Source organism: Macrotis lagotis, chromosome 6 (assembly GCF_037893015.1).
Source record: "Macrotis lagotis isolate mMagLag1 chromosome 6, bilby.v1.9.chrom.fasta, whole genome shotgun sequence".
Lineage (NCBI taxonomy): Eukaryota > Metazoa > Chordata > Mammalia > Peramelemorphia > Peramelidae > Macrotis > Macrotis lagotis.
The window spans coordinates 180,034,405-180,106,493 of NC_133663.1; the positions used below are offsets into that span (position 1 = coordinate 180,034,405).

The 72,089-nt window shown below is 35.2% G+C and overlaps 1 protein-coding gene across 1 annotated transcript; it reads right to left on the reverse strand.

Moving 5' to 3' along the window:
* Positions 1-12,133: 12,133 nt before the first annotated feature.
* IRS2 (insulin receptor substrate 2) lies at positions 12,134-34,802 on the reverse strand. Its single transcript, XM_074192023.1, is given in 3 exon segments — positions 12,134-18,199; positions 30,587-34,547; positions 34,549-34,802. Coding segments are annotated over 3 exon segments (4,317 nt in total). The 5' UTR covers positions 34,720-34,802; the 3' UTR covers positions 12,134-18,014.
* Between the last annotated feature and the right edge of the window lie 37,287 nt (positions 34,803-72,089).

The following is a 72,089-nucleotide window of genomic DNA, read 5'->3' on the forward strand; positions in this document are numbered from 1 at the left end:
GCAGCATGATGATAGATGCCATAAAACAGGAAACAAGTGAGGCAGGTCGTTTTTCTTTCTTTGATGACTCCATGTCTTAATGTAGTCCATTATAATCTCAAAAATAAAGTAACTGCCCAGATCAAAAAAAAAAAAAGTAAACCATAAGCAGCTTCAGATTAAGAAATTACAAGTGCTGAGCAGCTTCTGTTGTTAATATTATACTCCGGTGTATGAGGTCATGGTGAGCTAGCCAGATTTTTCACTCTGAAAAGAAAAATAAATAAATAAAAGTGAGTTTAATGATCACCCCATGAAAAAAGTAGGTAGATTTTTAAGGGCTCCACAGAAGAATCATGTCAAAAAGCATGTATTAAATGCCTACTATATGTTTGACATTGTGCTTTGTTCTCAAGGAGCTCAGTCTAAGGAATAAAAGACAAAGAATGAAAAAAAAAAAAAAGAAAAAAGTAACTTTCCTTTATTGTCAATACATTCTCAAAAATTCAGTTTCATGGGATTATCAACCATATATATCACACATTTACAGGGCAAATTTTATTTTAAAAATTATAAAATTTTATAAAAATTAATTTCTAAAATTTAAAAAAAAAAGCAAATTCGATGGGAAAAAACAAGTGATGTGCCAAGTCGTCAATGTGCTCCAGATATATTACTTAACTGGTTTCTTCCAATAATCTTGTGAGATAGACACAAGAATTTATTATCTTCACTATATCGATAAAGAGATTTTCTTGTTAGTGGCCATGCAGTTAAGTAAATAGCAAAGTCAGGACTGGAGTCTAATGCTTCATCTGTACTCTAAGCTTAGCGTTCTTTGCCATAAACACTACATTGCCTTCATTTCAGAAGATCACTAGAAAAAATATAATTAAAATACATCAGCAATACATTCCATATTATGCTTTACGTGTTCTTTACTTAGCAGAGTTGGAAATATACAGATAATTTTTTCCCACTAATTTTCCTCCCTTTCACACTTGCTTTATCATAGTTTTTTAATGATGTTTCATATCTTCCCCCGACCTTAATAAAATCTTGGTTTTATACTCTAACTATACTGAATTGTACATATAGCTTAAGCTTCTTATACACATTTATATATATATATATATATATATATATATATATGTGTGTGTGTGTATATATATATATATATATATAGTATATCTTCCCATCTCAATTTTAATCATTTAAAAATTCTCTAGATGACAGAAATGATACAATGGGTTCTGTTTATTCAAAAATAAAACTTATGGAAGTTTTTTGGGATACGCTTAGGCATTTCCTGATGAACTATGTATAGAGGTCATAAGATTATCACAACCCAAAAAAGTGTCTCCATTCTGATAAGATAGTCCAGTAAAGAGCTGATCCTTTTCCATGACAAATAGACCTGAAGAGTGTGGAACTTGGGATGGGGTAGGAAAGGCAAGACCATATAGAGTTTGATGTCACAGTTCTATACCTATCTCTAGGATAAAGTTGCATTAGCCCTTGGGTTCAAACAATGTTTTCACTGCCTTTTTCTACTAAAATAAAATTAAAAGTATAAATTGTGCCAGAAAATGAAGTAGAAAGGCATGCAAATAAGGATTCTGGCCTCAAGAAGCTTATCATTTAATGGAAAGTATGATGCCTTGAATCTGTTCGTCTTTTGTGGGAGTTAGGAATAAATTGTCAGTGATTAATAACTTGATGCTCAAAGGGTTTTTTCTTACTATAAACCCTAATCTTAGGAAACTTACTTTTTTTGGGAGGGTGAGGAGCCTGACACCTGAAGGAGTTCTTAATTTGAAAACATTATGAAATTGATAGAGATAGGTGATAGAGATAAATTCATTTCCTTAATGAACAACCTGTCACTTCAACTATATCAATAAACTAAATATTAGACCAGACAAGAAACTGGTAACTAGAACTTCATGGCAAGCCCAACCTTAGTCCATTAATTTCATCTAGGGAAAGCAGTTCAATAAGCTGAGAACCTTTCCTGTAGGTGCTAATCTGTATATAAAGTATCCCTGAGGACCACATTTTACTTTATTTTGAAATGTAATATTCTCAATGTATTATTGTATTTTTATTTGTTTTACTAAATATTTTCCAATTATATTTTAATCTGGTTCAAAAAATACTCCAGTGTTGTGGTGCCCCTTTGATACTTCTGGCTCCAGAGGCCTATATGTATAATTCAGTATAGTTAGAGAAGAGTATAAAACCAAGATTTTATTAAGGTCTGTGCAGGGGGAAAGACATGAAAAATCATTAAAGATAAAGCAAGTGTGGAAGGGAGGAAAATTAGTGTAAACAAATTGATTATCTGTATATTTCCATCTCTGCTAAGTAAAGAACAAGTAAAACATAATATGGAATTCACAATTATGTGAAATTTGGAGAGACAGAAATGCACAAATGTTGGCTACTACCATTGTTGTGTATTACTGATTTTTAAATTTTAAATTATAAATTATAATAATTATAATTAGCTTTAAACAGCAGATTAAAAATTTCTAAATTTCAGAGAGTTGGGAAGATAAGAAATTCACCTATGTGTCTTTGGTGAGAGAAAAAACAAAAAGGAGTAAGAGTAATTAATGAAGAATTCAGAGGGTAAGAGAAACGGGTCTAATGACTAGGAAACTATATAAAGGCCTGCAAAATGAAATGATAATAAAAGATTCAAATAGCAGTTCAAGATAGCAATGGAATAATTTCACAATGCAATACATGACTACTGGCCAAAATTGTATTGACAACAATTGCTACTGTAGTTAAAGAGTACAGAGAGAACACTTCAGGCTGGAAGGAGTCAGGGGAAGTTTTCAGAGATTCTTCAAGTTTGAGAAGGATCTTAGAGATTGGAATAAGGAAAAAAAAACTGAATATGCTTCCAAATTAAGGGAGTAGTATGAAGAAAGGAACAGACACAGAAAAACAATAAAATAAGTACTTTCTAGGGACAGCAGGAGAATAACTGACCTCAAAGAGAAAACTGGTGAATAAAAATAATGGAAGATAGGTTTGTTATTGTTGTTCAGTGAGGTTTTCATTTGTGTTCAACACTTCCTAACCCTGTTTTGGATTTTCTTGGCAAAGACACTGGAGCAATTTACCCTTTTCTTCTCCACCTCATTTTACAGTTGAGGAATCTAAGGCAAACAGGGTTTAGTGACTTGTCTAGGGTCATACAACCAGTAAAACATCTGAGGTTAAATTTAAACTGAGATAGACTCATCTTCCTGACTCCTGAACCAGCACCCAGCTGCCCAATGGAAAATAGGTAAGATTGACAAATGGCTAGTATCTGACCATGCTGGTAGGTATTTTATCAGAGAAATTAATTGCTTCTTTTTGATGTGTCCTTTTTGAACTCAAAAATAGTTTTATTTTGTATCTCAGAGACAGAGTTCAGAGGAACACTGGCATAATAACCAGAGTCAGACTTGAAGTCAAGAAGTCTAGGCTTCAAGTGCCACTTCTGCCATAAGTGGCATGACCCTTGATGAGTCACTTAACCTCATATTGCCTGGGGCAACTCTCTTAGATTCTAAGTTGCTGAATGAAAGGAGTTACAAACATTAAAGAAAAAGTGGGGTATACTGGGAGGGGGGAAGAGAAAGAGAGCAGGCTAATATCAGATTCTGTTAAGACCTTGACTATGGAGTCAAACTAAAGAGTTAGGATTATCCTGTTGGCAAACTGGAATCACTGAAGAGTTTTGTGCAGGTGAGTCATATAGTAAAAAAGAGCATTAAAGGAAGATTAATTGAGCAATGTGTATAGAACAGAATGAAGTGAGGAAAAAAACTGATAGTCTAGAAAGTAGAAAGACAGGTGACACAGTAGATAGAATGTTATCCGGAGTCAGGAAGACTCATTTTCATGAGTTCTAATCTGGCCACATACATTTATTGGCTGTATGATCCTAGGTAAGTTACTAAACCCTGTTTGTCTCATTTTCTCATCTGTAAAATGAGCTAGAGAAGGAATTGGCAAACCACTCCATTATCTCTGCTAAGAAAACCTCAATGGGATCATGAGGAGTTAGACAAAAACTGAAAAAAGTAACTAGAAATTTTTTAATAAAACTTGGCTTAATTTAGTAAAGGAGACTCCAAAGTAGAAATGCAACTTTTGTTTCCTGACTAATTAAAAAAAAGTAACAAAAAACACTCGACTCCACTATAGTTTCAGAAATAGTTCAAATCTATTAGACCTCATGTTCTTTAGAAATCTATCTTTCTGCCAGTCAGTGGGTCCTGCCCTCTTCAAACCAAACTGGCTTATTCCTGGCTTGATACCAAAATAAGCTTTAAAAAAACCCTCTCTATGATGGCACTGTTGATATAAGTAGACAGCTCGAGAATGCTTAGTGATACTCACAAAACATCAACAGAGTTAGCTATCAGAAACAATACTTCTTAACAAAGAGATGAAGGGTAGAAATCGAAAGATTGGAGATAAACTTCAGTTCTGATGAAGATAACTTCATGTTTCCTGAGAGAGAATACGAGGATTTGGGAAGAATGTTTATTATACCTCAGTGATACATCAAATTATGCCTCTTCAAAATCTCTAGGCTTTTGGCTATCCTCTTCCCTATGCTTGGAAAGCAGTCCTTCCATCCTGAATCCTTGTCAATTGATCAAATCCAAATTTAGATAGCACCCCTTTCACAGGTTTACCTGATTCCTTCAGCTGAAAATAATCACTTAATTTCTTATTTCTCTCATAAATGATCTGTATGCCTCATATGTATTTCCTCTATTCTCATTTATTATTTTTTAAATGATCATCTCTTAATTGAGACTGTAAGCACTTTGGGTTAAGGCATTATTTTATTTATTTGTGTATTCTCTACCCCCAATACAGTATTGTCCTTATAGAAGACATTCTAATCAATAAATGAATACCAATGAAAATATATAAGTTCAATTCAATTCAGCAAATACTTATTAAACTCTAACTCTTTCAAGGCATGGTGCTTGGTTCTAAAAAACAAACAAAAAACCAACAACACAATAGCTTTTATTCTTTAACTTGCAACCTCAAGAAAGAAATGCCACATACAAGTAAGACTGGTATAAGGTGTGTAAGAAAAGTAAAACAGAATAATCTTGGCCAAGTGCTGATTATTTTTACTTTAGGGGAAGGGGAAGAACATTAAAATTTCTTAGGGGGAGGACGAAATTCAATTCTGTCTTGAAAAAAGAGGGGAACTTCCACAAATAGAGATAAGGCAAGGTAAATTCATTCAAGATCAGTGAACAAAGGCACCAATACTGGACTTAAGGTACTGGACAAGAGCTAAAAAAAGGACTGTAGCCCAACCTGGAATAACATAGAGTACATAATGGGGAGAAGCATGAGATAATATTGGAGGCTGGTGTAAATCCTTGGTGGATCTGTTATAATGCAAGTTTAAAAGCAGTGCCAACTTTATGAAATTCACTTTGAACTATTTGTTTTGGAAATGTAATTGACAGAAGCTCATTTATTTAATTCCACATTTTTAATCTGCGTGACACTGATCAAGCAAGTCATTTCTCATTTGTGGCATTGGCTTCATGATCTGTAATTTAAGTTGATTGAGAGGATTTCCAAAGTTCCTTCCAGCTCCAATTTGCTACTTCTAAAAATCTGCATGCTGGGGAGACAAACAATGATAGTGGGCTAAGACTCAAGCAAAGTGAAATGGGAGGCAGAAATGTCACAGGAAACATTCCACTCAAACGATTAATGCATGGCAGAAAGGCAACCATCCTCTCTGTATTTCAGGAACACAGCATTTAGAAATTTGAAATCAAAATGAAGACAATGTGTTTCTGGATGATGTTATTAAGTTACTGTAACTATCATCCACAAGCTCTCAATACAGAATGTCACTTTCTCACTTCCAAAAAGACTAAAAGAGAATAACAAGAGTAATGATGTATTCCTGCATACTGTGGAACTGGGGGATATGTATATCTAATGCTTTGGTTTAAAATGATAAAAATGAGTGGCAAATGGTTATAATCTTGATACTACTGAGCTTGGGAGCAATAAAACACCAGTAGGCTAAGCTGATTGAGTGTCCCTAAGTCTAGCACTAATAATGTAAGCCACTGGGAACAGGCAGCAACAAGAATGCCCAAGGAGAAGAAAACATGATAGAAATGAAGCAGGTAAAAGCTTTTGTGGCTAACAGGAATAGAACTGGATCATGAGCACTCACTGTCTGAATGAAAGAAAAAGACCCAATGTAAAAAAGTCAAAACTAAACATCATCATCATCATCATCATCATCATCATCATCTCCACCACCATGAGAATTTGGCAATCAGAAAGAATTCTTTATTTTTAAGTATTTTAGAATCATCTTTGTTATTTATAAGATTATTCTACCAAAGTTATTGATGTGAGTTCCTTTGTTACTTAAAAGTGATTCTATTTCCTACTTAATAAAGTCAAGAAGCTATCTTTGGGGGGGGGGGGTTGGGTAAGACATTAATTTTATGCTCAAACTTTGAACAGTTTCTAAGATGGATGACATTTGAATTACATTAAACATAACTGCAAGAGAGGATATAATTATTAGGTGGTGCATAATTTTGGGAAAATGCTATGGTTACTGAATTGTATGTACTAGTTATTCCCCAAAACAGGAATTAGAGGAAAAGTAACTTTTCCTATTTTTTCAAAATTTCACAAAATCAAGATGATTGTTCTATATGCCACATCACCTAGACAATGGAATTTTCATATTTACATTTTTAAAATGTAAATTTATGCATAATTTCCAGGATTCTTTAAGAATTGGATAAGGAATTAACTCATATGCCTAGGATTTAAGAACACTATAAGAACTAAGTAAAGAAAATCCAATATTGAATAAAGGTAGAGGATTAAAAATAAAACTGAATAATTCTAAATGATATCCTTTTGGTTAAATTTTAATGAGTACTTATAAGTTAGGGACATTTGACTTCAATACTATCCTTGCTTTCTCTCATCCTAATATTATAAGAAGTTACATGAAAACACAGAAAAGATACCTCAAAAGTGAGTTCTCTCAACTGTTCTTGTATCTGCAATAGAAAGCAAGATAGAAGAAGGTGGCAAAATGGCTATAGAGGATAGCAAAGGCATAAAAGGCTGCTGACAATTTATGGGGTAAGGAAAATTGTTTTTTAACTTTTTTCAACTTTGACTTAAGACCATTCTTAATACTGACCTATAAAAGAAAATCACATTTTAAAATGGATATTTTATATTTTTAACAATGGATTAAGGAAATTATTTCTAATAAATCTAAGCAACTTACTATCTAGATCAGTGCCCTCACTGGACTTATAGAAAAGTTGAGGTCCAGACAGATAAAAGTAACTAGTTCAAAGTCCTAGAGTTGGCACTACTACAAAACATCCAGAACAAAATTTTATTCCTGAATTAAATATAGTATTACAAAAATTCAGCTTTCAGTAACAATAAAAATTCTTAGGAAAATAAATCTGTCTGCTTTACATTCATTTATTAGAGTCAAAACAAGGCATTTCAAGAATGTATCAATAATAACAAGTTAGGGTTTCATAAAGAATTACGCAAGGGAATAAATGCTGGTGAGAGGGTTTTTTGTTTTGTTGTTTTATTTGTTATAGAATATATTTATAGGAAAGTAAAGCTTCTCAGGTTGAAGAGAACAATTCAGGATATCTCTAAATCTTTCATGAGATGAATTCATCACTTTTATATTAGCTCATTACTCCCACTTACAATTTGAACCATCATGCCTTTCTGAACCTTTGTTATTAAAGTATTCACTTCTAATCAAGTTGTAACTTGATGTTAATGCCACTCCACAAGGAAGGATGAGACAATCTAATTTTTATTTGCTACCTTTATTGCTAAGAACAAAACAAAACAGACTAGCTTCCCTTCTCCAACTCTTGTTCTTTCACTAGCAATCTATGTTAACCATTCAAAACCCAGTTTTTGTCAACTCATTCTACCCACTCTTAGTAAAAGCAAAGTTCCTCTATGTTCAAAATTTAATCTAAAACAACCTGTACTAAATCAATACTGAATGCTACTGTGAGTGCCAAGCATGTTGTATGTTCAATAATTAAACATTTTGCCTTATCTTTGCCCTTTGGTTTTTGTTTTTTGTTTTTTTTGGTCACAAATTAAAAGTCAGGCATCAAGTGATCTCAGTTCACTTTGGAACAGAATGGCCCCTAAATCTTTTCAGTCACATTTGTACACAAAACAGTGGTTACTGTAAGGGCTCTAACATTAAAAATTATTGCATCACATATACAATAAAAGAACAAGTAAATAAATACTTGATAGTGAGATACTATCTAACCATGCCATGAATTTCAGGGGAGACCATGGAAGGAGTCTTATCTTTATAAGAATGTAAAGAGCCTAGAGAATAATTTAGTTGAATTACCTAACTTTACAGAAAGGTAAACTGAGCTCCAAAGCAATTAGAAGATCACATCTCTAATTAGTGGCAGATCAAAGACTGCTGGTGGGCCTTTCTGAATGAACCAGGCCATCTACTCACTACATCACAAAAGATGGCTATTTCAGGTTTGTTTCTTTAACAAATGAAAAAGTGGGCAAAAAAATTTCCTGAAACTTTTACTTAGATATTTAGAACTTAAATGTATATTGGTCAAGATCAGCGAGTTAATCAGTTTGGGTAACTTCTCAAAGCATAAATTTCTTCCACTGATACAATTTAGCAACCCATCTATAACTTAAAGTATTTTAAAACTGCCTTGAAACACTCACAAGATAAGTGACTTGTCCATGATTGAACAACAACTACATGACCAAAAGCAAAATTTGGACATCCAGATCTTCCTGAACCTAGGGCTGACCCTCTATCTACTATGCCAGTCAGCCTCTAAGTGATCACCTGGAACTTAATAAATGCTCTGATTTTGACATAAAATTGTGTAACAGAAGGCTCTCTCAAATGATTTCTCTTATTCCTTCTACATTATTCTTTTTTAAAACAGAATACTGTCACTTACCCAAAGGAATTAAAAAAAAAAATACAGACATCCATACTAGTAGTCAGACAGAAAGACAGACAGACAGAAAGACAGACACACACACACACACACACATTCTCTCAAGAAAAATTGTCAAGTTGGCTATTCATTCCAGCTAGTTGAAAATTCAGCCGGGAAAGATTCCTTTTAACAGTCTACCTATGATGGTGTGGCTCCAAGGTGTATACATAGCAACCTTTATTTTGTTAAAGAGAAGAGTGAGGTAAAGAGAAGGGCAGTTTTGTCACAATAACACAATAAATTTCCATCTGTGTGTTACACCTGGAGACTAACTGATACTCCCTTTGAAAATCAACAGCAAGCTTGCTTACTTTAGAAATGCAATACTATCCCCTAAAAACCAAGCTATCCTATTACTGAGCCAACCGAAAATGAGGAAGCTAGTCATAAAATCATTAATGAAGCCAGGAAGCATTTGAAAGAATCCACCTCTGTCTAATAGACATTTCATTTTACTTCTTCTAATACAGTATACAAGTTGTGCTAAATAAATTAAGCAACTATTTGATGGCCTATGTACATTTAGCAACCATTTTAACTATATGGTACACAAGTAATTTTAAATGCATTAGACCTGCTATACAAACAAGTAAACTAAGTTTTGCATTTTCAAAGATAGTAAAAGAATGTAAATAGAAATTGCCAAGTGGCCCATTTTGAGAAGTGAGTGTGTGTGTGTGTGTGTGTGAGAGAGAGAGAGAGAGAGAGAGAGAGAGAGAGAGAGAGAGTGAGAGAGAGAGAGAGAGAGAGAGAGAGAGAGAGAGAACATGCTATATGATTTGTGTATAGTATGGTAGAAAAAGTACTAAATTTGGAATTAGGGGACCTCATTTTAACCTGAGCTCTGTCACTTCTGTGGAATACTGGGAAAATTCCCTTCATCTCAATGACTTCAACTGTAAAATGAAGGGATTAGATCAGATTATTTTTAAAGTTCCTCCATAACTGTCATCAATTTTTAAAACATCAAAAAAACTTCTTGGAACTAAATATATTGACAGAAAAAAAACAATGAAATATTATAATCACTATTACTACTCTTGTCTTCCTGCTAATAATGAAGTCATGCTCTTAGTTCAATATCTGTATATATTTTTACTACTTTTTCTCACCCAAAATTATATTTGTGAAAAACATCACTTATATTGCAATGAAAATGCTTTATAAGGACACTTCATCCAGCAAACAACTGAAAGTACTAATACTTAGTATTTTGATACTTAAAACCATTTAAACAAATAACCCTTCAAGAAAGACAAACACATTTGTAGAAACCAAATAGAATTGGAACTGTTTTTCCAAGAACTAGGCCTTGAAAAGCTTAAAGTTCTTCAAAATATTGCAAAGGACTCAGGACTTGACAGTTGCTTTCTCAATGCACTGTGAATGGCAGGCAAACACACAGAAAGAAGGTACAGCCAATAGGATAGGCAGCTGCACAACTAGAGAATGCCAAAATCCTTTTTAATTTCACATGTACTGAGCAAGGACAATACATCATAAACTAACTAGATACCAGTCTAGTCAGGGACATGCAGCAATAGCAATTTGGGTTTCTCTAGCTGATAAAATTATGCACCAAATGATAGATTTACAAGTAAGTCCTTCAGCCTAAGAAAAATGATTTACATTCAAATCATCCATTATTTAGATTTCACTACTGAAAAAGACCAAATACCAAGTAACAAACTATCATTATACAGTTAATTTACATAAGAGGGACCAGAAAGCTAGGTCTTCCATGCTGGGGATAAATACAAGACCCACAACCATGATGAATGCCGTAAATCCAAGCATTCCTGTCCAATGTTTGTTAAATTGAATCTCAAGAGAAGCCATCAAAGGAGGAAGCTTGAGTGTTGTGTATGGAAAAGAGGGTTTTAATTTGGTGATAGGGCATATGGATTGCCCATATGATTGCAAACCAGACATTTCTATTGTCTCTAGGAATCACTACAGTGCCTTCAGGTCCTCAAAGCTCGGCAAGCAACATTTCTTCTCAAATGCACACATATATGTATGTGTGTGTGTGCATAGACATAATATATATGTGTGTGTGTGTGTGTGTGTGTATATACATATATATATATATATATATATTCTGCCTTCCATATCCATTTATTTATTTAAAAATATGGACTTCAGGACGTAGGTATTTGTTCAATCATATCTCGGGAATAGAGGATCCTAGTTTTAAAAGTTAGAATGTTCTTAAGTTCTAGGCTAACTGCCTTCATTTGACAGATAAGTAAACTGAGGAAGGTGAACTAATTTGTCCAACAAATGGAAAATGGCAGAGCAATATTTCAAAATAACCTTCTCTGACTACAAACCCAGAACTGTTTCCTATATACCATATTGTATTTTTCTTTCCCAAAGATTAAGTTGAAGATAAATGAGATGTTAATTAATCAGAAATTTGAACAGAATCACTTCTAATCCAATGACATTTTAAAGGGCTTGTAAATGAGGTAAACAAAAAGAATTTCTATGAAGATTTCATCACATTTGACTCCCAATCCTCAAAATATTTATTTTAATCTCCAGGTGACTTGTTGATTTGATTTAAGAAAGAGAAACAATCTTCTGAAGACCAGTTGGCCTGAACTCTTCTTCAGATACAATGTATTGAACATCCAATTTCAAGTCTAAGAACACAAATTCCAGAAAAAAAGAAAAGTTCAGTTACTGACACATCTGTTTTATTTCTTCCTGACTGGAAGGTAATGATGCCATTTATGACACATGATTATAAGCATTTCTGGTGACATTTCCTCAATAAACCCTCAAATGACAGAAAGATTATAAATAAAAATCTTACCTACATAAACATAAAAGTTCCCCAAATGACTACAGTACAAAAATCATCATCCAAAGCATCTACTCACTGAAACTGAGGATAAAGAATATAAGCAAATACATGCATTCTCAAATATAAGAATTTTTCATAGCAATATGGTGCTGTCAACATTTTCTGCACATGCAACAATGCCTTAAACTGATTTACTAGCTATTTAAAATAAAAATTGAGTATTATATCAATAGATGACTAATAGAGAAAATTGGATTAGATATCTTCTAAGGCCCTTTCTAGGTTTTTTGTTTTTTTTTTTTGGCCAGGCAGTGGGGTTAAGTGGCTTGCCCAAGGCCACACAGCTAGGTAATTATTAAGTGTTTGAGGCCGCATTTGAACTCAGGTGCTCTTGACTCCAGGGCCAGTGCTCTATCCACTGTACCACCTAGCTGCCCCTTCTAAGGCCCTTTCTAGAGAATCCCTTCCTTGTCTATAACATTTTGACAATGGAATAGACTAGATTTTCTACTTTTATTATTTTTATATTTTATTATTTCCTGCAGCCCAACCACTCAAAGATGGGAGATGCTATTCCCCCCCCAAAAAAACAAACGAACACCCAAATATAATTTGATGCTTTAGGTTAACTGCATTTTGTGATTTTCATTTTATATGACTTTATATGGAATACTTAAAAGCAGTGTGAAATAGTGGATAGAGAATTGGCATTGGAGTAAAGAAAATATTTGACTCAAGTTCTGTTTCTGACATGTTGCATAACCTTAACTTTGTCTTTTAAGCTCTCAGTGTCCCCAGACAACTCTCTAAGACTTTAAGTTGCAAAAAACGTTAACAATCTGCATCTGTAAAAGGAATTTCTTAATTAAGAGTTCACTATTCCAATGAAATGAGTTTAGAATATAAATGCTTATCTATCTATATATGTTAGACATATATATCCTACATTTACATGCATATATATATATATATGTATGTATATATGATTACTTGACAATTTCTCTATCTTGACAGAATCACAAAATACTGGGGCCAGAAGAAGCCTTAAAAGTTCATCTGTGTCAACTCACTTATTTTGCAGAAAAGAAAACTGAAAATCAAGTTACCCAAGAAGACCTGAAAAGTTATTAGCAGAGCTGAGACTGGAAACGATAACAAGTAGATATGTTAAAAAATATAATTGTATGAGATTCCTATTTCCTGAGAAGTATTTCTAATTTTCAATTCAACTAAAAATAAGTGAATTTCTGCGATGAAAACATAAGACATGACAAAGAGACCCTAAAAATTAACAAAGAAATGGAATGTGTAATAAAAAATACTAACTTTATCAAAACATAAGCCATTCAACAAATAGAAGGCTAAGACAATAAAATGATTTATGAATATCTGTTAATGAATTTTTCCATAAAAATCAGGCTTTGTGTATCATCCACTGAGAGTTTGAGCAGGAATCTCCCATGCTTTCTTCATAATTGCTGCAAAGGTCACCAGGGTTCACCAAATGCACTACTGCTTGTCACAACCCTCTCTTTGTTTACATTCCCAACAATGCAAAAACAGCTGCTTCCTTTCATCTGCTGTTTTCTACTTTCATTACTCTCTTTAAAGATATCTTCTGTGATTTACCTTATGAATATAGATGCTGTCAAAATAATCTGGAAATATAATGCTTCTTTCTAGAACACATGACAGTAAAAATTTTAATTTGATATTTCTGACTCATAAGAAAAAATAACAATAATGTCTGAGAAGGAATATTTAATGATGAAGTAACAAAGAATTAAAGAAAAGTGTTATCCTCCTCTTTCTTCACTTCTGATTGATGAAGAATAACATTTTATAGGCATAGCAACCACATAGTGCAATAGTAAAGGAGAGAACAAATTTAAAGGAAGAAATCTATTTGAACATAATTGCAATCAGAATGTTCTTTGACAGATCATGTGTTTTAATTTTCAACTTGGAAAGTATTACTATCTTCTTTATGGGGGATCCTTATATATCAATGATTAATGAGGCTCATATTTTTTTGTGTTTTTTTTATTTATTTATTCATTTATTGGGTTTTTTTTGTTTGTTTTGGGGGGGGGTTGGTTTTAACGCAATGGGACTAAGTGGCTTGCCCAAGATCACACAGCTTAAGGTAATTATTAAATACGAGCCTAGATTTGAACTGAGGTTCTCTTGACTCCAGGGCTGGTGCTCTATCCACTGTGTCACTTAGCTGTCCCAGGTCATATTCTTATTTTAGGAAAACTTGACATGTAGAACTAAGACTGAATCTTAAAAGAGTTGATAAAAGTATTTATAAGTTTTTAAAAAATAAACTGAAATACAAATAATTATGAAAAGTTTATCAAGTTAATCTAATTACATGAAAGGTCAAAGCATTCAGAGCTGAAAGGAACCCTAAGAATTTCTTACTTTACTGCTCTCATTTTTATGAAGGCCCATGAATTTAAATACCCTGCTAAAGGTCACAGAGGTAGTAGAGTCAGTATTTGAACTCAGGTCCTCTTCCTCTAAGTTCAGTTTTTGCTTTTTTATCCCCCACTATACCATACTATTTCCATATAGTCCCTAATAAGCCAAAGGGGGGGGAAGCATCATGCTCTATTGTAGTTATTAATTTTCCACAATTTTTCTATTACTAGTTTTAAATTTTATTGCCATTAGTACAACAATCTATGGAAGTTTTGGCATTACAGCAATTTGACACTTAATTGTTGCTTTTTATGGTTAAAGAAGACCAAAATGACATCTTTACATTGGGGTCCAGGTTCAAAAGACTCCACCTATGGCTGATCAGACCAATAAGAATTCCAAAGATTCCACTACAAATCAGACACAAATAATCCAGTTAGCCCCTATAAGTGTTTTAAATCCTACTAGGTATGTGATTTATATTACCTCATTTGAGGTAGATAAAGACATTATTATCTCTATTTCATAGATGATAAACCTAAGACTTGTTTGTGTATGGAACATCAAAGGAAAGATTTTCACTTGAGATGTGACTAACTCCATCTCCATCCTTGTATTCAGGATATCACACTGTTTCTGTATGGGATAAGAGACTAGCTGACTCAATCTATTTAATGGAGTCAGGACAGTATAGCTGTGAGGCAGTAACAGAAAGAGACCAAGATAGAAAACTCAGTTAAAAACCTTACTGCTATTTTTATAGGTTTGTGTCCTTTGGCAAGTCAATTGAACATTTCTGTTCCTCATTGGATAGGTAGTTCAGTTAAGGCAGAATAATGGTCCTGAAAATCTAGTAAAATAAAGAATGCCAAAACAATTTCCAAATTTTAAATTATTTTACAAATACTGAGAGTCAGCATGACAATGGATAAAAAAGCCAGCTTTGTGGATAGATCACATCACTTCTCAGTATTCCAGACAACTCTTTTAGACTATAAATTACAGAGAAAAGTTGACCTGCACTGGAGGAGGGTGTTTCCCTTATCCAGGGAGTTCCCTATATCAATGAAATCAAATGGCAACTCCCTAACATCTATCTCTTGCAAATCTGTAAAATATCATTACTATTTTGGTTCTCAAATTAATGAAGTGAGTCAAAGATTAAAACCTTTACTTCATTATTTTTAGTTTAAAAAATTCTTAAAATATAGCATATACAGCAGGAAATATATTCTAAAGGATAATGCAATATAAGACAGTTTATCAAAGAATATACTGTAAATAAATGGGCATCCAAAGAATTTAAGACAGTTTCAAATTTCAGGTAATCTCATACATTAAACCCAGAAGACAACACTATAGTGCAAATAAAATATAATTGAAAGGATATCTACCTAAATAAAGTTCATAATTCAATGGAGTATTTTGGATGGTATTTCATTAAAGGATTCACAACTTCCAACTATTACTTTACCTTTTCTTCATTATACTGAAGGGCAATCAAGGTTTTTTTTTTTAAGGAAAGCAATTTCACTGGCTAAGAAGAGTGCTCAATGAAGAAAGTTCTTCCAATATAGGTCAATACTTTCTCTGAAACTTACTGTTTTAAAAAGTTTCTAAGAGAATTGGAAAGTTGAGGGACTAAACTAGAATTAAGATATTTGCTTGCAGGAGCAGAAATTGAACTCAGGTCTTCCTGGTTTCAGGGCCAATTTTCTATATACTAACTTCATGCTTCCTCTCAAGATTTTTTAAACTGTATATAAAATATTTTAAAAAGAAATGCAAGAGTTGACATTTACCTCACTGTGTGTTCTGAAATATCACACAGACCACCATGAAGAGAATGAAGGAAGGAGAAAAGCCATGGTCATCCAATATAACAGTTTCTAAGGATTTTAGATTTCTCCAGAGCTACCATGCTTTTCTGTGAAAAAGCCTATTTTTGATATAGTAGATCAATGTATTTTATTACACTTTAAATATATTCTCCCATTAAATGGAAGTCTTAGGAGTGGAAAACTCATAGACAAGTTCGGGTTTCTCTCTTCCACAAATTCATCACTAAACCTGTGTTTTCTGAACTTTGAAAAATATCTCAAAGAAAGCAAACTTCTTTCAAATGAAGTATTTTTAATATTTTTAAACGCCTTTAAAAATGTTGGGAACAATGATATTCAAGATATAAGGTCATTTTAATAATATGCAAATTAAATTATCTGATTTTATTTTGACTTTAAAATAAAATTGATGGATACATGCTTTGATAAAGAGACTGTGAAAAAAAATTTCAATTGTAATTTTTAAAGTTAAATAACCAGTTACACATATGCAATACAAAGGAATCCTAAAAATAAAATTTTAAAATAAAATTTATCATGCTAATTTCCTCCCTGTTCCTCTATCTCTGAATCATTAATCTAATTGTAGTAGACGCAATTTACTTTTTCACCTAGAGGCATACTGTATTAAATTAATACAGGAATGAGTTAGAGGACTTTTAAAAAAAAACTGTACATGTATCCATACACCTCACTTAATTGCCCTCTTAAAACTTAACTGAAAAATGAAAAAAAATGTGTTTAAAGTAATGTTTCTTTAATTGGCATTCTCGTAGAATGAAATATTCCACGTATCTGAACTTCAGACACCTAAGGCTTATTCCTTTGAAAGTGTCAACACTTATATTGTTTGCCTGTGACTGATGACAAAATGAATGTTTAAAAGAGCATCTACATTTTTTTTAGGTTTTTGCAAAGCAAATGGGGTTAAGTGGCTTGCCCAAGGCCACACAGCTAGGAAATTATTAAATGTCTGAGCCCAGATTTGAACCCAGGTACTCCTGACTCCAGGACTGGTGCTTTATCCACTGTGCCACCTAGCCACCCCACATCTACATTTTTTAAAACATTTTTGAAGGGATTTTTTTTCAAAAATCTGTTTTACATTTACTTGTCTTCCTAGTAGTATACACCTACCATAATCTACCTATTTCAGGGACAGTCAAGACTATAAAAATTATTCACTGCACTACATTCTAATACAGCAGTGCACTGAAAGGCTTTTGAATTATGTTAAATATCCTCAGATTGCTAAACTTTTATAGTATTTTCTTTTTTCAAAAACGTATCATTCCCAAGTTTTCACAATTGTCAAAGTGTTACATCCTAACAACCTCCTTCAATGTTTGTCATCTATAAATAACCAAATTTGTTAAATGGACACCCTAAGTGCATGGTCTTTATGAGAACTATTGCCCATTTTGGTTCAGAGGTCTTTTTTACTTCCTGGGTGAAAGATAAGTTCTGAATGTTGAGACTGGAAGGCAGTATGTTATGGTACTGTTTATAGTCCTGATGCTCAGGTATGGTTGATCTGAATCAGGAGATGAAGAGTCTTATTCTGACTCCACCACAAATTAAGTCTAGTCTTGGACTAGACTTGGACTATGATTCAGATTCCTCATCTGGTGAATGTTCTTAAGGCCCTTTACAGCTACAAAATTTGAAGCTTTTTGAGGTTCTATTTATTTTTTTCCTGCCCTTCCCAAACCCTCTCAAGTACCACTACCTCTATCAAAGCAGCCTTTAAGTGAAGTTCCTGTCGTTACTTTTGTAAGGCATAGTAATAGATGGTTGTAAAAGAAAAAAAGGCAAGAACGACAGGAAACTCACCTGTAGCTGATTCCCCTATGGGTTCATGATTCAGGGTTGCCCGGTCAAATCAGATTTCCCTTCTCCAACTACTGTCACAGTAGTTGAAGGAATTGGGCTGAATGGCAGTGATTTTCCAATGAAGGAAGCACTATAAGCAGTAGGGACTGATGGTGGGTGCCTAGCCTCCTTTGCACATGAAGGAAAGGAGGCTTTCCTGGATATTTCACAGATGTCTGTAAAAAGGATGGTACAAATGCTTTAAAAAAAAAAAAGCCCAATACTACCATCACTAATGTTTTTCAAGTGCCTAGATTACAAAACACAACCCTATCATCTGACTAGGAAGCTAGTAAAGCAGTGACAAGGGTGATTGAACAGGACTGAAATGACTAAACAACAACAAAAATCATCTAACTACTAGAAGAGTTATTTTAGGATTATGTAAGCATTTTAAAGTACTGAGTTTGAAACTAGAAGACCACATGGATATTCTAAATTCAGTTATAAAGGAAAAAGAGAAGGATTTCAAACCTCATGACTGCTAAAAAATGAATGAGATAAAGTTCCTAATACTTATTAAAACACACACACACACACACACACACACACACACACACACCCCTCCCACAAGGGCTTTTTAGAAAAATAGGCAAAGGTAAAGGATGAGGTATAAATCTGAGAGAAGAACTCAGAGTACTAAAGTGAAAATAGGTGGGAGCAAGAAGCCAAGAGAATAGAATAAAGTGACTAGTGTGGAAAAATGATGTACCTTCTTCTGACCTCAGTTTCCCCATAAGAGGAGGTTTAATCTGATCTCCTGAAATTCTTTGTTGCTTTATTTGTCTAAGAAACTACATGACTACATAGAAGTACTGTCATGGAAATCAGACTGCGAAGTGGGATTTTGGATGTTTACATATGTACAAACGTACATGTACATATAGATAAACATGTATATTTGCTAAAAGAATATAAAGATTTCATAGCTCAGCATTTTCATGCTAGAAAAATAAATCTTTTATATATCATAGGATATCATAGGAGGCTGATTACTACTTAGAATCAGCATTAATTCAGGGTTGTGATTTTATGAATGTTTTCCAAATAGGATACTGAATTCTGAAAAATAAACCACAAGAGAGAAAACAAGACATTCCTTATAATTGGTTTGTAGCTAAGTGCTGTGTAATGGATAGAGTAAAGGACTTGGAAGTTAGGAAACCCATCTTCCTTCATTCAAGACACTAGCTGTATGATCCTAGGCAAGTCATTTATCCCTATTTGCTTCAGTGTCTTCATCTGTAAAATGAACTATAGAAGGAAATGGCAAATCACTCCAGTATCTTTGCCAAGGAAACCTCAAATGGGTTCAGGGAGAGTTGAACAGGAAACATCATAGCTGGTATGACATTGCTACAATATGGTAAAAGGTTATTTTTTCCTATCTATACTTAGGCATAATAATTATTATCACTCAGAGACCAGGATCCTACTTGCATGTACATTTACAATACTTTGAAGGATTCCCTTATCAGCTCTGAAAAATAAATGTATGCGTGTGTTTGTGTGTGTGAAGTATCAGAAAGAACAATACAGCTGACTAAATAACAGGTTAATATGAACTGGGTCTCACATTTATTGAAGGTCTAAGGTTTACAATATCTGCAAACATAAAAATCCTTATATTGAATATGAATGGAATAATGGAGGTGAATCCTCACTGGGTTCTCCAAGTTTTATAGGTCTTTCATGAGTGGGATAAAGTAAGGAACATGGCAAAAAGGCACATCTTGGTCTAGGAAAGTTATATATTTTATGTGTTTCCTATTACTATTACTAATATTGTTAATAATAATAAATTAATAATAATGTTAATAATAAAACATATCATTTTAATTTATTTTCTCCACAACAGTCCTGTAAAGTAGGGAATACAAATATGCCCTATTTTATACATTAAGAAACTTAGGCTCAGAGAAGCTAAATGGTGGCCCACAGCCACAATGTTTAGTCAATGTTAAAATCAAAACTCAATCCCAAGTCTCAGTTTTTTTCCCTCTGGGTTCCTTCCATAGCATTATGTTATCTTTAATAAATACGATTCTACGAAGTAAAACATAAATAAAGGGAGCATGGGAAATATATCTGTCATTTTTGTGAATAATATGATGTTTATGAGCAAATGATCCAGAGAAGATCACTGGAAATAAAAAAGAGATAATGCTGATTACATAAAAAGACTTTTGAACAAACAAAACCAATGCAGCCACAATTGCAAGGAAAGCAGGAAACTGGAGTGGGGGAGAGAAATTTACAGGAGGTTTTTCTGATAAAAACTTCATTTCACAAATAGATAGGGTACTAAACCAAATTCATAAAAATAAGAGTCATTTCCCAGTTGACAAATGATCAAAGAATATGAAAAGGCAGTTTTCATGAAAAAAAAAATCTAATCGGTCAACATTCACATGAAAAATACTCTAAATCACTATTAGGGATCTGAAAAATAAAATAATTAACTTATTATCTCACATTTATCATATTGGCTAACATGAAAGAAAAATTAATAAATGATGAAAGGAATATGGAAAAATAGGTACATTAATGCATTGCTGGTAGAGTTGTTAACTGGCACAATTATTCTGGAAAACAGTTTGGAACTATATCCAAAGTGTTATAAAACTTGTGCATGCCCTTTGACTCTGCAATAGTAAAAACATGTCTTTAATCAAAGAAAAAGAAAAAGGACCAATATGTACAAAAATATTTATACCAGCTTTTACAGTGGGAAAAGATCAGAAATTGAGAGTATGTCTTACAATTGATGAATGACTTAACAAGTTGTGGATTGTGAATGTATACTATTGTGCTGTAAACAATGACAAGCAGGCTGGTTTCTGAAAAATTTTGAAAGACATCTACAAATTGATACAAAGTAGGCCAAATAGAATAACACTGTACACAGTAGGAGCAATATTGTTGCAACTATAAACTGTGAAAAACTTAGCAACTCTTATTAAGACAGTGCTCAAAGACAATTCTAAAGTACCCAAGGTGAAAAACGCAATCAAACTCCTGAGAGAGAACTTATGAACTTTGAATGCTGTGGAAGCCTGCTTTTTTCCTTTAATTCTTTTCTTGCTTTTTACTATTTTGATTTTGCTTAGTTTTCTGAAACATGACTAATATGGAAATATATACTGCCAAGACTTCACATATATAATCTGTACCACCTAGACTTCTAGGTGGGCGAGAGCATAAAATAGGGGAAAGAATTTAGAATTCAAAATTTTTAAAATGTTAACAAATGTATTAATTAAAAATAAAAGATAGGAAGATGAAAAAATTATTCTATTTAACTTTGACAGACTGAACTGCTTAATACAAAGTATTTCAGAAATAAGGCTGAAGGTGAGACTAAGCATTAGTCCTTTTAACATCAGTATTACAATCTTTTGATATTACTGGGACTTTGAAATGTCCCTGGGTTTCAAAGCAACACAGAAGTTAACCCCCCCAAAAAGTCCTGCTTTTTACAAATTTGTAAAATTTGCAGAAATTGTGAAAAGTCTTTAAGTCTTTTGATTTGAAAAAGGACAACATTGGATTTTTTTAGAGTTCAAATAGCAAAGTGACAGCTTCTATTTGTTTACAATAAATAGAAAATTACTCATTGCTCCTCTTTGGTTTTCTCAAATTTATTAGCAGACAATATTAACTTGTCAAACACTTTCATAGACTATAAAAATATACCTCTATCCACTACCTTTACAATCCCTAAAACCCACCTTCCAGAGAAAAGAGGGAAAAAAATAAACTACTTTCCATTTTGGCAAAATTACTTTTCCACTGAAAACATACCTAAGTAAGTTTTAAATAAAATCATTTATTTATTTTAAGTCTCTCTAGAAGGTCAATACAAGTACTAATTTAAGTACACAATTTTTGATTGACCCAATTTTTAAGATTACTACTGAAATAGCTTCCTGATATATAATCAATATACTTTTCATTTGCCTTAGGTCACCTCTAGAAGAATTTTAAAAAGACAAAAACAAGATATAAGTACCACACTGAACATTTACTAGATAATACTTAATTAGTAATGCTGATACTACTATCAAAAATGCCTAGGGGCCTGTGGTATGGGCAATTTACTATTAGGGACTGCTTTTCTAGGGAATTTCTGCTAAATCTGGTATCAATGACTTTGTGACTAGGGAAACAGATTAAAGTCCTAGTGTCTCCATTTCTAATTCCTTTAAATAAAAACAACTTGCTCAATGCAACATTTAATCTTTATGTCACCTAATCCTGCTTAAAAACTTTAAAAACTCTTGGTAATCTTTGGATAGTTTTTTAAATTTAGCAAGAACATCCTGGTTTATTTCAAAGACCTCTTCTCCCACCACTCTGCATCTCCCCTCACCTCCAATATATCAGTGCCTTTTGAAAACTTGAAAGAAATAAAAGCCTGGGAGTCCCACATTAATATAAGCTGGTCCCTTGGCATGGCAGTAACAGATGGTAGTGTAACTCAGAGCTAGGTTTACTGAAGGATTCTTTAACAACTGAACAGGGAATTTGTGATGATGAAATAGAAGTCCCTCTTTCAGAATGACCCTATATCACACACTGGGCAGCATACATAACTCCATAAGCTCCTTACTGAGGTTATAGCAAGATTATCAATAAATTAAGTGTTATATAGTAAGAGACTTGGGTGAATGTGCATTTACAAGTGCATCTTTATTACCTTTAGTTTGCTTTTATTTACCTAAAGAAGTAAATAACAAATCCACTACTGGGAGATATTTCCTTTTATTGAGGAAAGGAAACGTTTTATCAATACCTTAATCACTTTTAACTAAGGAGGAAAAAATTTCCCCCTATTTTGTTTACCCTGTGAGGCAGACAGTCTCCAATCATTAGCCTGTTGTCAACAGTGATGCTGGGATAGATTACTAGTGTGTATTGCTTGTAATGGCAGGTGCATGGCCCTGGGGCTGCCATCTGCTAGGAAGGAAGTATTCTCTTCTAGGATGCTGAAGAGACTGACAGCTAATGTAAACAAAACACTGAGTCATCTATAATAACCACAGTCCATATAGGAGACTTCTAGATACTTTTCTTGATAGATAAATGTGAATTTTTATTCACTCATTTGGGTATTTATGCACTGAAGAAAGCATGCATATCTAAAAGGAATATTATCACCATAATTTCTATTATTATGAGAGTTTGGATTTCATTTATTTTCTTAAGAATAATGACATTGTTGGTAGAATCATCAACCTGCAAATAAATAAGGTAGTTTAAAAAAACTGATAGGCTATTAATTCATCATCAAGCACATTTTAAATTGGTTAATTTTCAAATAACCAATCACTGAATGAATTAAATGACTCATGTCTTAGGAAACTGTAAGAAGAATTAGACATAAAAAGGTATAAAATATTTCATTTTTTAAATAATGAAATAGCCTTGAAGAACAAGAAAAACTCCAAACAAAAAATCCAGCTGAACATTAAACAGAGCTTATTAGTTACTATATTTGCAACCTAAGCTATGTCTACCTAGATCTAGTCTATACTTAGAAATGAATTATATCTAATAATTGACTTTCTACATTGAGTAAATTACTTAGATGCTTGATAAATCTCCACATCATATTTGTTATGTTAACACTATCAAAATTAGCCAGATACTCTCTGGGCAAAAAAAACTGGCCCCTCACTTGACTCCTCTGCATTAAATTAAATGATTCAAGCTCCCAAAGAAGGTACCTCCTATCCCTCCCAAGAAGCAATTAATCCTGGTGGACAGGGGTCTTAACAGAACTTCCACAAATGCCTTCCTTGCCCCAGTCTACACTGAAAGAAATCAAGAAACTAATAGTCATTGTAAGAGAGTGCAATGAACTCTCTCTAACATGTACAAATTTTCCTGCCATGAACTTGGGAAAGTCACATAATCTCTGGAGCTCAGTTTCCTACTCTATAAAATGGCACTGACTATATGACATGACTTTCTTTCCATGTCTAAAATTACATGCCTTGATGAAATCTTAGAATCACGAAGTAAGTTCTTCAAACTGACTATTCTACTGAAAATCTTCCAAAGGTTTTAGAAACTTTCTTGCCTTTCTCCCCTGAGTTTTTATTTTCACACACAAGCATAAATGGCCAATGTTACAAACACATCCACACAAACCTCAAGAAAACTGCAATGTAGATGTCAGAATACACTATGAACCCTCTAAAATAGATATAAACTATAGGAAAGCATGAACCTCAGAAAAGAAATGGACTAAAAGTTTGGAGACTAAGGCTGAGATTCTAGTCCTAGCTTTATACTACTAGTCTCCCTGAATGAAAGGAGAGTCTGCACATCTATAAAACAGATAGAATAATACCTGCCATGTTTACTCAGATGCTTGGGTTGTTAAGTGTATTACTATAAGACTATCAATGCACATGGGATGGGCTTTGAAAACTGCAAAGAAGTCTTTGGATTTTTTTTAAACTGCTGCCATTTGGGGGCATATTTATAGATGGATATGAAGAGTTTATTTGATGAATTATAAGAGAGAACATTTTTTCCCACAAACTTTAGGATTATGCAATAAAACTTGAAATATAATTATTTGCACAAGTTTTGAGATATGTCAATGAAATAACTGATCATGACAGGTTATTTATCCTTAAAAATCTCAAATTTAGGAAATAATTTATGCTAATTTGTTCAAACATTTTTATCTATGTCTTTGATCAAGTTATCACTTTGAATTTATAATTTATAAAAGAAACTCCAGCAAGGAACCCCCACCAAATACGTGAATTATACAAAATAACATTTTTTTCAAGTAAATTTAAAAAGAAATCATAATAACCAAATTGAACATGAAGTGGGTGAGCACACATCATACTAGTTTCTGCCTCATTTTCCTGTAGCATTCTAATGTAATGTAATTCTCTAAGTTAATAAGTATGGCAAGCTCTGACTATCTAACATTGTTTTCCCTTCTGGATAGTGGGAGGGAAAGACTAGCACATAAAATATGCTCCAAATCTTATTTCTGTTTAAACATACATTCCTATATGCATTTTTCTTAGAGCCAAGTCAATGTTACTCTGTAGTAATCTTGAAAGAAATCGAGTAATCAGAAGCAACCATCAACCTGACCGTTTCCTCTGCCTTGAGCAATGACTCTGTTGCTTCACTTTAGAACAAACCCACCCTTCAACTTTGTCTACAATAATTTTTCTTAAGTGGTTCAGAGTTATCATGACAATCTTCAAATGGACATTTAAATTAAATACAACTTAAAAGACAAAGGATAAAAGGAACATTGATGTCCAGCACACCTTCTCCCATTTTGCAGTTTAGATGACATTAGTTTTGTTTTTAATGATTGTAAATTAAAATTCAAAATGGATAATGTTTAGGGGGTTTCCCCCAAAAAACTGCTGTATGTCTTTTATATTTTAAGATAAATTTTGCATTGGAAGATGTCAATTTACAAAATTCATGGCACTTTCAACTTCAAATACTTTATATTAATTTAATCTGAAGAACACATTATTTCTAGTCTTGTCTACTGAAATTCTGCAGAGAACTTGGTTTGAGGACTGTGTATGACCTAACTGGAGAATTTACCTAGGAAGGTGGGCCCACAAAAGCTTATTTTACTCTGAATGATTTTTTTTCCCTCCAAACTGTACTTGGTAATGTAGATAAAGGACTAAAGTTACATTTTCCCTTAAGTTTAAGGTGAAACTGGAACACTTGATTCTGTGCTACAAAAAAAAAAAGGCGAAAACTCCCTTTAGTTGCCAAATCTGATACTAAAAGTTAACTAATTCTTGGAACTATGTTTCTGTGGAAAATGCATTAGTGGGTATTTTAACAGAAAAACCATTATGCTTTGGTATGGCTGGAAAACTGTGACCTTGTTTTAGTTTTTTTCTTAAAAAACAACAACAAAAGTCTGGATTAATGTTAATAAAAATATTTTTAAAGACTCAATTTTCAATTAAAACAGAATTTGGATAGATGGTAATGCTGAAACATAGATATATCCCTACATTGTTGCAAAACCAGAGGGCACAACATTACAAGTCAAAACACGGTGCACAGAGGGACCAGTCTCATTTAATCAACCCAAAAGAATGAAATACCAAAGTGAACAAAGAATGATGGAGGCAATGGAAAGTCTGAGGAATTAGTTATTGCTGTACTAATGTATTTCATAATAACAGCTTGGGCTGCCATTAGTAAAGCAAATGTAAATTTTTTCCTAAACACACACTGTCACTACTAAAACAATGTAGGATTTAACATTCATACTCATCTGGAAAGTCCCTCTTTATATAAGAAGTGATTATAAAGGGTAGTTGAAATAAAAAAAATAAGTCTTTAGATAGCTCCAAGAGTAGGAAAAGTTGCTTAATGATCTATTTTGAAGTGTAATTTAGAACACTAATGCATTAATTTTAATGTTATCTTTAAATAAATATTTGAGTTAAAAAACAATTAAGTAAACACTAATAGCAGAAGGTTTTATGCCTTAAAAAATAGAATACCTATTTTTTAATGAATGACTTTGTCACACATATATTATCTCCTCTATTTGAAAAACTCAAGAGTAGCAATTTATATATGTATATATATATATATAGATAGATAGATATAGACAGGTGTGTATACACACATATACATACATACATATACAAGCATAGTAGGCTAATCACTGGTTCATTTTTAAAAGAGCACACCATTTCACAAATTTAAAATTATTTTTAGTCTGTGAAATTATGTGCTCATTTTGAAAAAATGTACAAATATTTTGTATATTTGTGATTTCTTGATAGGTTGTATATTTGTGTGTGTGTGTGTGTGTGTGTTTAAATAATTAGAAATAATCACAGCACTCTTGGATTGATGTCCCACGTTTCTTTGGAAGAACTTGAAAGTGCCCCGAGATCATTTATTTATCTTCTTCATCCTCACAACTGTGCTTGGGAAATAAGTTAAGAGAAGGGAAGTTATTATCCCTATTTTTCAGATGGAGAAACTGAGAAATAAAGGGATTAAGTAGCTTCCCTAAGGTCACACAGTGATTCAGTAACAAAGCAGGAACTAGAAACCTGGCTTCCTGATACCAATTCAGTGTTCTATGGAACAGATTATGTGCCTACTATGAAGTACTATTTTTGTAAAGGCTTCCCTTTCAATAAAGGAAACAGAACCAGTCATGTGACTTTCATTCAAGAAAGGGTGCATGTGTTTTCATTAGCACCTTACTTGTCTACTCCTGGGAATGGGATAGGAACTCTATACCAGTATTATCTTGTTATGACAAGAGCTAGCCAACTAAACCAAGGGGAAAAAAATGAAAGGTTATTTGATTTGTCAGCTAAGCTCATTATACTTCTGAAAGTGTTCAAGTGCTTTGATATTTCAGTAAGTACAACTTCCTCTTAAATGTAAATAAAGTAGTGCCTTTATTGTTCCCCTGCAAGCATTTCTTTCATACCAAAGTTATTCAACCATTGGTTTTAAAATTATCATATGATATATTCTTTTTCAAATAAATTTTAACAAATTCATCTGAGAAGGAACATCAGATATTAATTTAACCAGTATTTCTCATCAAAATTGTTTTAAAAATAACCAAATAAATCTTTGAATGAGAATCCCCCTAAGAATAGGGGGGGAAAGCTAAAATATGAATTTTTCTTGAAAGTTAATATAAGCTATGGTACAAATTTTGCTGTACTGGGTTGTCAAGCTTATACAAATCAGGTTTTTTTTTTTTTAAAACAGAAAGTAAGAAATTTTTGATTCAATAAAAATCCAGATGGACAAGAGAATGAAAACAAGTGTTCCTGCACACATTCACAAAAGCTCTACTCTTGTTTAAAACAATTACAGTATGTTTGTTTTTATTTTATTTTCATTTATACCACTTAAAAAAAACTGCCTGCCTAAACCTTTTTTTCAGTGAACTTTGGTGATCTAGTAAAAGTCCATACAAATGAAAGCAAACAATGATACACACCCTTATTGCTACCACTTATGCAAACAGTAAACAGGATACAACTAAGCTGTTTTTTTCAATCCATAGTTTTTTCCATACCCAGTATTGTTGTTTTGCATAAATATTAAATTCTTTCAAAAATTAAGGGTAAAATCAGTTATGATTGAGGAGGTACTTCCTTCCCCTTAGTTCACTGTAAAAGAGCAATTCTATTTTCCCCTAACCCTACAACTACATTTCTATAAGTCACACTCTTAGAAGACATTTTTTTCTGTTATGATCATCTTTTTTATGTAAAAGCACCAGAAACACATTTCAGCAATCAATACAGAGGATTATTTTGTGAATTTATAAATGGTAATGGTCTGGCTCAATAAAGTACTATTGATGGATTACGTTACTTTTCTAATCTATTATTCCCTGTTACAAATTAGTTCACTATAGATTCATTTAATATAAAGCCTCCTTTTTTATTTACCTTGAAATCAGCTAACCTACTTCCAAATAGGGTGTATTCAATAGACTCATAGACAGATACTGAAGTAGAAAACTTGCCAGTTAGAATAACTATCTTTCTATGTTGAGTTTCGAGGAAGGACAGAAAAATATAGCATTTTCACTTTAAAACAATAAATCTATCATGATGAGAGAGAGAGAGAGAGAGAGAGAGAGAGAGAGCTTTATCCCAAATAGACTAAGGTTGGTCCCCAAACACAGTATCAAGACTGTTTACCACTTTTATTAACGCTAAGAGAGAACTGTATCACACATGAATCATGTTTCAGAATTTAATTTATTTCATTAGAAAGCTCTGAAGCCCTATATAAAAAGACTCCAACCTTACTACTTCCAGTAAATAGGAGGCAGAAGCCAATAGCCAGGGCCTCACCTGAATCCAGTCCAGGTTTTTATTACCCTGCTCCTCCCCTTCAGGGTCAGGCCGGAAACAGTAAAAGCTAGCAGGTCCTCAATTTGTGTGTGTTTTGGTTTTGGTTTTTTTACTTCAATCAGGTTTGGACAAAATTTTTTTCTTTTACAGTGTACTATGTCAAATATGCCTACTAAGAAATACTCGAACTTTTCTTTTCTTAGGCTACTGATATAATCTAGGCAAATTTTCAGCTAAACCTTTTACTTCCTTCAAAAGTTTACAGAAGTACCTAGAATATTTGTTTGATACAAAATAACCTTCAGTGGAGGGACAATATTTATAGGAAAAAGTCTAACAAATCAACTTTATTTGAGTTTCATTGGTCTCCAAAAGTCATTATTGTGTCACTCACCTTTTGGTCTTAGTTCCAAAGGAGGAAATAGCTTTTCCTCTAGAAGACTCAATGGGGGTGGGGGTGGGAGGGGTGGAGAGGAAGATTACAACTAAATCTCCTAAAATGCCACTCTTGTAATACAAAATGTGTACTAGATTTAGACTTTTAAGATGTGTATTCGTTGGGGGGGGGGGAGAGAAATGTACACCTCATGCCAGCTTAATCATCGAACTGCAAAGCTTCCTAGTTGTTTACTCAAAAAACAAAACAAACCTCATAATTATAATATTCATCTGATCTTGTTCAAGCTTCCTTGTGGGCCTAAGCCTAAAAGAAGCCTTTAAAATGTTAGCACCTCAGCAAGGGAACAGCTAGGAATTAAAAAAAGAAAACCCTCAAATCTCCAACATTTGAATTTTTTTCTTTTTGTCTTCCAGCTTTGTGTATTTCAGCTCTACTCCAGCATACAAGCCAATTACCATGCCTTCATATTTAGAATGAGCTGCCAGCTGCAGTTACACATCACTATTCACAGGCCTTTGAAGAAAATTCCCAGAACAATGAAGAACACTTATACAACTATTACCGACAAAACTCATGTTTTTGTTTCACATTCTTTGATTCTTGCAGATTCTCTAAAGTTCCTCCACAACAGATAAAAACAATTTAACTAGTGTAAAGTTTTTATATAAAAGTTTTATTAAATTAACAATTATTTGATAGGTTAATTAATTATTTACCCTGTCACCCAAGGGAATGGTTGGTAAGGAATTATCTCTGCACTTTATTTTCAAAAAAGGAAAAAAACAAACAAAAAAAACCCTTGTAAGTAACATTTTAAGACATTAACATGTATCTAGTCTAGAGAACTGCAATCTAGGGGAAAGGTGAAAACAAGGAGGAAAGTTAAGCAAGTTATTTACACCTTCCCAATAATGTTCTAAAAAATAAAAAGATAAACAGTGCGGATTAAAGTTGTCTCTCTTAGGTTTGACTCAAAGAAAGGTTCACAGTGTTAACAAAATGGGTCTCTCAACCCGTGTGGAGGAGTGTGTGGGGGGGGGCGGGGAGGGGGGGGGAAGAAATGACCTGGATGGAAAAATAAAAGTATCCCTGCTTTGAAGCCTCCTTCACCTTCCTGATTCTTGGGAGGGCCTTACAGGAGTCCAGAATAAAACAAAATCAAACAATTCAGGGCTTCTGCTATGTAGATCAATATAGAGGAGAAAGAGTGTAGAAGTATAGGCTCCTCATGCCTGACTTAAAACATTTCCCTCACTTTATACCCAATTACAAAGCAAAGATGGTCTCACCTTTCACAGCTGTAGCCTCCTTCAGGTGATGGGACATAAAGTCAATGCTAGCATAGGTGTTGGCTGTGGGCAAGGGTCCAGAACCTGGTCCCACACAACCACCTGTGTTGCTGCCATTTCCTCCATTGATGAGCCCACTGAGGCCACGGGTCCGGGTCCAGGTGCCCTTGTCTCCAGACTGCTGCTGCTGCTGCTGCTGTAACAATAGGCCAGCTTCATCTCTAACATCAATGGCAATATAGTTGAGACCATTCTGGAAGCCTGCTGATGTCTCCCGACACATAGGAGAGCCACTGCTTCCAGGACAACCAACTAACACTCCAGGTTGGTTTTGTGCCCACCTTGGCTGCTGGGGCTGAGGTGGCAGAGGGAGCGAAGGTTGCCTAAGGTGAGGAGATGTAGATGGCTCTTCTTCACCTCCTCCAAGACTCTCACCACCACCACTGCCACTGGGCCCTTCGCCACTTTTCCTGAGAGAGACATTTTCCACAGAAGCTGAGTTGTGGCGCTTAGGATTGTGTGCGAAGGATGGGGACACAGGAGTCACAGTAGTGGTCGAGGAGAAGGTTTCTGAGCTGTGGCGTCGGCGGCCACCCTGTGGGTCGGCGCGGATGACCTTGGCACCCCGGTGTGGGTCTGGGGGTGGGCTGGCCAGCAGGAAGGCCTCTACCCCAGATACCTGCTCCATCAAACTCAGCCGCTTCACCCCAGACGTAGGGCTGGTCACCCGGGCACTTTCTGGCTTCGGAGGTGCTGCGATGGGCTGTGGTGGAGTGGCAGCTATGCCGAAGGCCATCTCGGTGTAGTCACCACTATCCCCTGTCTCAGGGGGACAAGATGGGGAGGAGGCAGAAACAGGGGCTGGGTGGCAGGTAGAAGCTGGAGGCAGGCGGTACAGCTCTCCTGGTGGTGGTGGAGGTGGTAGTTGCTGCTGCTGTGAGGAGGAAGTAGAGGAGGAGGCAGGTGGTGTTGGCAGTGGTGGGCAGGGTGAGGAAGCCTCAGGGGACATCAAGGCATCCAAGGAGCCCACAGAGCCACCACCCTCAGTGCCAGATTTGGGTGACTTGGGTGAGCCAAAACCAAGGTTCATATAGTCAGAGAGGGGAGAGCGCCTCCGGCTGTCACCGCTGGTGCCAGGGGTACCCGAACCCATTGAAGAGGCGGGGCTGCTAGCTGAGAGTAGTGACGATGAAGAGGCTGCTGAAGTCAGCAGGGGAGGGGGTGGTGGTGAAAGGTGGGCTCCAGATTCGTTAAAATCAATATTGATGTACTCACCTGGGCTTTTAGGTTCAGGTGGAAGTGGGTACTCATGCATGCTGGGGAGGGTCCTAAGCCCCTCTAGGGAAAGACGAGTTGGCCTGACCGCTCTGCAACGCTGAATGAGGAAACTCTCTGGCCTGTTGTTATTGCCACTGCTGCTGCCGCCACTCTGCCTAACTGGTGAAGGCACTAGGTGGTGAGGTTGGGAGTGGCTGCCCGAATTGGACACAAAGGGCCTGGTGGGCTGGGTGCAGGGGGTAGTTGGGGTGGGCAGTGGCTGCAGCCTTGGCTGCTCTTGTTCCTCCTCCACAATCCTCCTCCCCACTGGAGAATTCATGAATACGTACTGGTCACTATCCCCATTCCGAGGGCAGGGAGTTTTGTAGGAACGGGGCAGTGAGCTGTAACAGCAACCTGGGACTCCCTTGGGTGGTTCCCCACCACTAGGCAATGGAACTGAGTCATAGAAGAAGTCAGGTGGGGTGAGAGAAGCTCCGGCATCACTGGGGGACATGTTGAGGTAATCCCCATTGGGCAGTAGCTTGCCCTCGGAGCTTTCCACCGAGAGCTTGGAACCACACCACATCCGCATGTAGCCACTGTCCTCGGGAGAGCTTTCGGCCGGAGAACTGGTCTTGTAGCTGCTGCCGTTCAGTGGCGAACCTCTACCACTTGTTGCTGATGAGGCTGCCTGGGAGGCTGCACCTGCGGCGAGGGAGGCGGCCGCCATCCGCGGCTGTAGTATTTGTTTGGGAGCGGAGACACTGGTGGGACTCATGGGCATGTAGTCATCGCTTCTGCAGCTTCCAACGCTGCCCCCTACCAGTGGGGCCACTCCAGGAGTCATGGGCATGTAGCCATCGTCCGTTCCGAGGTTACTGCTGGAGCTCCGATGGGAGCCGATCTCAATGTCCCCATAGTCCTCCGGGTAGGGATTGTAGGTCACTTTGGGAGATGAAGCTGGGTAAAGGCGGCCTGAACTGCCCGCAAAGCTGGCCCGCATCAGAGTATATTCATCTAGAGAGGCAGAGGACACTTGGGGCACTGCACGTTGGCGAGCAGGTGTGGTCAGAGAGTAAGTCCGCTTTCTGTGACCTTTATCCAAGTCCGGGGCCCCCTCCCCCGACACCCTTCGGTAGGTTCGGCCACACAGGCTCAGGGGCCTTTCCATGGTCATGTATCCGTACAGCTCGGTCCCGCTGCCGTCTCTCGCCGGCGGGGTCTCGGCTATGGACTCAGGAGTGTTGCTTCGGTTGCTGCAGAAGGCCCTCAGGTCCCCGGGGCTGGAGCCATATTCGTCCAAGGACATGAAGCCTGGGTCACTGGGGGAGCCAGAAGCAGAAGCACTGCCGCTAGAGGGCCGCTGACCCTGGTGGTGGTGGAGGTGGTGTGGATGTGGATGCTGATGCTGTCCCGGAGGCAAGGAGTAAGAGGCCGAACCGTGCCCGCTGCTGGAGGAGAGGCTGCCGGGGCTGGTGGCAGCCGGGGGCGAGTGGGACACGGGCATGGACATGGAGCGGCTGTGTTGCAGGGGGCCCCCCGCGGGGGCCAGCATCATCTTGCTAGGTCGCGCGGCGGCGCTGCAGCTGCTGCTCAGAGTGTGGGACCTGCTCAGGGGGGTCCTCACCGGGCCGGGGCTCATGGGGCTGCCGGCCACGGAAACTGGCCTGCAGCCCACCCCCCCGCCGCCGCCGCCGCCGCCGCCACCCCCGCCGCCGTCCCCCTCGCTGGCCGTGCGCACCCGGCACGAGCTGCACTTGCCGGCCCCGGGGGTCGCGAGGGGGGCGCCTGCGGCTGGAGGCGTGGCAGCCAAGCTGTCGGTCCGGGATCGGCGGAGAAGGCCCGTCTGGCTGGGGGGCAGGTTGACCGGGTGGTGGTGGTGGTGCCGCCGGGTGCCCGGGACGCTGATGGGGTGCGTGGACGAGGAGCCCGAAGACTGGCTCTTGCTGCGGGGCCGGAATTCGAACAGCTCCTTCAGGGCCTTCATGGCCTCCAGGATGGTCTCGTGGATGTTCTGGGCCACCACGGAGTCGTCCGCCTGCATCCAGAGCTCGCCGGGGCCCGTGGCCGCCGAGCGCCCGACCTCGATGAAGAAGAAGCTGTCCGAGTGGCCGCAGCGCCGGATGTTCATCAGCTGCAGGGTGACGGAGGGCGCCTCGCAGTTGAGCTTGACGAAGCCGATGGTGCGCGCCGAGAGGCACAGGCGGTAGACGCCCGTCAGGTTCTTGCTCTGGCCCAGCCCCTTGGGCTTCAGGGTCACCTGCCAGACCTCGCGGTAGGCGGCCGTGGCCGGGGCCATCAGCCCGTAGTGGAGCTCCTCGGGCCCGAAGGAGCCGCCGGGGCCGGGCAGGGAGGCGCTGCAGGAGGCGGCGCCGCCGGCGGCGGGCGGCGGGGAGCGCGAGCTCGCGTCCTGGGCCGCTTTGCCCTCGTTGAGCAGGTCGGTGAGCGCCCGGTACCAGCCCTCCTGCTCCTGCTCGTTGTCGGCGGCCACGGCGAAGTACTCATCCCTGGTGTAGAGGGCGATGAGGTACTTGTGCTTGGCGTCCGCCCGCTTGTTGATGTTGAGGCACGAGTCCAGGGCGATCACCCTCTTCGGGGCCCCCGACTTGTTCTTCCACTTCTTCTCGTTCTCGTAGTACTCCAGCCTGGCGGGCAGGGGCGGCTGCCCCCCGGGGCCCTCCTCGCCGCCGCCGCCGCCCCCCCGGGCCCCGCAGCACGAAGAAGCGTTTGTGCCCGTGCTTCTGCTTCCTCAGGTAGCCGCACTTGCGCACGCTGTGGTTGTTGTTGTTGTTGTTGTTGTTGAGGTTGGGGCCGCCGCCGCCGCCGGAGGGGCTGGCCGGGGTCGGGAGCCCGGGGAGCGGCGGGCTGGCCATCCTCCCGGGAGGGTGCAGTCCCGGCCTCCCCGGGCCGGCCGCGAAGGCGACGGGCGGGGGGGGGCGCGCTGAGGTGGGCAGGGGGCGAGCTGCGGGCCGGGACGGCTCCCCTCCACTCGCTCAAGGGAAAGCTCTTTTTTCACCCCGAAAGATCTAAAATAAAAAAAAAAAACCCAAACCACCCAAGGATCCGCAGACGGAAGACCCGGCTCCCCTCTGCCGCCGGCTCCCCCCGGGGGTCGGGCCCAGCGATGCCCGCCCCCAGCTCCCGCAACTTCCCAAGGCTCTCCCCTCTGCGGCGCCTCCCGCCTTGTGGGGCGCTCGGGATCAAGGGGCCGCGCGGGTGCCCGCGGCCCGGGCTGCTGCGGTCGCCGCCGGCTCTCGGCGCTCCGGGCTGCCCCGGCAAGCTGGGCTCGGAGGCTCCGCTGCCGCCGCCGGCGACTCCTGCCGATCTGGGTCCCAGTTGAACAGTGAGTAACACATCGCGCACTGAGTGACTGAACTAAAGAGCAAAACAACATGTGACTCTGCGTTACGCAGGCACACACACGGGCGCAGGGCGAGGGGGGGAAAGAGGGGGCCGGGGAGCCGCACTCCTCCCCCACACGCACCCCGCATTGGGTGCAGCGCCCGGGGACTGACGGCCCCGAGCACCAATTGAGCACCACGCAGAGGAAGTGGGGGGGGGGGGAGCCAGAGGGTGGCGGGAGGAGGGAAAAGGGAGGAGAGAGAAGGCGGGCCCTCCAGCACCCCTCCTTTCCCTCCCTCCCTCCTTCTCTCTCCTTTCTCCTTCTGTTTCTTTTCCCGCCTATCCCCTCCCCCGCTCTGAGTTCCCCTCCCCTCCCCGCACACACGGTAAAGAGATGGAAGGACTGGGAAGGGGGGCGCAGGGTATGGGGGAAATGCCAGCTCTAGTGCCTCATTAATCAGAGGCTTGTTGTGGATGCACGCGAAGGAAATGCCACCCAGGGCGTGAAAAAGGAGAGAGGAGAAGAGGCGGGGAAAAGGGGAGCTGGGGGAGGAAGTGGGGGGGGCCGAGACGGACCTTTCACTCCTGCTATTGAATATATTAAATTATCCCCACACTTCCGCTGTAAAGGAAATACTGTAAAGCATGTATGGGGAGGAGGTGGGGGGGGCTCTTTGGAGATCAAAGCGCAGACACAGCTAGCTAATAGATCGCGAAGGGGGGAGCGCGGGAGGCATCCCCCTGAATAAGCCCCAGTGCATCGCACACCCTATCCCCCGCCCCCACTCCAAATCCGCAGCGGCTCTGGCTCCATGGAATCTTTTCCTTTGGGAAGAAAGGAGGTGTGGACGAATTCGGACTTCTTTCTCGGCACTCTCCTCGACCCCAATTCCGGAAATGCAAGCCGTTCTTTAATATTTGTGACAAGTTTATGCCGCCTATTAGCCGTGTGGTGGAAAGGAGAATGTGTGGCGCAGCTCCTGTTTGTTTACGGATCTGGGGTGGAAGGTCTCAGAGGTCGGGGTGCCCTCACTTTTGTTGTGTTTTTTTTTTTAATACACACTTTCTCTCTCTCTCTCTCCCCTTGTCTGGAAAGGGTGGCCCTGGACAGGGCCTGGCTGGCGCTTGTTTACGAACATCAAAATTAGTCACACGGTGAGATGAAGCTCAATTGCAGCTTCATTCCCTTTACTGGAAAGAAGGGGGGTGGAGAGTGTGTGTGGGGGTGACTAAGAATGTTCATTGTTAAAAGAGGGTAGCCCCCAAGATAGAAGCCGGGGAGGGAGGGGGTGTTGAAAATCATCGCTTAGAGTGAAGTGCCGCGTAAAAAACGGGGGAGTGTGTGTGTGTGGGGGGGGGGAGCCGAATGCGGAGAGGAAAGAGTAATGAGTCTTGGGATGAAAGCAAAGCTCAATGGAAACCCCCCCCCCCCCCCCAGCTTAGGCTGGTTTTAATCAGCCACAAATCTCTCTCCCAGACCAGCTTCAGACCTTTCTTCTTTACATATGCTTGGGGGGTGGTGGTGGTGGAGGTAGGGGTGAGGGGTGGGAAGGGCGGATGTGTGGCAGAGGGTGGGGGCAAGATGAGGGAAGAGGGGGACTGGTTGCACAAACATCCCTGTTTTCAAATTTTCTTTTCGGGATGTCATCAGGACCTATTAACTTGTCAAATCGTCATGAAGTTGAACCCATCTGTTTTGGATGTAACAGGAGAAAAAGAATGAGAAGAAACAGCAGCTAGAGAAAAATACAGTTTCCATAGTGCAGGGATAGGGCGGGCACCAGCAAGAAAACAACATTCGCGAAACTCTGTGTCAGCAGCCTGCTTAGACCCCATCCCACACAAACACACTCACTATAGGCTAGCGTACCCACCGTGTAACCGCCTCATCCTTAGGCTGAATTTAATTCTGAATAACTATTTCTAATTTTTGGTGTGGTTGTACGGATGGGGGGGGGGGAGTGAATAGATTTTGATTATTTTCCCCTTCTTTGGTCTGGATCTGCGATTTCATCTTGGTAAAGGACTCCTGGTGAGGAAAGCCCTTTCTACCAATACAGATCAGCAACTGCATTTTTATTTGTTGTTTTAGAGAGTTGCTTGAGGGTACTGAGAGTTTACGTGACTTAATCTGGGACTTATAGCCAGTATATTATCACCAGACTTTTTGAACCCAGCTTTTCCTATCTCCAGGTTGACTCTTTATTCATTATGCCAAGCTGCCCCTCATGTTTTCATACTCAGAGACAAAGTAGGTTCCCTATAATACTTTATATTAGAAACAAAGTGAAAACTGATTTGACAGTACATTTCAGTAAGGTTAATTTGGTTATAGGATTATGTGAGGGTGGAAATGAAGACTGGAACTACTCTTCAAAACCAAACTGCCTTTTGCTTTACTTAAATGTATTTGTGTGAAGTCATGTGAGTTTTTCAAAGTAAAGCATTTTTGTTATTAAATTTTTAAAATAATGTGCATGTGAATTTTTTGATAGTTTGTAAAAAGAATTTTCAAATCCTAATTGTTTCTTAAGTAATTGTAAGTCTGGCATTTTAAAAATCAAATATGATGCAGGTTTTCAAAATGCATGTAACATAATCGGAAATTTATAAAAATTGACCATCATAATTTGCATAGAATTAGGATTGAAGATCAGTGTTGCAAAGAAATTTCTATATAAATTTGCCATGTGGTAAATTTATTTAAATTCCATTCCTTAATAGTTGACCTCCTTATAAAGACATAATAATGTATAACCTACATGTCATGGTTTTCTTGCTTTGTTTCAGTGTAGGGATTGGTGGGTTGGTGGATTGGGGGAGAGATCAGGGTGGAAATATCTGTGGACATTGCAATCTGTTTTTCTATTTGCTCCTTCTCTCTCTGGTGTTGCTTTTTAAATCAACAAATGTTGCCTAGCAATTCAGTTTATCTGTTTTTGGAAAGCATGGAGGGAGTCTTACCTGGAGGTTTGAAGAAAATGTATAAGCCTAGTTGACCTTGTAGCAATTCATACTACTTAAAGAAAAACATGTGCATATGACCCCATTCCCTTCTTCATAGGTTCACCTAGGTTACAAAAGATGTCACTGGGGATAAAGGAGATGATGTCCTACAATCATTCTTTAATTTCCTGTGAGATCCAAGTGTTTTTATTGTTCCCCACACACCCTCACCTTAAACCTACTCCTACTTTGAGATTCTTTTTTACTACAGCAGTATGAATTACAAATGTTCTTATACATCTTCAGCTATTGTACACATATGATGTTAACAAGTGTCATCTTGGAGAAGTTTCCTGACTGCCTGTTTTAGGACCATTCTGGTTTAAATGCCAACTTTTTTTTTTTTTTTTTTTGGTTAAGGATCAGTAGTTATTATAGACAGGCATGAAGTTTAGCTTGGCTCTTGCCTTCCATCTGTTGCCAGGGTCACCAAGAAGGATAGACTAACTGAGAATAAGGGTAGAGAATTATCATGTACGTCAATAGCATTGTTTTATACCATCAAGATTACAAATCTCTTACAGGAAAAAAAATACTGGTTTTAATCCTGATGCCCTTGAACCTCAAAATGTGGGAGGTGTATATATATATATATATATATATATATATATATATATTCAATTCACATAGGAAGTTTATTCCAGGATGCAGAAGCCAAGAAATTTCGTATTTAGAATGATTCCAATCTTCTTCCTCATTTGTTGTGAATACTTTTTCTTTCCTTCTTTTATGGTCAGCATATTCTCATTTCTTTCTGTGAAAATTCCTGGTTTGCGCTTTCTCTCTCTCTCTCTCTCTCTCTCTCTCTCTCTCTCTCTCTCTCTCTCTCTCTCTCTCTCTCTCTCTCTCTATCTCTCCCTCTCCCTCTCTCCGCTCCCCCCATTTAAGATTTGTTCTACATCTTATTCTTTTCTAATTGTTCTCCCATATGCTTTCAGCAAAAGTCAGCTAATAATTCCTGCCCAATATGCTTTAAACTGAAGGACTGAGAACTGTAGAATGGCCTGCTTCCAGCATACAGCTTGGTTGAAAATTTTTCTCATGCCCCAAGATCTTTACTTGGCAGTTTTTTCCCCTTCTTTCTGTAGGATAATAAAGTGCTTATGTCTTCTAGCAAAAAGAATCCTTCAAACATCTTAGAAGTATTTTTCTGCTTTAAATAAATCAGTATTCTTTCTTGACAGTGGTTTTTCTTATATTAACTAATGTTTTAAGTCAAGTAAATATGCATCATAGTCCCTTAAAAAGAGAAATCCATATTGGAAAATTTTTAAATGGTAGAAAATAATAGAAATGGTATTTTTCTCCTTTGAGTCATTTTAGGTACTATTTGATCAATGAAAAGGAAGCAAAAAATGCGTAAGAGCTTTTATAGAAATCAGAAAGTGAATCCAAGGATTTTAATATCCATTGTATTTGAATCTTAACAGAGGGTAGATTGACCAGATTCTATCTGTCTAGGATTTTAAAATATAAAAACACTAAGATTGTGTTTAGAATTATTGCATAGAAGGTATTTTAGAACATATTTGAATGTCAAAGATTTTTATCTTGAACATTCTTTGTAAAAGTAGGTATTACATTATACTTCTAATAAGAATAATGACTTGCTAGTGTAGTTTGTTTTTAAATATCATTTCTTTATTGAATAACTCAGTGCAAGAAATAAAAACCTTATTCCTCTTGTCCATCAGGTCCATTTAAACAGCAATTTTTTCTTTACAAATCCCATTTGCTAATATTTCTCAAAATTTTGCAAGAATTTTGTAAGATGCTGACTATGCATAAGTGCAACAGTCCAATTTAAATGATAGAATGGAGCTACTCTTTTGGATCATTTATAATTTCGGATATTTGAATATTTATATACATATATATGTAAAGAATCAGAATTTAACAATGAAACAAAGTAAAGGTTTTTAAAACTTTATAATTCCAGAATTTATATTAAGTATTATTGCATTTAATATATATACAGGCTTGTCCAAGCTGAAATGACTTATTTGGATAATGCTCTGTTCTGAAAATGAATGGAATTACATAAAAAGCATTCTTCAAAAATATCTACTTATATAGCTACCCATTTAGTTTGAGATTTGTTAATATCACTGAGTGTTTTTAGTTATTCTAAAAAGTATATTGAATGAAAATGATTTTTAAATAACACAAATCTGAGTGAAAGAAGAACTGCAGTTTGGACTTTAAGGGGCACCTTAATGCTGAAATGGAGAATTTGTACTTTTTTTTTATTTTTAACTTGTGAGGGAAACAATCCTATGTCATAAAAGAATTTTAAAAAAATTACTACTAGCAGCCAACTCAAGGACTTTCCTAAAGTCTTTCCATGTATGATGTGAAAATTAAACATTTGAGCCTGAATAATATTAGTGAATCATTATAACATGGAAGTTTTCTCCTTGGAACATCTCTTTTTCTTTGAATACATGTCCTCTGTAACATAATAGTCTCATGTCTTGCATGACTGAATTGATGTCCTGTGTACTGCTTGCTGTTTGTAGCTCCTGCTGCTGGGTATAAAACTGGCTCTTTTCTAGTCAGAGCGGAACAAAATTGTCTGGCTCTCACTCTTCAGATCATCAGTAGCAGATAAAATGAAATATGTCTCCAAAGTGACACAGTTATATTTTTTTTAGTTGGGGAGAAGGGGCTGGGATAAATAATGATGATGATCTGGGATTTAGGGTGTAGTGGAGTATATTTCAGCCATTAAGAGGAAAGATCAGGATGCAAATTTTTGTATGTGTCAGAATTCTTCCTGATTTTACATTCAAGTGAACTATCTATGAGCTAGAGAACAGTACAAGAACAACCCTACTTTTTGACAAATGTTTCAGTGTGTTATTGACCAGTATCATAACTGGAAACCTTTTACTTTTCTGTAGTTGTTCATGTACTGTTCTAAGCTTGCCTTATGAGATGTTTTCAAGTGTTGTTTTGAAATTCAACCTAAAGATAATAGAGGAAATGTGATCCACTCTTGTGAATGCTGCCACCAACTGGTAAAATTTCTTCCAATGCCAGATTCAGCACTAGCATTTTTTGTTAGAGCAGCATCTAGTATAGAAACTTGATTAAATAAATGTTTATACATTTTCCTGAAACAAAGGGAGTCAAAAGAAGTATTTTCTGACAGTAGTTGGGAAAAAATGAAGTATAGGAAATCTATAAGTAAAAATCATATTCACGAATGAATAAACACACTTTTCAGTTGTGTTTATATCCAAAAAAAGTAATATTAAAAAGATTTATAATCTTAGATTTCTTTGGAAATATTTAACAAAACACAATATATATTTTTTCACAAGATATTTTATTTTGAAAAATTTGATGAAATTTAAGGATTCAATGTTATATATATATATATATGATGACATTTTATGAATTTCAGGTTTTATTAAGAAATGCTAATATATGTTTTCTTTTTTTATTTTGCTTTTTGCCAGGTAGTGGGGTTAAGTGACTTGCTCAAGGTCACACAGCTAGGTAATTAAGTATCTGAGGTTTAATTTGAACTCAGGTCCTCCTGATTCCAGAGCCAATTCTCCATCCACTGAGCCACCTAGCTGCCCTTGCTATATGTTTTCTGACAAATGTTTGACATATCTTTTAAAATTATTTCAAAGTTATTATTGAAGTTAATCAAAAGATACATTTTGAGTCATTTGGGAAAATAAAAGAAAAAAGTTAAGAAAACAAGTAAAATAAAACTATCCTTTGGTCATTGGTTATTTTCATACCACCCTTTTGGGTAAACAAAAAAAGTCAAGACCCAGGGAATGGATAACCAATTTTAAAATGCAGAGCTTGGACTATTTCTCTTGTCTAATTGGATATGTCTCAATTATTAACTAATACAAAGAATGAAGGTTCTTCCGTTTAATCACTGCTATTACAAATGGGTGTGCATGAAGGATGATGGACTAAGTGAAAAAAATTGGTTTAATTTATTACCAAGTGATGATTGAGATAGGAGAGAGAATAGAAAATGGATCATCTAGCCTACAAATGAGGAAAAACTCCAATGATGTCACAAACTAAGGAACTCAAATTCTTTGAGTATTATTGCTTTGCAGCTTTTTTTTAATGCTTTATGCTTTCATTAGAACTTTTGTATTTTGTTTAAAAAATTGAAAATAGATTTCTTTAGAAAGTGCAAAATCATGATATTCACACACACTTTTGAATCTGAAATTGGTATAATGTGCTGTCAGACCCTTTTGGTTGAAGGCGTTAGAAAAACTTAATACATATATACCCTAAATAAGACAGACCACTTTAATAAGAACCTACTTTTTGATTTTACTAATTTCTTTTTACTGTTATAAACATTAAACTGGTTTGGTTTTCATTGGTGAAGATGTCTGTCTTGTAAAAAAAAAGTGATCCAAGCAAAAATTTTTTAATAAATTGAAAACATTGATGAATTAAATTTTATACTGAAAGAAGGAGTGTCTTTTGAATTATCATAAAATCATTAATATGTAATGTTTTCCCTAGCTCTTTTCAAAGACACATATTTAAAAAAGGAAATAAACTGTTCCTTAAGAACCTTATGAAATTTTCTGGTTTTGCTACTTAGTTGTTCTCAACACATTTAAAATTTATATCACATTTAAAAACAGTATATACCATTTCAAATCAGATACATAAATTTTCACAGTAAAAAATTACTATGCAGGTGGTTGGCATTTAGAGTCACTAGATGGTTGCATTATTTATTGGTGTATGTGCCTTCTAAGAAAAGGTGAGATGATATTTTATAGCACAAATAGAATCTGTATCTTTTTTAGTTCATTTTTCTTGCCAATAAGTCTTCAGTAGGTTTTGTCTCTTAAATTATGGGGTTTTTGTGGTGATTAAATATTTAAGTACTAAATGCTCATTCAGTTGTAGAGCAACTGAATGAAATAAAAAAATCATATAAGGAACCTACTGGTAAAAACCAAGTAAGCTTTCAATCTAAACTTTCATTTCATTCCATTCTCAAACTAGCAATACATGAAAAAATAGCTTTTCCCCCCCTGGGTTGCCCTACCACTCAGACAGTATTATTTTACAAGGAATTCTAAATTGTAAATTTTAAAATAATTTATGGCAATTATTTTCCTTAATTTAAAAGAATAGTTCCCATTTTAAACCTCTTCCTTTTTGGGGTGTTTAGGGAGAATATTCTCCTTCTTCAAGTACAGGCAATTTCTACAGATATTTAGCTAAGATTACATATTTAGGAAAATTCCAAGTAATGGTCTGATTAAAGGTATAAAAGACAAAACAAGAGATAGCCCAATCTTGGATAGCTAGGAATTACTGCTGAACAAAATTGTGCTTTAAAAAAAAAAAGAAAGAAAAAAGAAATGGAAAACCCCTGAGAGCAGAATAATTACTGATTTTCAAAGGCAGATTAAAAGACTACCCTGCTTTTTCCTTTCAATTATAGGATTTTTGTTTACTGATGAATCTGAATAGTATTATGGTGAAAATATACTCTCTGATGCTAGGTTCTACATAGGTTTAAAAATAACTTCCAATACTCCTCTCTAGTATCATCTAATGAGAGTTTTTAATAAATGCTAAATAAAATAATGATAACTAGAATCTTTTATAATTGCATGTATCAGATAGCCCATTCCCTTTTATTGTTTCTTGAAATATAATTTAAGTATTTTCCATATGGTTTTTGTTGTTGCTTTTCATTAGGTGTCTTTTGCCCCACACTCTTAAAGTAAGATCTTAATTCTCTCACTTGGAAAGGATGTTTACAAGCTTCAGCTAATTCCATAGGGGAAAAAATAGTTTTATGTCTTCTAAGATTTACTTGCTGAAATAATGTCCCTTGTTGTGACTAGATTGCTATTTTCAAAGTTAATAATACATAATGAGATCATTTTAGTAATAATAAGGTATGTATATACCACAAGTACATATTGTACAAATAAGGGACATCAATTTTGAAAAGATCAAGAGTGCTTAAAAGTCAGTGCATGTTTTTCACATTATTAATTGCTTAGAGGGAAATGGTGATGGCAAAAAGCTCTTTTTTTCATGGTAATGAGCTTTAACTAGATACTCCTCATAATCACATTTAGTTTATTTCAAGGTTGATTTTCAAAACTGAAGATTTAAAACTGCCTAGATTACAGGAGCACTTAAAAAATTTAACCTAGAAAACCTATAACTACAATGCAATAAAAAAATACCTTTGAATTGAAATAAAAGTGTGAGATATTTGATGTCATCTAATTTGTGGAATCTGAATGGATTTTTTGTCATTTATTAATTGTATAATTGCTGATTTTAATTAGTTATAAGATAATGAAATATTTGGATCCTCTTGTCTGCCTGCTGCATCTGATAGGCAAATATATTTTAATTTTTTTAAAGCACTGGAATAATAACTAGGAGACCTTTAACCAACCAATTAATTTATTTTTAATATGGAACTTAACATATTTAAGACTTAGTTTCCTAAATTTGCAAAAAAGTGGGCTAAACTGAATGTTCTCTAAATTGCCTCCCAGATCTCAAAATTAGAGGATTGGTGTATCATTTTTTTATGGTAAGAGCTGAAAGAAAAGCTAAAGATATTGGATAAGGAGAAATCATATGATGTAGACATGGAAGAGACCTTAAAGGACATTTTTTCAGATCCCTTTTCTGGTATTTCTTAATTTTTTTTTGTTTTATTATTGCCTTTTATTATTACAGTAAGCATTTTGGGAGATATTCTACAATCTTCATAACAAAATAAAAACAGTTAATCCTAAACAATAGCACCTTTAACAATGTTCTCAATTCTGTGCCGCCATGATTATCTACTGTCTACCAAAAGTTGAGAGACTTACTTCATTTTCTCTTTCCTGGAACTAAAATTGGTTATTGTCACAATTTCTTAGAATTCAATTGTACTCTTTTCAACTTTATTACAGTTGTCATTATATTGCTCTCTTGTGTTCTTTATTGAATTTATTATCAGTCCATAATTTTTTCAATATTCATATTTGTAATTATCATACAATAATATGTTCTGAATTCATATACACAGTTTGTTCAACTATTTCCCTCTTAATGGAAATTTGTTTCTTCTTCTTTGCTAAATCGGTGTATTCAAAATAATTTTTTTCTTCTGTTTTTTTTAATCTTATTTAAGTATATGTCCAATAGGAGAATTACTAGATAAGGGATATTACCAATTTTGTTACTCTTTGTCATTATTTCCCCTCCCAAATAACTCCAAGCTGTTTTATGAAATAATTGAACTAATTCTCTGTTAACTAAATACTGTTTTAGTGTGCCCATCTAATCTCAACTCCACCAACTTGGACTAATTTTTTTGTCATTATTGCCAATTTGCTACCAACCCTTTCATTTTATAGATGAAGAAACTAAGACCTGTAATTGTTAAATTTACCAAGGCTCACAGAAGGAACAGCAAATTATCTAGTTCCAAATTAACTCTTCTTTTCATTTGACTATATTGACTCTTTTGAATGTTTTTTGAAAACAACAATTATTGTTGTTTTCATAGCTATCCAGTTATTAAAAATAATTAAAGCTCTATAGCTAAACAAATCCTCAAATGCAGATCACCCCAAGAATATTACATCATGACAATACCATTAAAGCTGAAGCCAGTACCAAAGATTCAAGATAATGCAGATAGCAGATACTGAGCACTTAGCTGTACTGTAGGAATAAATGGTCCCATACTCACCTGTTCAAATGCTATGGTTAGATGCTAGTGAGAGGATCTAATGGCATAGACACTGAGTGAATGTAAGTAAGGTAACATCAGAGCAAGCTCTAATCAAAATGAGTTGAGTATTCAACCTGATGAAATTGCAAAATATGAGCTATTGTTAGTCCCTGATCAAATTGAAAGAATTTCCTAAGCCAACTGAAGTCACCTTTCCCAATCCCCATTCAATAAATCCAGGAGAATTCCTGTCACCCCCAGGAGTTCAACATTTTTCCCCCCAACCCTCCACATTGTGAACTTCCTTATTACTGCAGGGGTACCACCATCCTTCCAATCAGACAGGCTTGAAATCCCAGTATTATCCTCAACTCCTCCCCTCTTATACACCATATATAATCTGTTGCCAAGTTGTGTTGATTTTTACCTTCAACTGTAATTTCTATTTTATCTGCCTCAGGTCTTTCCCTACTTCAATCTATTCTACACTCAGCTGTCAAATCAATTTCTAATCATGTCACTTCTCTCTTCAGTGAACTCTAGTAGTTTCTTATCACATCTAGGATTTCATTTAAAACCTCCTGTTTGATATCTGATGTCCTTCACAATCTATCTCCCTACTACCATTTCATTCTTATACTTTACTCCCTTTACATATTTTATGATCCCTGCCATTCTCCTCTTTCTTGTTCCTTTCACAAGGCATTCCATCTCCCATTCTATATTTTATTTAACTGTCCTTCCCTGGAATTTTTCTCCATGTTTATTCTTCATGTCCTTGTTCCCTGGCTTCTTTAAGATCCAGGTAAAATTACAACTTCTATAAAAAAAAAAACCTTTATGGATTTACCTTTAATATAAACATGTTTTCTCTGCTGATTATTTCTGATTTATCCTGTATATATATACCCAACTATATAAATAGTTGGTTTTGATTTGATTATCCCATTAAATTGTGAGTTCCTTAAGAGCCTAGGCTGTTTTGTTTGTTTTTTTTTTTTTTTGCTTGTTTGTATCCCTAGTATTTATCACTGGTGTTGGTATAGAGTGGCTATTTAATAAATATTTATTAATAAATAATTCAAATTAATAAGACATATTTATGTCCTAAGGATTGACTTACTGAAGAATTAGCCCCTCTTCTTTGAAGTCTATAAAAGCAACTTATCATTTACTAAAGCATAGAAATGATTCCATCACAATCATTTACCATAATTTGTTCAGCCATTCCCTAGCTGAAGATATCTTATAAAACCATGAAACGACTTGCATGAAGTAATGAAGAGCAAAATGGGCATAGTCAATAGAACATTGTTTACAGTAACAACAATGTTGTTTTAAGAATAACTTTGAGCAAATAAGTTATTTTGACTGATAAATAGTCATATTAACTATAAAGGAAATTTGAAGAAAAATGTTTCTGCATCCAGAGAAAAAAATTAATCAATATTAGTATGTATAGAATATGTACACACATACACAAATACACACACCTATTTGTATCTAATAGTAGTCATTTCTAGGGTGAGAGGAGGAAGAAAAATGATAACTTTATTATATTTAAAATAAATAGTAAGTTGTACATAACAGATTTGCAGTTTCATGTTCAATCACCTTTTTAATTATACTATATTATGTAAATGCTTCTTTTATTCTATAAATTAAAAATAAGGTAAACTTAAAAAATAAAAGAAGTTCATCTTATTCTTTGGCACGTTTAGGTATTAAGAATTTGGGTTTTGACTTTACCTTGTTCTGTCTAAAGTGCACCAAAGCTTTGTGAAGAGAAGGGATTTCTTTTCCTTACAAAATCCACCATGATTAACATTTGCTACCCTTTCATTTCATCAGGTTGATTTAGTCCCTCAATTTGATCAGAAACTCCCCTAATCCACTCATTGCACCCAAAACTGTGGATGGTTTTAGCAGAAGAAGATACACTGATTCAAGTATAGGGTAGGATTACTTCCTTGAAGGAGATTTTCATGCTTGGTCCAGTTAATCTTAGAGCAATTTATTATGAAGGTATTTGGGGAGAAACTGTTTTTCTTTAGTCTTTTATATAGTATACTTTCAGTCTTTCTCATCTAAGAAAACAGACTCTGTTTCCTTGGCCTTTCCTACTTTATGCTTTACTGTTTTCTCCTTGGGATTCATCTCACACTTTCCAATAAATAAAGATGTAACAAATTTATCTTTAAAAAAAATATCAGAATGAATGAATTTGGCACCCTGCAGAGGAAGCAAGGTATAACTAAAACTTGGAGAAGAGATAGGCAAAAGAGGGAAAGCAGACAGTTAGGAAGAGTAAAGGAAACATAAACTTTAAAAGCGGAAACAGAAGGCAAGATGATGAAGTGGAAAAACCAATGGATTGCAAATTGGGAGATATGGTCCTGCCAGTAACTTTGCTAAGTCATTTAGCCTAGTTGACCTCTTACTTTCTTCATACCTAATATGAAGGGGGTGGGAGTTTGATAAACTTTATTTCAGATATATGATGTTTTGTGCTTATGGCACAGTTTCTATCATCTATCTAGATCCTATGACTTCCTGGAGGCAATTAAGTAGAAATAAAAATTAACACAACATCTCTAAAATGGCTAAATGCTAGACACATATTAAGCACTCAAAACCCCTTTTTACCTTCCAGTTAGATCACAATGATTCCAATAGCCTTATCTTCCATCACCAGGAACTGAACATTTTAATTTAGGTGCTTCCAAAGAGTAGATAGTTCTTATCTATTGATCATCCATTACCATGATTTCCTTGATATGTGGACCACCTATCTAGACTATCTTTGAACACTGCCCTTTGCTGTTTAGTTGTGCTCAGTTTGAATCCTGAATGTTGCTTCCATGGCTTACCTTCTTCCTCTGAGGTTGTATTTCTATAATCTGACCTCCAGTTTGCATACCCTAATGCCACGTCTAGTGTGTGTCTTCTGTCTAGATTGGAACAGTAAATACTGAACATAAATGGTTTATTGAGACTGATTCTTGCCTTCTTTTTTGGCCACACAATGGGAATGCTGACCTTGGTATAACATTGAAGGCTGACGTGGTATTACATTGAAGGCTAAGTATAACTGCATATCTCCTTTCTAAATTAATTGTTCTTTGACTGTATAATATGTGTTTTCCAATCATTTTTTTATTCTGAGAATGCAATTTTCCTTCTCCTGACCACACTACTGTTTCATCCTTTGTTCAGCCATCATTCATTATTTTCAAGATTTCTGTTATATCAGCTGAGAAGGTGTTAAGAAACTCAGTGGCACTGGGTTTATACCCTGAAGAGATGATGAAAAAGGATAAAAATATCAGTTGTACAAAAATATTCTTAGCATCCCTGTTTGTAGTGGCAAAGAATTGGAAATTAAATGAATGTCCTTCAATTAGGGAATTGCTTAGCAAACTGTGGCATATGTATGTGATGGAACACTATTGTTCTGTTAGAAACCAGGAGGGTTGGGAATTCAGGGAAGCCTGGAAGGATTTGCATGAACTGATGCTGAGCGAGATGAGCAGAACCAGAGGAACATAACAGCAACATGGGGGTGATGACCAACCTTGATGCACTTGCTCATTCCATCAGTGCAAGAATCAAGGACAATTTCAGGCTGTCTGCAATGGAGAATGCCATCTGTATCCATAGAAAGAACTGTGGAGTTTGAACAAAGACCAAGAACTATTACCTTTATTTTAGGGGGAAAAAAACCTGATATCTTATTGTCTGATCTTGCCATCTCTTATACTTGATTTTTCTTCCTTAAGGATATGACTTCCTCATCACATTCAGTTTGGATCAATGTATACCATGGAAATAACATAAAGACTGACAAATTGCCTTCTGTGGGGATGGGGGAGGGAAGTAAGATAAATGGGGGAAAAATTGTAAAACTCAAAACTAAATAAAATCTTTTTTAAAAAAAGAAACTCAGTGGCACTATTTGGAGAGTTGGTTGGTAAAATACTAACAATAATGGGTGTCTGCAAGACAATGCTAGACTTCTTTGTCCCTACATCCTTTCAAGAAGTTTTCTAAATGTTTATGTTATGATTGCCATTACTTCATCCCCGAGGCTCTTATTTTTCTAAGTATCAATTGCATTTTGGATACGTTGTCAACAAATGCACAGTGATGTTTAAACTGTGGCTTTAGGAGTTCCACCCAGATTTTCTGTATGTGAGTAAATATATAAAAGCGAATAAATAATTGTTTTGAAATCATGTTTTATATTAGTGTTTTAAAGACACACTGAAATGGACCTATACCTTGAGGATTCTTTTATTGATATACCTTCATGAATCAATCAGGGATTTTGTATTGGGATTTTTTTCCTATTGATTGTGTGAAGAACTTTGAACTTTATATAATATTCACAGTAAATATATTTAAGAAGATGGAATAAACTTCCCCTAACATGTCTTTTTATATTTTCCCTCATTTCATAAATTCATAAAAGTAGGCCATAAAAGAACAAAATCTAGAGTTTATTCTTATTGTCAAAACTAGATCCAGATTATCACTTCCGTTCTCTTTTTATGCAGATTATGTAGAAAATGATTTATTCTCACTCATTGACTTTTATTTATTCAAGGAGGTATACAAAGACTGTTTCTACTTAGTTCTCATATTTTTATTCAATCAAGAAAGCTTCATTTAAGTTTTGCTTTGCAGAAGCAAAATGAGAGTGGTTTCAATTCCATTCTTATACAGCAACAAAATCCCTCTTTCTCTTTTGCTGTCTTTGATTTTTCAGTAATATATAATGTTATTATTTTCAATTATGTACAAATGTTTTTCCTCTTTAATACAGATAACTGTTCTTTTTCAATTGATATTTCATGATATTTCTTGTCTCTTCTGGAAGAGTCAGCTTCCAGAAGTTATCATGTCCATATAATTCTGCTCATATAAATTTTTTCCCTCTAGTTCAAAACTTAAAAATAACTAAGTAGCAAAGCTTTTAACCGGCAAATATAATTTTATTGTTAATTCCAAATCAATACATATTAGCACAGAAGTCCTTAAAATTAATAGATAGATTCATGAACATAAATTCATGGACAAAGGACAAAAAACCCTCTTTATTTCAATAAAACTGGTTCCTAGAATAAGAGTGATGCTATGACTTTTGTGTGAATAAAAGATGTAGACCTTTGATCCAATTTATTTACTTATTCAGAAACTATTTTTTTCCTTTCTAAATTTGTGGCTTCCTCTCAGCTGTTTAGGATTGGTAAGGAATCAGTTTAAATAGAATCTCACTGTATTTTTGTGATATGTGTCATGCTTAAATTTGGTTGTATTTATTTCATTTATCTATGTCTTTTTGATCACATATGAATGTATGCCTTGAATACATGTATGAATATATGTGTGTGTGTGTGTGTGTGTATGAAAACAGGTAGGCCATTTAATCTGTTTGAGCCACAATTTCCCATCAATAAAATAAAGATAATATCAAATATATATAGAGTGCCTATATGATTGTGGTGAGGAGCAAATAAAATTTTACACACCTATAAGCATATAGATTGTGTGCTTATATATGTATATCTAAATACATATACACACACATATATGTGTTTGTGTGTGTGTCTGTGTGTATGTGTGTTTGAGGTGCTAAATTAGCTATGATGATGATATTGCTGATGATGACATAAAATCTCAGAGTCTCATTCTTTTTGTTCTTTATTTCACCAGCACTTAGCACATAGTGTTTACTAAATACATCTTGTTAATCAGAATAATGATGTGAATGATGATATTCTCCTGAAAATTTGGTCTTTTTCTGAAATCTATCAAAAAGAGACTAATTTTGTTCTCAGTCATTTAAAAATTTATTTGGTTTTAAAAATAGCATTTCTGATACTCTATGCAAAAATAGATATTTTAAAATAATGCTAATTAGAAAAGAACAGTTAGGAGATCTTAGAATTATTTTATTTGAAATAATGTTGTAAATTATATAATCATTTAAAAAGATAACTACATGAGTATATTTATTTTTAGTTTTCTTCACAAAATACCATTAAAATAATTTTAAATGAAAATACAATAAGTACACATTTTTCATTTTGCAATGATATAAATTATACTTCATTATTGCTATCTCTATTTTAACATATAGCATATTTTCCAGTTCAGATAAATATATGTTTTACATGTTGAGGAACTTCTTCTTGATGTGGTTTCCAGGACACAATCCTCTCTTTTAATATTCATTTAATGCATATAAGGGACTTCTGGAATGGAGTCAACATCACAGCACAAAGCTAGGAAGATCCTGAAGCTTTTTCCAACAAACTTTAAATGAATTCTATATATAGACCTTAAAGTTACTGTTCTCATCAAAAAAGAGAGTGAAATATGTTCAGTAAAGGTCTGTCTCTTCCGGGGAAAAGGGGAAATATAACAGTGTAGATGGGAGAGCAGGAAAACTAGCAGAAGGCTCTTAGCCACAGTGCAGCTCAGATCCCAGTTCAGTAACCCAACATAGAAGCAGGTCATCATTGAGGGTTCCAATCCCAGATCAGAAGACAAAGTCTAACACAGGAATGTTTGTCTAACAGTCAGGACTTGGTTGAAAACAAACTGCTGCATAGGCAAAGCCTTACATAAAGGAGGAAACAAATCTCTACCATATAGACAATGCCCTGGGTTGCATAGGCAACATTTTGGCAAGTGATAAGCCAGAGACCAGATCCCAACCCCAGCACAAAAAGTTTGGGCCTGTACCCTGTACCCTAGAACCAGAAGTCAACTATCAAAATTAGGTGGGGGAGAAAGAATATTAATCATAGAAAGCTGCTTTTCTGATAGGGATGATAAAAATGCCATCTCATAAGAGAAAAGCAATGACAAATTACTTACATGTGAAGCCTCAAAGGAATTTATGAATTGGTCTTGAATTAAAATCCTCTTGGAAGAACTCAAAAAAGGATTTTAAAAGCTAAAGAAGAGAGAAAGAAGAAATATGGAGAAAAGATATAAGAATCATGCAGGAGAATTATGAAAAATTGAAGAAATTAACTCCTTTAAAAGTAAAAATGAAAAAAAATAAAAGTAAAAATGACCAAATGGGAAAAAAGAATGTAATTCAATAAAAAATAAAATCAACCATCTGGTAGGGATGTAATTTATCAGAAAGTAAAATTAACCAACTGGGAAAGGAAACACAAAAACTAACTGAAGAAAATTAAACCCTAAAAATTAGAATTGGAAAAATAGGAATGAATGTCTCTATGAGACACTAAGATTCTATCAAACAAAACCAAAAGGTGGAAAAAATTGAAGAAAATGTAAAGTACCTTTTAGGAAAAACAAATGACCTGAAGAACTGATGCAGGAGAAATAATTTATGAATTATTGGTCTATCTGAAAACCTTGATAAAAAAAAAGAGCCTGGAAAACATCTTTCCAGAAATTGTCATGGAAAATTGCCCTAATATCCTTGAATAAGAAGGCAAAAGAGTTCATGAAAGAATCCATTTCTCACTTCCTGAAAAAGGACAGAATAAAAACTCCAAGCAATATTGTAGCCAAATACCATAATTCATAGCCAGAATTAACAGCTAATGGAGAAAATACTGCAAGCAGTCAAAAAGAAGCAATTTAAATGCCAGGGAACAACAATCAACATTGTACTGGACTTAACAGCTTCAATATTAAAGAGATATGATATTCTGGAGGACAAAGAATTGCCCTTGGATAACAATCAAGAATCAATGATCCTCAGAGCCAAGATGGTGGAGAGAAGCTAGGCACTGTTTTAAGCTCTCCTGGCTTTACCTCAGAACTAACAAGAACCAAGCCTCTAAAAAGATTTTGGATCCACAAAACCCACAGAGCAACCAAGGAGAATATCTCCCAGCAAGGTATGTCTCAGGGCAGCATGGGTATGCCTGAAACAGAGAGCAGAGACCCAGTACAGGGGCAGCAAAGGTGAGGCCAGGAACTAACCTGAGAACATCAGCGTATGTATTTCTCATGTGTGTGGCTGGCTGGAGAGCTCCAGTGAGGTGACCCAGACATTTATTCAACCAGCTCACCTGAGCCCTGTGTTTTCAGTAGAGGAGTCCCCTTGTTTCTAGCTGAGCCCCCCCCCCCCTCCACTTCCTGTGGGAGGGCCTGACTTTCTCAAGAACAAACACAGAAATAGCCCAGGTGTTTGCACTTTGCCCCAAGGCCTGGGTTTTGGTGACACATCTTCCCCAGTACTAATTACACAGATTAACTAGGAGAAAGCCTCTAGCTTTTCTAGCCTAAGGACCCAGCCTAAACAGTGTGATCCTGCCCTAGGGCCACTGACAACACCAACAGAAACAATCCAGAGAAAGATTCTAGCATCCCTTACTGGCTGGTCCACTAAGTAACCTCCTGGAGTCCCTAACCACAGCGAGCAAGGGCTTTAGGGACCTCAGCATGGAAGGTCTACAAACCAGCCCCTCTCCCAACATAAGATTCTAGGGAAGGGCCCAAAATGAAGAAAGGTCAACAAAGCAGGGTCCATTGAATGTTACCTTGGAGATAAGGATAGTAGCACAGTAAAGGATGGAGCTTCAGAGAAAAATATGAAATGGTCTCTAACTCAGTAAGACTTCTTAGAAGAGATCAGAGAGAAGTTTAAAAATCAAATGGAAAAATTGGGAAAAAGAAATGCAAGAGAAAAATAAATCTTACAACAAGAAAACAAATCCTTTAAAAATACAATTAGACAAGTGCAAAATGAAAACAATTCTCTCAAAAACACATTTGGGTAAATGGAAAAAGACAGCAATTCCTTATAAAATAGAATGGATCATTTGAAAAAAGGAGATGCAAAAGATAAATGAAGAAAACTCTTTTCTAAAAAAAAAAGAAAAGGGGCGGCTAGGTGGCATAGTGGATAAAGCACCTGCCTTGGAGTCAGGAGTACCTGGGTTCAAATCCGGTCTCAGACACTTAATAATTACCTAGCTGTGTAGCCTTGGGCAAGCCACTTAACCCCATTTGCCTTGCAAAAATCCTAAAAAAAAAGAAAGATTGGAATCTGTGGAAACTAATGACTTCATTAGATTCCAAGAATCTGTTAAACAAAATTTTAAAAATGAGAAAAATAGAAGAAAATATAAAATACCTTATTGACAAAACTACGGACCTGGAAAATAGATCTAGAAGATACAATTTAAGAATCATAGGACTACTTGAAAACCATGAAGAAAAAAAGCCTAGACTTCATACTTCAGGATTTAGTAAAGTAGAACCAGAAGGTAGAACAGTCAATGAAAGAATACATCAATACCCTCCTGAAAGGGATCACAAAATGAAAACACCAAGCAATATTGTGGTCAAACTCCAGAACCATTAAATCAAAGAGATAATCCTCCAAGTAGCCAGAAAGAAACAATTCAAATACCAAGGAGTCACAGTCAGGATTACACAGGCCCAGACTGCATCAACATTAAGGGATCAAAGGACCTGGAATATGATATTCAGGAGAGCAAGGGATATTGGATTACAGCCCAGATTCACCATCCAGCAAAACTGAGCCTTCTCTTTCAGAAGAAAAGATGGACATATAACAAAATAGGATACTTTCAATCTTTCTTGATGGAAAGACTAAACTAAACAGAAAATTTTCTCTTTAAATAGGAGACGAGATACATGAAAAAGGTAAACAGAGAAAAAGAAAAAAAAATGTTATCCAATAAGCTAACAAAACTGGTTATATCCCCACCTGGGAGAAAGATTCTTATAACTCTTGAGAATTATAACTCTATTAAAGGGAATATACTTAGCCAGAAGGAATGGACATTCATGACATGTTCATGAATTTGATGGAATGATTTAAAAATAATATCTCATTAAAAAGGGGGGACAGTATAGAGATGTGAGGAAAAGTGAGATTGAATGAGGCAAATTGCATCACATGAAGAGGTGCAAAAGATTGATTGCAATAGAGTGGAAGAAGGGAGGAGAATGAGAACCACCTGAATATTACTCTCATCAGATTTGACTCAAAGTGGGATTAACACACACACACACACACACACACACACACACACACACACACACACACACACACACACACACTTGCATTAAGAAACTTCTCTTACCTTTCAAATATTAAGAGGGGAAAAGGGGAGGAAAGAAGGAATTGACAGAAGTAAGGGAAGGAAGAATGAGTAAAGGACAAGAGAAGGGGAAAGAAAAGCGAGGGGTTGGATAAAAGGGAACAAGCACTAAAGGATCTGGTATTCAGAAGCAAAATGCTGGGGAGTAGAGAACCTGAGAAGATCAACTTAAAAACTACTTGAGACAATTAACAGCTTCAGAAAAATAGCAGAATATAAAATAAACCCATATAAATCATCAACATTTCTCTAAAGTCTAAGGTCAAGAAGTAGAGAAATTTCATTTAAAATAACTATAGGCAACATAAAATACTTGGAAAATCTGTCTCCCAAGAGAGATCCAGAAACTATATGAATACAATTTTAAAAACTTTTCACACAAAATAAGTCAGATATAAACAATTGAAAAAATGTCAATTGATCTTGGTTAGGCAGAGTTAATACAATTAACAATGATAATTCTGCCCAAATTAAATCATTGAGTACCATAACAATCAAACTACCAAAAAATATTTTTACAGAACTAGAAAAATAGTAACAAAATTCATCTAGAGTAACAAAAAAGTCAAGGCTATGAAGAGAATTGATGAAAAATAATGCAAATGAAAGTGGCTTAACTGTACTAGATCTAAAAGTATATTATAAAGTAACAGTCAGGAAAACTGCCAGGTACTGATTAAGAAATAGAGTAATGGACCAGTGGATTAGAATAGGTACAAAAGAAATAGTAGTAAATGACTATATTGATCTACTGTTTGACAAACCCAAGACACTAGCTTCTGAGATTGAAAATTCACTATTCCACAAAAACTACTGGGAAAAATGTAAAAACAATTAGGCATAGACCCACATCTCACACTTTCTACCAAAACAAGATCAAAATGGATACAGGATTTAGACATAAAGGATGATACCTTTGAGAAAAGAAATACTTTTAATTTAAATACTTTTAAGTTTAATTAAATATTTATTATTATAATGAAATAAATTTATTTTAATTACTTTTAATTTAATTTAAAAATACTTTTAAGAGAAAAAGAAATAAGTTATCATCTGTTGTATCTATAGAGAGGAGACACATTTATAGCCAAACAAGAAATAAAGAACATTATAAATTGGAAAATAAATGATATTAACTATATTAAATTTTTTAAAATTTGCACTAATAAAATCAACATGGCCAAGACTATAGAAGGAAAACAGAAATCTGGAAAACAATTTTCACAACTAGTGTTTCTGATAAAGGACTCATTTCTAAATATATAGCTGAATGAATCAAATTTAAAACATTTCAAGTCATTCCCCAATTGATAAATGGTCAAATAATATGGACAGGCAGCTTTTGACAGAAAAATTAGTTATTTATAGTCCTACAAAAAATGCTCCAAGTCATTGTGGATTATAGAAATGCAAATTTATACAACTGTGAGGTACCACTTCACAGCTCTCAGATTGGCTAAAATGCCAAAATAGGAACATGATCAGTATAGGATATAGAAAAATTGGAACATTAATGCATTGCTGATGGAGTTGTGAACTGATCCAGTCACTCTGGAGAGAGCAATCTGGAGTCCCCCAAAGAGCAATAAAACTGATCTTATCCTTTAATCTGACAATAAGAATACTATATCTATATTTCAAAGAAGTCATAAAAATGAGAAAAATCTCACACATTTAAAGATATTTATTGCAACTCTTTTTATAGTGGCAAAGAATTGGAAATTGAAAGGATGACTATCATTTGGGGAATGACTGAACAAGTTTTAGTACATGAAGATTATGGAATAAAACTGTTTTATAAGAAATAATGAGTCATTAAACTTTAGAGAAGTTTGGAAAAACATACATGAACTGATGCTGAGAGAAGTGAGCAGAACCAAGAGAACATTGTACAAATTAACACACATTGTGAGATGATCAACTATTATGGATATTGCTCCTCTCAGCAGTTCAAAGATCAAGGACAACCCTGAGAGACCTGCTATGGACAATCCACAGCCAGAGGAAAAACTAGTGTCTGAATGCAGAGCAAAGCATACTGTGTTTATTTTTTAAAAACTTCTTTTATATTTTTCTTTCTTTCTCATAGTTTTATCTTTTCCCTTAATTATTATAATTCCTCTTTTACCGCATGACTAATATGTAAATATATTAACCACAAATCTGCATATATAACTTTTACCAGACTGTTCACCACCATGAGTAGGGTAAGGGAAGAGAGAAAAGTAGAAAAATGTGGACCTCATAAATTTGCAAATGGATGAATAAGAAAAAGCTACCATTGTATGCAATTGAAAAAATAAATTAAAATTTCAATAAAAAAGCAACATGGAGCTCATTAAAAGGAATTAGAAAGGAAATTATTTCTTAAAAGGCACCATAGGCAATGAAGTAAAATCATTATTAAATATATATGCAACTAAGGGCCTCAGTGAATATAGGACTAGCCTTGGAATCAGGAGGCCCAGAGTTTGAATCCAACCTTAGACATTACTTGCTGTGTGACCTTGACCAAGATATTAACCCTGATTGCCTCGCATCTAAGGGCCATCTCCATTCATCCAGATTCAAATCTGGTCACTGGACCCACATGGCTCTGGAGGAGAAAGTGAGACTGGTAACTTAGCACTACTTCCCTCACTTAAATCCAATTCATGAGCTTGTCATGGCATTACCTCCCTGATGTCATGGTCTTCTTTGAAAATGAAGGACAGGGGAGGCTAGGTGGCATAGTGGATAAAGCATCGGCCTTGGAGTCAGGAGTACCTGGGTTCAAATCCGGTCTCAGACACTTAATAATAACCTAGCTGTGTGGCCTTGGGCAAGCCACTTAACCCCATTTGCCTTGCAAAAACCTAAAAAAAAAATGAAGGACAAACATTATTGCATGGCAGCCACATCAAAACTGCCCATGTATTAGGCCATTAAAAAAGAAAACTTGACAATCAAATGCAAAAAGGTAGAAATGTTAAATAAATATAGCATCATGCCTACTATATATTAGATGTTGTGCTACACATAATCCTAGAACTCAAATAGTTTACAATCCTGTAGACTCTCTAAATATTGGAGATTAATTAGAATACATTAATTATTTTTGCATTTTTCTGAGAAGTTATTGTTGTGTGATAGATTGGAAAGGGAAATAAAATATCTAGCATTTTGTCTAAAAGGTTAAAACTCATATTCCCTTTGTTTTTCACTAGTTTTGCTAACATTTTTGTAGTTCTTTTGGAAAGTATATAAAACACTTAGAAAAACTGGAATTGTGCCCAAGCTTTTCTCATTTCCTTATTTATAAGCTGAAGTTAATAATACTCACCTGTCTCATTGTGTTGTAGTGAATGAAATCGAATTCCACAAATAATTTGATAAGGTGTTATAGATTAAATCAATGTTTAATTTAATGAACTTCAGTATCAAGGTGGATAGTGAAAGACCTATGGAAAAACACAATGACATAGGAAGAAATAAGAGAAGCAAAGACTCTCAGAGCATTGACATACCCTATATGTATACATCACAAATAACCTTCACAAAGAAAAGAATTTGGAATTAGTTACTAATGTTGGAATCATTTGTGAATCAGATTAATTGAGTCACTTCTGGCAAGGTAGTGAATTTAAGGATCAAGTCTAAAGTTATCATACATAACCTAAAATTATAAGCAATGCACCAAAAAAGAGGAAAGGAATGATAACAGACAATAAAGGGGATTATAACAAGAATAATATTGTAGAAAAATCAGCAGATTGATGAAAAAGTGTGAGGATATACTACAATGTATAATATTGTAGAGCAAAGGAAAATGGTTCAAAATTCTCCTAAAAGAGAACATTTTCAAACAAATTTAATGCAATCTTGAGAGATGATAATATTTTGAAGAAATTTTGGAATTGTTTAAAAAACCAATAACAAAATTAAAGTAAGAAACAAAGATAGCACAAAGGAAAAAAATGGGTGCTCTCAAAGAGGAAATTAAACGAGTATTTAGAGGAAATTGTCAGATCTCTTTAAAACAACTGATGCTTTGAAAAAGAGAATAGTAAATTTAGAATACAAAAATGCAGGGGTTGAAGAAAGATCATTTGCACAAAATCAATGAACATATATCTCAATTCAGTATGGAAATTAGTATTTGATTGGAAGATATAATCTGAAGATTGTGGCACTTTCAAAAACTTTTGAAATAAAAACATATACTCTTCAGGAAATCACCCAAGAAAATTCCTCTGAAGTATTGGTTAAAATTCAGATGAAATAGATTTGCTGTGATGCCCTGAAAAAGGGAAGTGAGAAATTAAAATCACCAAGAAATATTATGTCCAAACTTCAAAACTTCATTAATAAATATCAAATAACTTCTGTGTCAAGTAACAGCTATTTTAGGGAACTAGAAAAAAGTCATTTACATACTTTTTTTAGTATGGCAAATCAGTTTGAAACATATTTAAATATACTTTATTTATAAAAGATCAAAGAAAACGTTGAAGATAATATTACCCAAAACAAAGGGCATTGAGTTGCACACCAAAATGTCAAATCAAGCTAATATGAGCTTAATTAACAATGATTAAGGTTGACTTTTAGCAAATTTGTGTTATTTATTTTTTAAATGGAAGGTTTTTTGACATAATCACATCAAATAAATAAAAAACAAGTAAGGTAAATAAATATATTTGTCATAAAAAGACTAATAAATGTTTTTATGGTTTAAGTATAGATGAATCAATTGTGTTTTTTTTCTAACTCAGATTCCTTGAGGGTTGTAATAACTAAGAATATGTATGAGTAAATTTCAAAGAGAGTGATAAAATCAGAAGAAAGAAGGGACAGATTTGAACTAATATTTCTTGGACTAGAATCCATATTCTGTCATTAAAGAAGATTTGGAATGCTCAGAAAATATAGAGAAGATTATTTCCAATTGGGGGGAGTGGTTAGGAGGGGAAAGTAATGAGTATGGTTTGGAGAAAAATAAAAATACACTCTTGTCAAGCCTGGGAAAAAAAAGAAAGCTGTGGAATTGTCCCCTACCAAGAGGAGGAGGGTAGCTAGTTGGTGAAGTGGATAGAATGTATGGTCTGGCATCAGGAAGACTTAACTTCCTGAATTCAAATCTGGTCTCAGACTAATTGTGCGACTCTGGACAAGTTACTTAATCCTATTTGACTCAGTTCCTTATCTGTAAAGTGAGCTGAAGAAAGAAATGGCAAACCATTTAAGGTTTTTTTTCCCAAGAAAAATACAAATGGGGTCAGAAAGAGTTAGAACTAATAGCAAAATGACTGAACTGAACCAAGAAGATGAAGCTGGACTTCAGAAAAGCAAAGAAAAAACACTTAGGAAAGATTAGGGATGGCAGGGATCTAGAGTGACCTCATCTTGCCCATGGAGAAGGAACACTGAGAGGGCCTCACGGATCTTTTCCCCACAAGTGAATGGAATCTCAAGGAGCTTCTATTGTAGAATTTGGGCAAGGGAGTTTCAGGATAACAAGGGATCAGTAAAAATGAATGTATTGTAATTGGTACTGTGACTCTGAAATCAGAGTTCCTTCTATCACAGGACACAATCTGCTTATTAAATTAATATTTTTTTCATTGAAATTGCTCAAAAGAATGTCATTTTAAAACGAGATAAAGAAGGCAGGAGAGAAAACTGCATTGCACATCAATTACACTGCACTATTGGCTTCCTAAGAGGAGGAAGCATGCTATTTCTCTACCAGAAGCCTAGAGTTCTATGAAGGTGATAGAGACAACAAGCAATGAATAAGTACAAAATCAAACAACTAGAAATTTCCTTCTAAACTCTAATATCTAAAGTATGTTACCAGAAGAAAGGAATAAGGAAAAGGATGAAATAAATTAATATTTTTGGAAAGCTTTTTCTCAAATGAATATCTAAGAAAAGATCTACAGTGTTGCTTTATATGAGATCAGAAAGTAAATGATGCAAGAGCAAATGAAAAGAAACGCTGACAATAGAGATAACTTAATACATATAGATTTGAACAGAAAATGGAAGGACAAGAAGTGTCTATAGAAAGACATCTAGATTCATATAGAATAACCAAAACAAAGCAGAGGTAAAGTGCTAATTTGAAATGAGAGAAAAATTAATAAAAATAATTTGAAGAGAACATGACAGAGTTAAAAATGAAATTCCTCTTTTTTTAAGGGACCAAAAGGTTTAAATATTGCTGTGGTTAGCAGAAGCTAAGGGAAGAAAGATTAGGAGCAGCAGCAACAACACCAACAGCAGTCACCATGAGAGGGGGGTTTAGGAGCATGCAAGGTCATCTGGGGTACCATGCTCCCCAAGAATGGGCAAGCTTCCCAAAGGAAGACATGCCCAGAAATTAAGTTCTTAAAAGTACATACATTGAACTCTCCACTAAAATGAAAGAGAATGGCATGATGGAAGAGAAAACAAAATCTGACTTTGTTAATGTAAGAAACGCATTAAAAACCTAAAAACATACATAGTAGAAATAAAATAATAGAACAGAAAATACTGTTACTGAGAAAATTTCCAAAAAATAAGTCATTACAATCATGACTTCAGAAAAGACAACAGTAAAAATTAATAATTTAGACAAAGAAGGAAACCACATTATACTTAAAAACCTTAGTCAATCCAATGGTTAAATACCCATACTAAAAATGTACCATTTTTGTCTTCCTAATAGTAAAGCTAATTAAATGGCAAATATCACAACAATTAGAGAATATTAAAAGGTTTTTTTTAGATCTAGGTAAATATAAAAGGAAGGCCAGTAAGAACTAAAATTTTTATTTGAACAGAATACTTTCAAAATACTTTTTGCTGATATTAAAAATTAGAAATGATAAAGAATTCATATGTTAAAGGCTAAATCATAATTTAAAGGATATAGTAAAAGCAATAGAAAGAGAAAAAATTATATTTCTGCAAATGTTAAAAAATTGCTTATGAAAAGATTAATCTAGAAAACAAGTTTACCCCCTCAAAAATATAGAAATTTAAAATTAGATTGAGATAAAGTTGAAAATTTTTAAATCTACATGACACTAGGTATTCCATATACACTGACTATACAGTTCTTTGTGAGGAAGTTAGGGAGTACATAGAGACTGGTCAAACATCAAAGATGCCAAGGCCATTTACTGCATCCTAGGTCATTGCCAGTCATCTTGACTTTTTTTCCTTTCACTGGACTTTTATGACTCTGGAAGAGAAAGTGAGGTTGATGACTGTGCATCACTGCTTCATTTAAATCAGATTGACACATGATTCAAGACATCATGCTATGATATCATCATTTCTTTTCAAAAGCAGAAAAAAAACAGCAGTAAAAATTGGGAAATGGGGGGGGGCAGTTGCTTAGGTGGCACAGTGGATAAAGCACCGGCCCTGGAGTCAGGAGTACCTGGGTTCAAATCCAGTCTCAGATACTTAATAATTACCTAGCCGTGTGGCCTTGGGCAAGTCACTTAACCCCATTGCCTTGCAAAAAACCTAAAAAAAATTGGGAAATGGCTCATCTACTTGTGTATTTGGATAGTTTTATTTTTATTTTATTTTAGTTTTTTTCCAATTTCATGCAAAGATAGTTTGCATCATTCATCCTTTTCCAATTTTTTTTTTGCAAACTTTTGAGTTCTACATTTTTCTGCCACCCTCCTTTCCCCTCCCCCACCCCATGGCAGCAAATAATATGATACAGGTTGTTCATGTATAATGATGTTTAACGTAGTTCCATAATTAGTCATAATGTTAAAGAGGAATTAGAACTAAGGAGGGGAAACTATGAAAAATAAAGAAAAAAGCATAAAACAAGCTTTTAAAAGTAAACATAATAGTCCTTGCCCTGCATTCAGACTCCACAGTGTTTTCCTCTGGATATGGATGGCATTTTCCATAATATGCTTTCAGAATTGTCCTTGATCAATAAACTGCTGAGAGTAGCTGTGTCCATCTTAGTTGACCATCTTGCAATATTTCTATGAATGTATATGTTCTCCTGTTTTTATTCATATCACTCAGTATCAGTTCATTCAAATCTTTCCAGATTAAAGTTCAGCTGCTCATGATTTCTTATAGAACAAGAATATTCCTTAACAATCATAGACGATAACTTATTCAGCAATTCCCCAATTGATAGACATCCCCTCAATTTACAATTCTTTGTCACTCCAAAAAAAGATGCTATAAATATTTTTGTGCATGTTAGTCTTTTCTGCTTTTTTAAATTATATCTTTGGATATAGATGGTATTGGTGATTGCTGGATCAAAGGCTATGCACAGTTTTATTGTCCTTTGGGCATCGTTTCAAATTACTCTCCAGAATGACTAGATCAGTTCACAACTCTGCCAACAGTTCATAAATGTTCCAATTTTCCCAACATTGATGATTTTCCCTTTTTGTCATGCTAGCCAATGATAGATGTGAAGTGGTACCTCAGAATTGCTTTAATTTGCATTTCTCTAATCAATAATGATTTAAAACATTTTATATGACTATTGATAGCTTTAATTTCTTCATCTGCAAACTTCCTGTTCATATCCTTTGATCATTTAGAAATTGGAGAATGATTTGTATTCTTATGAATTTGACTAAGTTCTCTCTATATATTTTAGAAATGAGTCCTTTATCAGAAACACTAGCTGTGAAAATTAATCTCCAGCTTTCTTCATTCCACAGGCCATAATTGAGAAAGGCATTTCTTTCCTTGCTCCCCAATTTGCTAATTTATTCATTATTTAACTATATATGGGCCAAAATATCCATTTGGAGTGTTGATGTATGGTGTAAAATATTTGCTAAATCCAATTTTTACCAGACTATTTTCCCATTTCTCCCAGAAGTTTTCACAAATAGACCTCATCAAAATTGTTGGGACCTATCATTTATCTACTATATTATGTTTGTTTGTTCTTCTATATTGTGTATACAATGCTTTTCTTATTCTTGCTTCTTGTTCTTTGCAAAGAAGAGGGTGGTGAGAGAGAAATGTATTGCAATATGTCTTCTATATTTGATACAGTCTACTTCCATTTCAATTTGCCTATTCTCTTTTCTCAGTTTTATATTATGAAATCTTTTCTTTCCTATGTTTTAAACATCCCCTCCCCTGCCTTTTATTATCCCCCTTCCAAAATTAAAGCTTGTTTTCCTCATGAATAATGGTTCCCCTTCTCCTGTTTCCCTATCCCTGGTGGCATCCTGAATTAAATATATTTCTACACCAAATTCTATATATATGTGGTGTTATTGTGTGTGTGTGTGTGTGTGTGTGTGTGTGTGTGTGTGTGTTCAACCACCTTTTGTTTTATATTTATATGGCATCTGATACTCCATCTTTTCCTCTAGGATTGTATAGTCTTTCCATCTTGATTATTTAAGACAATACATTTTATCCCTTGCTTGGTCAAGTATTTACTATGTGATGATGGGCAAGTTAACAAACTTTTGGGTGTCGCTAAAAATTATTTCTATAACTATAAATTACAAAGGTGTAAATTTGTGTAAATGGTGAGAATTAAAAAAAAACAACTGGAAGTTAACCACCAGTAAAAACACAGGTCTAAACAACAGCAATAAAAACAGAACCATTTTTATATTTATAGCTTTTATCTTTTTTTCTAAGAATCTTATTTAAAATTTATCTATCTTCTTTTGCATATTTATACCTTTTGTAATTAGTGGATTGTAAATAATTTTCTTTTAATTCTTAGTTAAATTGGTTTGCAGTTGTGCATTGTAATTTCTGATAATTTTCTTTATTTCCTCTACTTTGTCAATTCATGTGAATGCATTTTAAAATTTATTAGTCATTTTGAAAAAAATTAAGTTAGTAAATGGTTTATCCATTTCATTGGCAGCATTTTTTCAAATGGAAAATCAGCTAAGTTTTTTCCATCAGTCCAACAAATTGGTTGACAATATTAATTTTTTTGAGATCAGTGATTGCTGAAATGCATCCATGAAAATATTGACATATCAAAGTATCAGTTCATTTTTTCCTGTATCTGTGATTTCATTGGTGTAGGTTGTTTAGGTTTTTTTTTTCTATTTTATCCTTTTTCTGCAGATTACAAAGTTTTTGTTCATTGTTTGGGTAATTTTTAAAACTTTCTGGAATTTTTACTTCTATGCTCAGCTCTCATTCCTTTCATTTTTGTATTTTAACACAATTTCAGTGACATTCATTTTCTTCTGAGGACTAATTTTGCTGTGTCTTTTAGATAATTAATAAATTAAAATAAATAAATAAGTAAATAAATGTCAGGTTTGGAATATTGTTTCAAATTGCTTTCCAGAATGCTTGTTCATTCCCAGTTCCACTGTTGACACATTAATATACTTACCTAGCTACAACAGCTCCTTCAGAATTTCTCATTTTCATTTTTTATCATCTTAGTTAATCTGATAGGTGTAAGGTAATGGTAATGTGTCAGTGTTGTTTTAATGTGTATTTTTCCAATTACTAGTGATTTAGAACATTTAAAAATTGCTATGTTAACAAATTATTTGATCATTTATCAATTGAGAAATAGGGCTTTTATTCTTACTTTGCTCAGTTTTCTATATGACTTAATAAGAGAAATTTGCTGCAAAGATTTTTTCTCTATTTTCCTTCTTTTCTACTTATTTTAACTAAATTGGTTTGTTTTTTATTTGTTATTAATTGGTTAAAGGAAAGGTAAGTGATAAAATGGATAGAGTACTGCCAGGAGTCAGATTGATCTACTTGGGTTCAAATCTAGCCCCATACACTTACTAAATGCATGAATTGGGCAAGTCATTTAGGCATGTTTGTCAAACACTCCCCTATTTCTGCCAGGAAAATTACAAATGAGGTCATGAAGTCAGTTATGACTGAAAAAGGAATGAAAGACAAGAAAGTATAATGTGAGACCTGATACTGCCAATCCTTCTGTTTTCATTTTCTCATTGATTTTTAAAAAATATTTTATTTGTTTTTCCAAATTCATCTCATCAATTCTTTTTGTATTCTTGACCATTTATTTCTCCAGATGAATTTTGTTATCTTTTCCCCTAGTTCTATAAAATATCTTTTGATAGTTTTATTAGTATGATATTGAATAAGTCAATTAATTAATATAGTGTTGTCATTCTTAGCACATTGACTTGGCCTACTCATGAACAATTAACATTTCTACAGTTATTACTTCTGCCTTTATATTCGTGAAGATTCTTTTGTAATTGTGAACATATAATTCCTATGTGTATCTTGACAGGGAAACCCCTAAAGATATTATCATGTGCATGCTTATTTTAAAATGAGATTTCTCTTTTTTATTTCTCCCTGTTGAATTTTCTTTGGAATATGCAGAAATATTGATAATTTGTGCAGGTTTGTTCTGCATCCTGCCACTTTATTGAAGTTATTAGTTGGCTTGATTACTTTTTTGTTGGCTCTAGAATTTTCCAAGTAATGATCATATCATTTGGAAAAAAAGTGGTAGTTTTGTTTCTTCTTTGACTATGCTTGTTCCTTCGATATATTTTTCTTATTTTATTGTTTGAGCTACAATTTATGATACAAAAATTTAATAGAAATAATGATAATGGGTATGCTACTTGATCCTTGTTCTTACTGGGAAAACTTCTAAAATTTCCATTTCAGATAATGCTTTCTTTTGTTTCTAAATAGATACTGCTCATAATTTTAAGTAATCCTTTACTTTTTTCCTATGCTTTCCAGTGTTGTTGTTTTTTCTGTCAAAAATTTTTCTGCATTTAGAGACAATTGTATTTTTATTGTTTTTCTTATTATGCTCATAGCTTTCTTAAGAATGAATCTGCCATGCATTCCTGAAAAATTCCAGAACAGTCATTGTGTATAATCATTATTATATTGGTGTGGTCTCCTTATTAATTTAAAATTTTTATGTCAATATTAATTAGATAAATTGATTTAGAGTTATATTTTGTTTGGACTCTCATTGCTTTAAGTATCAAGACTATTGTAGCATAGAAGAAAGTTATTAAGAGCTCTTCTTAAGCCTATTTTTTCAAATATTTTGTGGAAATAGTTTTTTTAGATATTGGCAGAATTCATTTGCAAATCCATCAGATCTTTGTACTTTTTTAAGGAATTAATTTCTGTCTCATTTAATTTACTTTTCTAAAAACTCTATTTCTAATTCTATTAAACAGCAATTTATATTTTTAAATTTATTCATCCATTTATTTAAAATTTAAAATTTATTGGCACATATTTGGACAAAATAATTCCTAATAGTTATTCTTACTTCTGTTTTGTTGATTATGAATTTACTTTTTTACTGTTTATAGTGATAAATTTTTATTCTTTTTTCTTAATCAAATTAGCTAATATTTTGCCTGTCATTTATTTTTTTCAAATAACAGCTTCTAGTTTCATTAATTTAATTTTTTTAAATTTCAATTTTATTAACCTCCCATTTGATTTTGAGACTTTCTAATTTGGTGCTTAAATGGAGGGCTTGTTGATTTTCTGGGACCTTTTTTTTTTTTTAGATGCACATCCAGTTATTTAATCTGTTCTTTCTTTATGATGAAGGAGTTTAAAAGTATACATTTTCCTCTAAGTACTACTTTGGTTTTACCCCACAAATTTGGTATCTTGTCTCATTGTTATAGTTATCTTTAATGAAATAATTGCTTCTCTAATTTGTTCTTTGAACTACACATTCTTTTAGGATTAAGTTATTTAGTTTCCAATTAATTTTTAATCTATGCTTTAGAGGCCCTTTATTGAATATAATTTGCATTGCATTGTGTTTGGTAAAAGACTCTAATATTTCTGCTTCTCTGCATTTGTTTGTAATGTTACTCTACTCTTCTACATTCTGTGAATATACCAGACTCAGTTGAGAAATAGGCATACTTCTCTCTATTCAGATTCAATATGTTCCCAAGATCTACTATCTTTAACTTTTATAAAAATCTATTCAATTCATTAACATCTTTTTTGTTTATTTTTTGGGTTCAATTTATATAGGTCTCTGATGTGTAAAGTGAGATTCCCCCACGATTATGGTTTTATTTCTATCTATTTCTTCCTATAAACCATTTAATTTTGCCTTTAAGAATTTAAATTTTACTACATGAGATGTTTAAAAGATATTTGTTGAATAAATTAATGACTTTGCTTATGATTGAAAGTTAGAGATTGAAATAAAAGGAAGATTCAGATAATTTTAAGTTTCCTAGTTTGAGTAATTGGGAGAATAAGGAGAATAAGACTTGTAGCTTCTTGAATAACTTCTTAATAACTGTAAGTAAATTAAATTCTTGTTTGATGTTTCTTCTTTTGAGGATTATTTTCTTGATCCTACAACACAGTCTCAGCAAATGATTGTTTCCTTGATCCCACAGCACATTTTTCATCAGAAGCTAAATCAAATAGAATAATTTGTTTTTCTTTTGAGAGTATCTAAGTAATATTTCTGCATCTTTCTCTCTGGAACTATAAGGATATCTATACTCATGTCTTCTGAACTTAACCCTCACTTTAGTAAAATCTATGAAATGATAATTTAACAATTTTTACATAATCACTTCACCAGATTCTATTGTCTTTTTCCTAGGAAGCCAGGCACCTTCCTAAACTCAAGTTTAAGGATAACGAAATAGTCTGACCTAACAGAAGCAAAACTGATAGATTAAAAGAAAAGATTTTATTTTGCTGGTAAGTATATAGATGTCAAAAAGGAAAAAAAAGTATACATGTTATAAGATCAGAATCAATAATAGTTGCAGTTCTGAGACAGACTCATAAGCACTCCCTGTGCTTTCATTCCCCTGTAGTGAACTTCATCACAATTGCTAAGCTAATGGAAGCCAATACAAATTGTGGATCTTAATTTTCAGAAGACTTCAACTTTTCTGTGCTGCAATAGCCTGGGGATTTCTTAGGCAACAGCCAAGGCCAATATACATGACTTAAAGCCTATTGGTTTTTTTGTTCTGATTCTTTTACACATTTTTTTTTCTATTTTACAGCTGAGATTTTTCTTTATCCCACTTAATCCTAAACTAATTTCTTACTATACTTATATACATAGTCAGTATCTCAGCGTGGGCTGCAGTAGAACCTTGTCAAAATCTACTACACAGGAATAGGAGAAATGTAAAACATAGGCCTTGACCTCAAGGAGCTTGCAGTCTCATTGGGAGGGCAAGACTAATCCATATGAACTACTTACAGAATAATATTCAATGAACAAATTCTAAAATGATCTCATCATTGGAGTGATTCTTTCCAATAATACAGATTGCAACTTGTCAGTGACTCTCCATTCTTGTTTTGTCTTCCCTTATGTTCATCACAGGTATCCTTGAAATGTGCTGGGACATTCATGAGTGTCTTTTGATATTTCAAGAATCCTAGTGGAGCATACAAGCTTCTCCTTTTTCTCACTATAGGAACAGACAATCTTCTATTTTAGTCACATATTTATTTGGTGACATTTGCTTCTCTTTCTTCTTTTTAATATGTTCCAGTTGCTGCTGTTCCAGCGGCCTCTCTAGTGCCCTCTGAGTGATATGCATTTTTGTTTTTAATGTTCAGTAATTTGTGGTCATACAAAGTCAGTTAATATAATACCTGGTCATTAATATCAGATGAGACAAAAAAGAGATGCATACCCTCACCACTATCATGGAATTTTTACATGACAGAATCTAAGTTGAATAAAGATTACCTATAGATGATTATGATCTCTAGATGCTCCTGTCTGTAGCTGACATTGCCTCAAACCTCTGCAGAAATCCATAAACATTCAAAATTTGTGTAACTATATATACTTTTAAAAACTGAATGAAGAATGCCTATTGTACATATTATAAAATGTCATTCATATATATGCAGATGTATATTTCTGTATATATGCACATATGTACGTATGTATGTAGGTTGTATATGAATGCTAGACAATGAAAAGAAACAAATTGAACTTGGAATACTATACTATGTATAGTAAGAACAAAGAATTCTGAATTGTATATGGGAAATTCCAAAGCTCTATGGCTGATCCCAAATTTCTTTCTTTAACAAAGGTTAAGTTTTTTCACATTTTGGGCTTCAAGGTCCAGTGTTTAGAATATGTGAAATCTATTTGTCTGGTTTCATTCCACATGGAGACCAGGTGAACCTGCTTCCAGTTTGCTTGTAGAGCAACTTCTTCCCCTTGTTTCAGTGTATGATCCTGACTAGTGATGCAGAACCTTTTTAATTGGCTGTTGAGCTAGAATAAATAGATATACAAAAGATTTGAGTGGATGAAGCCTCTCTCTGTTCCCTGGTGGACAGGGGTGGAAAAAACAAAAACCAACCCCCTCCCCCCCCAACAAAAACTAGCATTGTGAATCTCTGGGTGGGGAAAGGGCCTTGAGGTCATTTTCTTATCTTGTCTCCATATGTTTTCAAATACAATCTATTGCTATTTTTTCTATCTCTATTGTTTCAATTCTTTCCTGATCTTAAGAATAGCAAATACTAGAAGTAGAATTGATCAGGTTACAATGTTGTGAACTTTCAAAGGTAGAAAGAGTTACCTGAGATCCTGAAAGAAAAGTCCATAGAAGAACCAACCTATAGCAGCAGAAACAGTCTGATGAGGAACTATCCCTGAGGAGAAACCTAATTAATCCAGTCCAATGGTGAATCAAACTAGACACCAAGTTACTATACCATGTAAGCAAAGCTGTGAAGAATCTATCTGCTAAGCCACCAGAGATAAACTTGACTACCCCTTTCCCAGCTTGTAACTACCAATATGGTCATCCATGTGGCTAAGTCTATGTAGCTTCTTTCCTTCCTTTTTCTCTTGAGCATTTTAGCCTTTTTAACCTCAACTTCTGTCCCTTATGTAGCTTATTATCTTGCTGATTCTCCAGAGAGTTTAATCTATGAACTATTTGTGGTCACCTATGAACTTTATTAGTAACTTGTGAATTTTCTGTAATAACTGGTGAACTTTGCTGTATCCTGTGAATTAAAATCTAAGCCATTTTTACCCTCTTGAGTTAGGGAGTTGGTGAGTTTTTTATAA